Source organism: Leucoraja erinacea, chromosome 34 (genome assembly GCF_028641065.1).
Source record: "Leucoraja erinacea ecotype New England chromosome 34, Leri_hhj_1, whole genome shotgun sequence".
NCBI lineage: Eukaryota > Metazoa > Chordata > Chondrichthyes > Rajiformes > Rajidae > Leucoraja > Leucoraja erinaceus.
Genome location: NC_073410.1, coordinates 13,069,568 through 13,121,088, shown reverse-complemented (window position 1 = coordinate 13,121,088; position 51,521 = coordinate 13,069,568). Strand labels below are relative to the sequence as shown.

Below are 51,521 nucleotides of genomic sequence, written 5' to 3'. Positions count from 1 at the left end.
CAGCATCTGCAGTCCTTCTTTCCTCTGGGTGCCCTGGATTCCTCGCACTGCTGCCCCTGCCATTCGCCATCATGCGGTGCTTTGAGTACTCCAGCCTCTCCGACTGCCTTGATCCACCGCAATCTGCCAGTGCCACAACAGGTCCACGGCAGATGCCATTTCCTCGGTTCTGCACTCAAACCCAGGAACATCTGGATAACAAGCACACCTAGGCCAAACTCCTATTTATTGACTACTAGATCAAGTGGGACCCGTTTTGAGGACGACAGATGGCACAATGGGCTAAGTGTTCGGCTGGCGACCGGAAGGTAGCCGGTTCGAATCCCGCTTGGAGTGCGTACTGTCGTTGTGTCCTTGGGGCAAGACACTTCACCCACCTTTGCCTGTGTGTAAATGTAATGTAATTATGTGAAGCACTTTGGGGTCAATGCAAGTTGACTAAAAATGTGCTATATAAATAAGATTATTATTATTATTATTATATTATTATTATTGAGCCCTGTTCTCCCAATGCAATATTCCACCACTCACCCATAGCCCCGATGGGAGGCCTAGTTCCCCAACGCAACCCATTCCCCAACATAAGATTCCACCACTCCCGTGCCTCCCCCAACACTGGACTTAAAAAACAAATTCCAATTGCACTTCCCCTGCCCCCTCCCCCTCCTGTTCAATCATTTGCTGCCAGGACCACGACTAGGTGTTCTACGATGGCCCGAAACGTTGCCTATCTCCTTCGCTCCATAGATGCTGCTGCACCCGCTGAGTTTCTCTAGCATTTTTGTCCAAACTAAACATTTGTATGCAATACCTCTCGATAACTGCCAGGTGGTGTCATAACCACAGTCTGAAGAGTGTTTAATAAATCCCCTACTTCCTGATTTCTTTTAAAAATAAATGATGCTTGGGATGTGGCCATTATTATTAAGGCTAACTTTTAATTTCCATCTCGAGTAATCCTTCAGAAGTTGTGGAAATTCTTCTACTTAAACTGCTGCAGTCAGCGTAATGAAGATGCACCTACTGTTTTGATGGGTGAAGATTTTTGTGGTTTTGGCCAAGCCTTAATGAAAGAATGATCAAATATGTACACTTTGGGAAGGTGTGAGTGGCGTGGGAAGTAACTCAGAAGTTAATATGTCCTGTGCACCTCTTTCTTCTAGCCTTCCGGATAAGGATATTGGCATAGACACAAAATGCTGGAGTAACTCAGTGGGACAAGCAGCATCTCTGGAGGGAAGGAAATGGTGAAGACCCTTCTTCGCACTCCAGAAATGCTGCCTGTCCTGAGTTACTCCAGCATTTTGTGTTTATCTTCAGTTTAAACCAGCATCTGCAGTTCCTTCCTACACACGGATATTGTCAGTGGCGGACTGGCCAGGGTGTCAGCTTGCCCGATGGCGTGGGCATCTGATGAAGTGGGCCCCCTTTGTCCCCTGGCAACCAATATTATTGTCCCCTGGCAACCAGACAGGCCCCTTCACTGTCCATCTTTAAATCCTCCCTAAAAACTCACTTTTATTCACTGGCTTTCGACACTGGCTGAGACATTGTTCCTGTTTTAGTGCTTTTAATGTCTTTTAATTTTTACTGTTTTTATAGTCCTGTCGTCTTAATGGTTTTAGTAGTTTGTAATAACTTTTTGTTGACTTCCCATGTACAGCACTTTGTGGTAACTGATGTTGTCTAAAAGCGCTTTATAAATAAAGTTATTATTATTATTATTAGAAACATAGAAACATAGAAATTAGGTGCAGGAGTAGGCCATTCGGCCCTTCGAGCCTGCACCGCCATTCAATATGATCATGGCTGATCATCCAACTCAGTATCCCGTACCTGCCTTCTCTCCATACCCCCTGATCCCCATAGCCACAAGGGCCACATCTAACTCCCTCTTAAATATAGCCAATGAACTGGCCTCAACTACACTCTGTGGCAGAGAGTTCCAGAGATTCACCACTCTGTGTGCTAACGAAAGCAAGGTTGCATGAACATTCAAATGGCGCCAAGTGAGAAGCACATAATTAACAAGGAGTAAAGGTGTTAGATCTGGCCTACCACGTCCTCCAGGTCCTGCAGGAGGTGCCCCTGGGAATAGACGACAGCTGGAAGCCGAAGTAGCCTGGGGCTCTCCTGGATCACGAACTCTTAAGAACTAGCGCAGACTGGACTTTAAAAATTGCGCCAAAACATGATGCATCATGCATGCGGGCTCGGTGACCGTACATTTTTGTACTTTGTTAATCGGGGTTGGAATGGAATGGAAATACTCTATTCGATTATTATTATTATTTGACCCAGTCCGCCAGTGGATATTGGCATGTTTGCAACAGCACAGTAACAGGCCCTTCATCCCAATTCGCCCATGCCAACCAAGGTGCCCCATCTTTTTGCCCACGTTTCGCCCATATCCCATTAAACCTTTCCTATCCATGTACCTGTCCTAATGTCTTTAAAATGTTGTTATAGGACTTGCCTCAACTACCTCCTCTGGTAGCTTGTGCCATATACCCACCAACTAATGTTGAATAGGTTTCTGTGGTATTTTCTGTACTGGCTGGGAGATTATGGTTTCACACCTCACCCTGCCCTCCCCCCACCTCCGCATCCTCCCCCAAGCAGAGGAAGTGAAAATAACCTCTACAATCTACAAATTCTTACAAAGTCCAATGTTGATGTTGCTTTAACATCCCCTTGCCCTGGTCAAAGCATTGTAACCTCCTTATTCTTATTTCTTTCAAGCCAGAGCTTTAAACTTTCATGCCCAATTCTCTGACACGCACTGCCCAGAGCCTTCCTCTTACTTGTCACCATTAACCATGTTCTTGAATGTTCGGTTCATGCTTTGTTTAACTTCCCTATCGATATCATGTCTATTTATTTACGCTCTGGAACATTTTAGGGTGTTTGCTGTGTGAACACCACTTTATTAATTCAAACTGTGTTGTGTTTGCAGTTAGGAACTGTTTGATTGAATCAGTACTGAGTTACAGGAGAAACAGATGCTGACCAAAGATAGAAAGGATAAAGAAAGGGACTAATGACAAAGTATGTCTTTATTTGCCTATGTATCGAGGTAACTCAGTGCATGGGCTCAATAGTGTGTGTCTGGTTTCTGTGTGCGGTGGTTAAAATTGACCATTTCTAACAATAACATTTTTCAGGAGAGATTATTGAACTTGGCGTGCATCGTACTGTTTACATTGTTGCAGCGGTCAAATGGGTGTTACAGATAAATTGCAGCCGATCTAAGTTCCGCCCTTTGGGTATCGATTGTTGATTAAAGTCATTAGGTTGTACTGGACTTTGTTTAGCGTTCCGTGAGTAGGGCTCGCCACAATCAAAATTCCCATTCATAGAAGCAACAAATCTGTTTAGTCAAAATACTCACATTTCATTCCATCCTGGCCCCACACTCATCTCTCTGCTACCTTCAGGTAGAAGGTACAGGAGCCTGAAGACTGCAACGACCAGGTTCAGGAATAGCTGCTTCCCCACAACCATCAGGCTATTAAACTTGGCTCGGACAAAACTCTGAACATTAATCGCCCACCATCTGTTATTCGCACTTTATCAGTTTATTTATTCATGTGTGTATACATTTATACAATGGTATATGGACACACTGATCTGTTTTGTAGTCAATGCCTACTATGTTCCGTTGTGCTGAAGCAAAGCAAGAATTTCATTGTCCTATCAGGGACACATGACGATAAACTCACTAGACTTGACTATAGTGGAGTAGACAAGAAATGCTGCCTCACCCGCTGAGTTTCTCCAGCATCTTTGTCTACCTTTCATTCCATCCTATCGCACGATGCAGGTAAAATGTGTCCTAGGTTATGAGGGATGAAGTCACACAGAGGCATTGATTTTAATCTTTCATACATCTGTCAACACAGAAGTGATTAAGGAATGAAGAATTCCAAAGGGTACCTCCTGGTTCGAAAATAACACAATCTGTTATTTGGACATGGTGTGTAGTAATGTGTAATGAATGAGTAAGTTTATTGGCCAAGTATGTACACATACAAGGAATTTGCCTTGGTGCTCCGTTAGCAAGTAACAACACGACATACAGTAAACAATTAAGAATAAAACATAAAACATGAAAACATTAAGAATAAAACATTATAGTTTAAACATGTGAATTAAACAAAATACCAGAGTAAAAGGAGGCTACAGACTTTTGCTTATTGAGTAGAGCTACTACTCGTGGAACTGCAGATGCTGGTTTAAACCGAAGATAGACACAAAAAGCTGGAGTAACTCAGCGGGTCAGGTCAGGCAGCATCTCTGGAGAAAAGTAATAGGTGACGTTTCAGGTCTAGACCCTTCTTCAGCCTCACCTACCAGTCTGAAGAAGGGTCTCGATCCAAAATGTCACCAATACCTTTTCTCCAGAGATGCTGTCTGACCCGCTGAGTTACTCCAGATTTTTGTGTCCATTTGGACATGGTCGACTGATTGGGGAAAGACGACACAGACCTGTCAAAGAGACATTTGGTTTAGCTAATTTGACATTTAATTTAATGAGGTAACGTCCTGAGTCGATGGAATAAATGCATTTGATATAGCTTAAAAGCACTTTCAAATAAAGTTATGCATAATAGTTTAGTTTAGTTTAGAATACAGGCCCTTCGGCCCATCACACTGACCAGCATCCACCAGTGCACTGACCAGCGACCCCCGTACACTAGGGGTAATTTACAATTTTACCCAAGCCAATTAGCCTACAAACCTGTATGTCTTTGGAGTGCGGGAGGAAACCGGAGCACCCGGAGAAAACCCACGCAGGTCACAGGGAGAACGTACAAACTCCGTACAGTCAGCACCTGTAGTCTGGATCGAACCCGGGTCTCCGGCGCTGTGAGGGAACAACTCTACCGCTGTGTCACCATGCCAACCTAATAGTCTTCTTATCAAGACTGATGTTCATGGAATAAAGGGTGCAGTAAAGGTATGGGTGGAATATTGTTCACTGACAGATAAGATAATGTACCAGGGAATGTACCAGTCCTTTAGACTGGAAGGAAGGGTATAGTGATGTTTCCTTGGGGTGGCAAACCCTAAAGGTGCATTTCAGAATATACTTTAAGAACTTGGATTTGGATGTAAACAGTACATTTTTCAAATTTGCAATTAACACTTAGAAGTATAATCTGTAAGGAGGTTATTATTGGACTTCAATGGGTTCAGTTCAGTTTTGTTTATTGTCACGTGTACTGAGGTACAGTGAAAAGCTTTTGTTACGTGCTAACCAGCCACTGGGAAGATAATACATAATTACAATCGAGCCATTCACAGTGTACAGATACATGATAAGGGAATAATATTCAGTGCAAGGTAAAGCCAGTAAAGTCCGATCAAAGTTCAGCGCTGCCCTTTAGTTGTGGTACGATGGTTCAGATGCCTAATAACAGTTTGGAGGTGTGCTTTTTCATACTTCTATACTTTTTGCCTGATGGGAGAGGGGAGAAGAGGGAGTGGCTGGGTTGTGACCCATCCTTGATTATGCTGCTGGCCTTGCCGAGGCAGCATGAGGTTTAAATGTGAATCTGTAAATTGAATTAGATTTGTACAAGGCCGCTGGGTGTACAACGTGTAAAGATAGGGGCTGAGGATGCTTCCTTGCAGATTCAGATTCAGATTCAGATTCAGATTCAGATTCAATTTTAATTGTCATTGTCAGTGTACAGTACAGAGACAACAAAATGCATTTAGCATCTCCCTGGAAGAGCGACATAGCAAACGATTTGAATAAATAATAATAAGTGTCCGGGGGGGGAGTGGTGATTGGCAGTCACCGAGGTACCTTGTTGAGTAGAGTGATAGCCGCCGGAAAGAAGCTGTTCCTCGACCTGCTGGTTCGGCAACGGAGAGACCTGTAGCGCCTCCCGGATGGTAGGAGGGTAAACAGTCCATGGTTGGGGTGAGAGCAGTCCTTGGCGATGCTGAGCGCCCTCCGCAGACAGCGCTTGCTTTGGACAGACTCAATGGAGGGGAGCGTGGAACCGGTGATGCATTGGGCAATTTTCACCACCCTCTGCAATGCCTTCCGGTCGGAGACAGAGCAGTTGCCATACCATACTGTGATGCAGTTGGTAAGGATGCTCTCGATGGTGCAGCGGTAGAAGTTCACCAGGATCTGAGGAGACAGATGGACCTTCTTCAGTCTCCTCAGGAAGAAGAGACGCTGATGAGCCTTCTTGATCAGAGTAGAGGTATTGTGGGTCCAAGAGAGGTCATCGGAGATGTTGACTCCCAGGAACCTGAAGCTAGAAACACGTTCCACCTCCGTCCCGTTAATGTGGATGGGGGTGTGCGTGCCGCCTCTGGACTTCCTGAAGTCTACAGGCGGCACGCACACCAGTTGAGGGTTATCGTAGAGAATAATTTATCCCCTATCCTCACTGATTGGGGTCTGTTGGTCAGTCGAGGATATACTGTAGTTGCAGAAATAAAGGCTCTTTTGGTGATGAAAGCAAATATTTAGTCAGTGGAAGCATCTGATGCAGGTGTCTCCCTTATCCAAGAATGAGTGTAGGGCTAGGGTGATGACAATCAATGTCTGTGGACCTGTTGTGGCGGTAGGCGAACTGCAGTGGGTCAAAGCCGCCAGGTAGACTGGATTTAATGCGTTCCATAACTAGCCTTTCAAAATATTTCATCATGGTGTATGTCAAAGCCACAGGATGGAGGTAATTTAGGCAGGGGATATAGACAGCCTGGTGAAACTGGCAAACCTTTCCCCTGCCTTTCTGTTTTGCCATAGATTCGGGAACACCCTGGGTTACAAACACCCGACTTACATGCAGCCATTTGGCAGATTTGTCAGCTGCTATGAGGCTTTGGGCATCTTTTGCCATGGTGGGGGGGGGGGGGGGGGGGGGGGGGGGGGGGGAGGTTTCAAGTTCAAGTTCAAGTGAGTTTATTGTCATGTGTCCCTGTATAGGTCAATGAAATTCTTGCTTTGCTTAAGCACACAGAACATAGTAGGCATTTACTACAAAACAGATCAGTGTGTCCATATACCATTATATAAATATAAACACATGAATAAATAGACTGATGAAGTGCAAATAACAGATAATGGATTATTAATGATCAGAGTTTTGTCCGAGCCAGGTTTAATAGCCTGATTGCTGTGGGGAAGTAGCTATTCCTGAACCTGGTTGTTGCAGTCTTCAGGCTCCTGTACCTTCTACCTGAAGGTAGCAGGGAGATGAGTGTGTGGCCAGGATGGTGTGGGTCTTTGAAGATACTGCCAGCCTTTTTAAGGCAGCGACTGCGATAGATCCCCTCGATGGAAGGAAGGTCAGAGCCGATGATGGACTGGGCAGTGTTTACTACTTTTTGTAGTCTTTTCCTCTCCAGGGCACTCAAGTTGCCAAACCAAGCCACGATGCAACCGGTCAGCATGCTCTGTACTGTGCACCTGTAGAAGTTAGAGAGAGTCCTCCTTGACAAACCGACTCTCCGTAATCTTCTCAGGAAGTAAAGGTGCTGATCTGCTTTTTTGATAATTGCATTAGTGTTCTCGGACCAGGAAAGATCTTCAGAGATATGCACGCCCAGGAATTTGAAGCTCTTGACCCTTTCAACCATCGACCCGCTGATATAAACGGGACTGTGGGTCCCCATCCTACTCCTTCCAATTTCCACAATCAGTTCCTTGGTTTTGCTGGTGTTGAGGGCCAGGTTATTGTGCTGGCACCATATGGACAGTTGCTCGATCTCTCTTCTATACTCTGACTCGGGGTATATCTGAACATCCATAGTTAACTACACGTTGCTCTTGCCCTTTATATTCTTGAGTGGCCGTATTTCCGACTTGCGAATTGTTCGGTTTACGAACAGTTCCCAGGAACAGAATCGGTCATAGCCCAGGAAGGACCTGCAGTTTTACATTAATGAACACATAAATATGAGACTGCCCTACACCTGACTTCTTCAGCCCGGCTCTGCTGTGTATACTGACACCCCTACTGCTTCAAGAGTCTCTGACTCGAAATGTTGGCCAGTTTCTCTATCCAAGAATGCCGCTTGACCAGCTTTTGTTTCATTTTTCAGTCTCCACCGTCTCTATTTTTGTTTGTTTTTTAATTTTACACAATTTTGTTTCTCTTATCAAAGTTACAAAATAATCCGGCCCCTCCACTTATCTTGGCATTGGATTCCAGATCACACTGACCCTGTGGCTGTTGGAAAGAATGCAGTGTCCTGTGGGAGTCTTCCTGTTCCACAACAATTAAGGCTGGGTCTGTCCAATGAGACCTTAAACTGGTACCCTGTCTTGCCGCTAAGATGAAAGCAAATGATCCCAGGGTATTACTTTGAAAAAAGAGCAGCAGATTTATTCTTGGTATCCTGGTTAATAGTTATATCTCAAAGGACAATTCCCTTATCATATACTCTGAGAAAATGGATGGATTATAGTCATGTATTGTCTTTCTGCTGGTAGACAAAAGTGCTGGTGAAACTCAGCGGGTACAGCAGCATCTATGGCGTGAAGGAAATAGGCAACGTTTCGTGCCGAAACGTTGCCTATTTCCTTCGCTCCATAGATGCTGCTGCACCCGCTGAGTTTCTCCAGCACTTTTGTCTATTGTCTTTCTGCTGACTGGTTAGCACGCAACAAAAAGCTTTTCACTGTACCTCGGCACACGTGACAATAAACAAAACTGAACAGTAATATAACACTTCAACATGGCTTTTACCGCTCAATGTTGTAAATGGCGGCAAGTCTGCAGATTGGTTCAAGTTCAAGTTCAAGTTCATTTATTGTCATGTGTCCCTGATAGGACAATGAAATTCTTGCTTTGCTTCAGCACACAGAACATAGTAGGCATTTACTACAAAACAGATCAGTGTGTCCATATACCGTTATATAACTATATACAAATTGGATATAGAAACAAGGAACTGCAGATGCTGATTTACACAAAAAGACCCAAAGTGTTGGAGATATCTCAGCGGGACAGACAGCATCACTGGAGGAAAGGAATATCTTCTGCCTGAACCATGGCCCTGACCCAAATCGGGGCCCATCCATGTTCTCCAGAGATGCTGCCTGACCTGCTGAGTTATGCCCCTGTCCCACTTAGGAAACCTGAACGGAAACCTCTGGAGATTTGGAGCCCCACTCAAGGTTTCCGTGCGGTCCCCGGAGGTTGCAGGTGGTTGCCGGAGGTTGCAGGTAGTGGAAGCAGGTATGGAGACTGACAAAAACCTCCGGGAACCGCACGGAAACCTTGGGTGGGGCGCAAAGTCTCCAGAGGTTTCCGTTCAGGTTTCCTATGTGGGACAGGGTCATAAATTGTGTCATTTTGCAGAGTTTTAAAATATAATGACCCTCAGATTCCCATCGCTGACAAGTGATGTTGAATGAAAACTAAAGAGATCATTTGGTGGTCATATCTGTGGCGACACAGAAAAATAAGCTCAGAAGTGTCTGTATATGAGTGGAATTAACCCTCGTGGTGGAAGGGGCAACTTCAGGAGAGGAAAAGGCAACATTTAAGGTCTCACAAAGTGCTGGAGTAACTCAGCAGGTCAGGCAGCATCTCTGGAGAACAGGGATAGGTGACATTTCGGGCCAAACCGAAACGTCCCCTACCCATGTTCTCCAGAGTTGCTGCCTGACCTGCCGAGTTACTCCAGCACTTTGTGTCCTTTTTGTGAATTAATCAGCATCTGCAGTTCTTTTTTTTTTACACAAAGGCATCATCCTTGATGTGTATGTTTTCTCCAGGATTTAAAGTGAGACATAATAATCTATAATATCTTGGTGGGGGGGCGCCAAATAAATTCTTGTTGAGTCCTGGTGCGTATCAGACCCCGGGGTCTGCGGGGAAAGAGCCACCCGTGGACAAGGAGCAAGGGAGAGGCGAGAGGGGGAGCTCGGAGCGCCAACTGATACAACTTGCCGCTGTTGCTCTCAGTCTCCGGGTGTGTGAACTCGCTCTCAGAGAGTGATTCATCGAGCCGGAGCTGAATACGGTTCGCGGTTCCGGCAGCGCCCCGGTGGAGACAGAGAGAGAGAGTTCCCACCTCGGATTCTTGTCCTTACTGTTTCCTTCTTGATGGTTCGCCCCGATGGTGTGAGCGACTGGAGCCCGCTGCTGCTGGACGCGGTTTGATCTGAAGGCTCTGGAGTCACCATGAGCGGCTGGCTGTTCCTGCCTCTGCTGAACAGCATTTTATCCATCGCAGGAACGTGGACAGTGTGAGAATCAATTTCTTGTCATCTCCACCTAACTCCCTCAGATTGCAACTCGGGTCTTCAAAAACAAATTCACTGTTTTTCTCCTCTTTTCACTCAAATATTCAGAACAAACTTTCATCCCACTCCGAAATTCCCCAGACTTTTTCAGTGTCTGCTTTTGGATTCTCTTCCCGTAGCTCATATCCACATCTGATTTAAAAAAAAATGAGCCCAGTCTCTCTGAGATCCTCTAAGCTGACAATTTTCAAGGGTCTCGGCCCCAAAACGTCACCCATTCCTTCTCTCCAGAGACTGCCTGTCCCTCTAAGTTACTCCAGCTTTTTGTTGTCTATCTTCGGTTTAAACCGGCATCTGCAGTTCCTTCCAACATACTTTCTTCATGCTTTCCACTAACTTTAAAGTCGTTATTGTTAGACATGCAGGAGCTTCATTGTAAGTGATTTACTGTTGAATATGATGTTGTAATGTATTTATTAACGTGTTAATGATTTGTTGGGGAGTGTTGGGGACGAGAGAGACGATGAGAGAATTAATGTACTGATATGTGAGCTGCTGATTAGTTAAACTCCAAGGTTTATTTATTCGTGATTCGATCTTAAAATATATATGCCCTTGAATTTATAACGCGTTCTTTGTTTTAATTTTCAAACATACAATGAGGCCAATGCTCCAACTCTCAAGGTAAAGTGTGTTTTCGTGTAGAGCGTTCCTTTTTTGCTTAGTCAAGCACATGCATAGTTTAAAATAGTCTGTGCCTCTTCATCAAACATTAAAATCAGAACAGGCAGATAGATGCAATGAGTAATTTAGGAATGCCTTCATATTGCTTCCACGACTTTTGCCAAACTGTTTGAGTATGGGACCTCAAAACGCTCTCATAAATTCGCGGAGGCAGCAAGGCTGGGCCTTCAGCGACTGCATTCAATTCCAGAGGCTTTCTTTTTTGGGCTGGATGGGGTGCTGTTTTGTGGGGAGCAAAATGGAGATTCACAGACTTATAGATGCATGTAACAAAATAGCAGCACTTGGTCCACAGCCTGGTGTCCTGGTGATTCCAGATGGTCCTTAAAAGTTGTGAGGGCACCCGCATCCAACACTTGTGAGAGTATCTGGCGTTGCCACTTTGCTCCAGACGTCAACAACCATCTAGATCAGGGGTTCCCAACCCTTTTCATCCCATTTACCCCTGGCAACTGTAATAGCACATAACAATGTAATTTCACTAATTAATGAACCACTAATGATGAACAGATACTGGTACAGTATACCAGAACCAACACAGTCAGTCAATGAGAAAAAATATGTACAAATCCAGAATCATCAAATTTACCCCCTGGGTTGGTGAAATTTACCCCAGGTTGGGAACTCTTGATCTAGATGAACTAAAAATCTTCCCTCTAAACCTCTTAATCATTACCTTTAAGACCAGAGGACATCTAAGGTAAGGATTAAGAGGGGAAGACATTTCTGCCATAGGGAAGAGTTTCTTGCTATCTACCTTATCTATGCCTCTTGGAATCTTGTACACCTCTCTCCTTCACTCTTGCCCGCCTGTGCCCAAAGGAAAACTAACCCAACTCATCCAGTCTCTCCGTATAACTGGAGTCTTATCTACTGGTGAAAGAAGGAACATAGAAACATAGAAAATTAGGTGCAGGAGTAGGCCATTCGGCCCTTCGAACCTGCACCGCCATTCAATATGATCATGGCTGATCATCTAACTCAGTATCCCGTACCTGCCTTCTCTCCATACCCTCTGATCCCTTTAGCCACAAGGGCCACATCTAACTCCCTCTTAAATATAGCCAATGAACTGGCCTCAACTACCCTCTGTGGCAGAGAGTTCCAGAGATTCACCACTCTCTGTGTGAAAAAAGTTCTTCTCATCTCGGTTTTAAAGGATTTCCCCCTTATCCTTAAGCTGTGACCCCTTGTCCTGGACTTCCCCAACATCGGGAACAATCTTCCTGCATCTAGCCTGTCCAACCCCTGAACAAGGACCTGCAGAGGCTGGTTTACCGAGGAAAGGCTTAAAATGCTTGAGGATGCTGCCTCAGCGGGTGAGGCAGCATCCTTGGCGAACATGGATAGGTGACGTTTCGGGTCAGAACCCCCTTCTTCAGAACCTTTAGATCAGAATCTGAATCTTCTCTGCTCCTTCATCAGTGAAATCATTTAACTCCTGTAGAGTGGTGAACAGAATTGCATGTAGTATTCAGGCTGTAGTCTGTTCAAAGTTTTGTTAAGTTATAGAGTCATACTGCGCAGAAACAGACCCTTTGGCCCAATCTGCCCACAGCGACCAACATGCCCTATCTACACTAGTCCCACCTCCCTGCGTTTAGCTCATAATCCCTCTAAGTCTGTCCTATCCATGTACCTGCCCAAATGTTTAGAAAACGTAAAGGTTGCAATAGTACCTGCTTCAACTTGTCCCATGTTCTCCCTGCTCTTACATTCAATATGCCTTATAATCAAGTCAAGTATGCCATATACCTTCTTTACACCCCGACATCTCCATGTGTTGCCACCATCACGGATCTTTAAACGTACAGCAAGGTCCCTTTGTTCCACACTACAAGTCAAGTCACTTTTATTTCTATAGCACATTCAAAAATCAACTCTCGTTGACCAAAGTGCTTTACATTGGTGGAGGTACTAACGTTATACAACATTGGTTCATAGATTAAGTACATACATAAATACATACATATAGCCCTCCCTCAGAGGACGTCAAGAAAGGCTTGAGAGTAAAGATGAGCTTCAAGTCTCGACTGAAAAGAGTCGATGGAGGGGGCAGTTCTGATGGGAAGAGGGATGCTGTTCCACAGTCTAGGAGCTGCAACCGCAAAGGCTCGGTCGATCGCCCGTGAGCTTATGCCTAGACCGCGGGATGTTCCGTAACCCCAAGTTGGCCGATCTTAGGGACCTGGAGGTGGTGTGGTGGGTAAGCAGACCTTTGATGTAGGTGGGGGCTTTGTAAACATAAAGAAGGATCTTGAAATCTACACACGATGTTCCTGCCCTATCTTAGCAAACACTCTCAAAATGCATCACTTATATTTAGCAGCATTACATTCCATCTGCAATTGCTCTGCCAAGCTACCAACTAATTAGCAGCATTTTGTGCGTTCTCTCATTATAAACAACACCAGCATTTTTTGTGTCACCTGTAAACTTACCTGAGTTGTTAATGTATAGAAGAGCAAGGTTCCCAGCATCAGTCCCTGTGTTACACCACTGACCACAGGCTTCCAATCACAAAAGCAGCCCTCCAATGTCACCCAATATCTCCTGTTTCCGAGCTAATTGTGGATACAATCTGCTAAAATGCCTTGGATCCCAGAGGTTCTCCTGTTTGGACCAGCCTTCGAAGCTAGAGGCCCTACAGAAGTATGTAGATTACGTGAGCTATACTGCAATAATCAATATATTTTGTTTGATTTCAAAAATACTCTATTGATCAGAAAGGATCTCCGACCAATAATTCATTGCTGACTATCCTTGATTGTATCCCTGTCTTGCCACTAACATTAGACTAACTCGCTTATCCCTAATGCAGTTCTTGAATCAAGGTACCACAATAGCAGTCCTCCTGTCATCTGGCACTGTATCTGTGGCCACAGAACCGTTACATTTCAATGTCAGGGTCCTGGCTTGGGATAAATCTCATGTCCTGGAGCTACACCTACTTTATGACCACTAAGATATCTAATACTTCCTTCATTTTTATTCTTAGCATGCTTTCGTATTTATACCGCCACAAATGAAATCTCCAATAACAATATCTTTCTTCTTGGTGAATACAGTTTAAAAATGATACATTTCAGACCTTGTCCATGTCATCTTGTTGCCCACATGTCTCTTTGGTTTGTAATAGATCCCATTCTTTCCCTGGTTGCTCACTTGTTCTTAACATACTCATCAAATACCCAGAGATTTTCCTTAATGTCATCTGATGTTTGTGGCCCCTCGTTGCCCTACTAGTTTATTTTGTAAGCTACCTTCCTGTTGTCTCGATACTCTCGGAGAACCCCCCTCCGATTTCAGTCCTCCATACTTACCATATAGAAAATGAAAATAGGTGCAGGAGGAGGCCATTCGGCCCTTCAAACCAGAACAACCATTCATTGTGATCATGGCTGATCGTCCCCTATCAATAACCCGTGCCTGCCTTCTCCCCATATCCCTTGACTCCAATAGCCCCTAGAGCTCTATCTAACTCTCTCTTAAATCCATCCAGTGATTTGGCCTCCACTGCCCTCTGTGGCAGGGAATTCCATAAATTCACAACTCTCTGGGTGAAAATGTTTTTTCTCACCTCAGTCTTAAATGACCTCCCCTTTATACTAAGACTGTGGCCCCTGGTTCTGGACTTGCCCAACATTGGGAACATTTTTCCTGCATCTAGCATGTCCAGTCCTTTTATCATTTTATATGTTTCTATAAGATTCCCCCTCATCCTTCTAAACTGCAATGAATACAAGCCTAGTCTTTTCAATCTTTCCTCATATGCTTCCCTTTGTTTCTGTATCCATTCTGTGATTTGCCCTCATACCTGCTCCTCAGTCTCCCAGTAACTTGGGGAGCACCAAAATATAATGCCATCAAAGAGATCGCTCTTGTTGTTATTTCTGAAATCAACCCATATGGCCTCATTGAAGAGCCTTCTAAGACATAGAAGGTCTCCACCATAAATAATGTCTGAAGAAAGGTCCCGACCAGAAACGTCACCTATGCATGTTCTCCAGAGATGCTGCATGACCTATTGAGTTACTCCAGCACTTTGGCCATCCTGTATTACATTCACGCCCCCCCCACCCACCTGCCATCATTAGGCCTTAACTTTCTCTACCCTGGAATGATGGGTCCATCAGAGCTCATCTCTTCCCACCCAAACCAACCCCTCCCCAGGTACCTTCCATTGCAACCGCAGAAGATGCAACACCTGTCCCTGTACCTCCTCCCTTGACTCTGTCCAGGGACCCCAACAGTCCTTTCAGGTTAGGCAGAGGTTCACTTGCACCTCCTCCAACCTCATCTACTGTATCCATTGTTCTTATACATTGGCGAGACCAAACGTAGACTGGGCGATCGTTTTGCTGAACACATTCGCTAAGTCCGCCTGAAGCTACCTCATCTCCTGGTTGGTAAACACTTTAATTCTCCTTCCCATTCCCACACTGACCTCTCTGTCCTGGGTCTCCTCCATTGTCAGAGTGAGGTTAAACATAAATTGGAGGAACAGCATCTCATATTTCCCTTGGGCAGCTTGCAGCCCAGTGATATGAATATTAATTTCTCTAACTTCAGGTAGCCCCGGCATTCCTCTCTCTATAACCCTCCCACACCCATCTCAATAGCTTCTCGTTTTCACCCAACAAATAGCTAATAACGCCGTGTTTCGTTTATGATCGTTACTTTTTTCATTCATTGTTCTTTATCTCTCCCCGTCATTGTCTATATCTCTCATTTCCCTTATGCCTAACCAGTCTGAAGAAGGGTCTCGACCCAAAACGTCACCCATCCCTTCTCTCCAGAGATGCTGCCTGTCCCGCTGAGTTACTCCAGCTTTTTGAGTCTATCTTCGGTTTAAACCACCATCTGCAGTTCCTTCTTACACACCTTTTAGTTTAGATTAGTTCGGAGATGCAGTGCGGAAACAGGCACTTCGGCCCAACGAGTCCATGCCGACCAGCGATCCCCGCACACAAGGGACAATATACTGTTTTATCAAGCCAAGCAACCTAGAAACCTGTTTGTCTTTGGAATGGTAGGAAACCGTAGTTCCCGGAGAAAACCAACGCAGTACATGGGGAGAACGTACACACTTACAAACTCTGTACAGACAGCACCCGTGGTCAGGATCGAACCCGGGTCTCTGTCGCACCAGTCGCTTCCTTGCATTAAAATAGATGATATTCTCTAGTCTTCCATTCCTCTATATTCCTTATCAGGTCCATGTCTATTTTTCCAACTGAGATGACTTTGTGTTTGTCTATCATATTTGACTGGACTCACACCAACGTTTTATCTTTCTCCCTAGGATAGTTTCAAAGAAATCTGTAACTGTGAGTTGGTTTTATATTGCGAGCAGTCACTTACTAATTGGTCTGAAGGCACAGCAATGGCCAATTTCAAGGCTAGAAAGAAATAAGTGAGCATATCTCGTGCTTTGAGTTGATTGTGGTGATGCATTTTTATTGTTTTGGTTTCAAACTTTGTATGTACAGTAAATCTTTTGCTTGTGCTCCATGTCTGGGTAATATTTATGAAACACATTCAATGACCTAGAACATGAGGTGTAGTCCACATAGAGTATAGTGTCAGTTGGGGGCGGAAAGGAAATGTATAAAATGCAATATGTGTATTTCTTTGCTAGTGTATTCTGTGTAAGTGTAACCCGGTTTTAAGCAAGGTTGATATTTGTGGCGTTACAAGTTTAATGATGGTTGAGGATAAGTGGAAGATAGAATGCGAGTGTTTACCATTTGTTAATGTGGATTAATCATCTGTAGTTTCCTTTATGTAGTAGATACTGGTAGCATAAACCGAAGATAGACACAAAATGCTGGGGTAACTCAGCGGAACAGGCAGCATCTCTGGAGAGAAGGAATGGGTGATTTTTTCGGTCGAGACCCTTCTCCAGACTGGTCAGATGGTCTGAAGAATGGTCTCGGCCTAAAATGTCATCCATTCCTTCTCTCCATGTATTGAGGGGGGTTGTTCTGGGATGCCAGAACTAAAGGGCCTGTCCCACTTGGGCGTCATTTGCGTGTCACGCAGATGGTGCGGGAAGATTTTGTACATCCCAAAATCTTGGGGCGCCGCACGTGACTGCGCGTCACTACCAACGTCACCTCGCACCACGCACGCGTAATGTGTACCATGCATGCGTAATGTGCACCATGCATGCGTAATGTGCACCATGCACGCGTAATGTACACCACGCACGCATCACGTGCACATCATGCGTCCACATAGAGTATAGTGTCAGTTAAATGATGTGGCGTAAATTACGCGCAAATTACGCCCAAGTGGGACAGGCCCTTAACTGTTGATCCTTCCCGAGATGGCATGGGCCTAACTCAATGAAACATCAGTGAAGGGAGGTGCCCACTTGAAAACCCCTGTGATATACTTGCATCTACACAAGCAGTGTTTGTTAAAATATAGGTAGCTGATTATTGCATATGGAGTTAGTTATTGTCCTTAGCATTAGTTGGTATAATCTGTTTAGATAGCACTTCGCCTTTGGGCTTGGCTTTCTTGGCTTTCGTGGCTTTCTTGGTTGAGCACTTACCCTGGTGTTATAGACCAAGTGCTTTGTGCTTTAATTGTAATTATCTACTGCATTTTGAAAATAACAAGATTATGATGTGTGACACAACCCAGTAAACTGGAGTAGAGTGTTCGGCCCCTGAGCCTAATATGTTGCAGCAACATATGTTATCTCTGAGTTATAACAGCCATAAGCTCCACTTACCCGAGAGGCTGATAATATCGCATCCATAAAAACGTCAACCAGAAATACATCAAAGCAGGCCGTCCATGAAAGAAAAGCTGGCCCTTTAAAAACGTTTGTATGTGTTGGAAATTGATGTATTGTCATCAGGCTAAATTCTTAAAGTTCTTAAAGAAGGTAAGATTATCTCAACTGTCAGGTTTATCTCAACTGTCAGGCAAGACATTCAAAAGACTCTCAGTCTGAAGAAGGGTCCCGCTCGAAAACATCACCTAGTCCGTTTCTCCAGTGAAAAGCTGCCTGAACCACTGAGTTACTCCAGCATTTTGTGTCTATCTTCGTCCAAAAGATTAGTTGGATTGGCAAATTTACATCCAGTGTTGACAAATGGTGTGTAAACTAGGCTAGGTTTCAATTTCAATGTTGTGCCAAGACTACGAGTTTCTCAACAACCAATTCTGTTAAAATGGCTTTTTAAAAGGGTATACGAGAATATCAATTACTTTTTCCAGAGTCTGTAGTAACGCGTTTATTAGAATGTGTGAAAGGAAGTTCCTTTGAGGCAGAAAGATGTTCAGTGCCTGCCAAGGTATTGGCTGTGCTGTAAAAATGTTATTGTAATTCTGTTCAATAATAGACTGGCGATTAGTTCAACAGGGTTATTCATCTCACTAGTCGCTTGCTGCATCTTTCAGAAGGTCACATAACTGGGTTGGATTAATTATGCTTAGTCAAATCTTTAATTCATGAAATGCTGGAGTAAATGAGCAGGTTAGGCAGCATCCCTGGAGAACATGGATAGGTGACGATTCTGGTCTGGGCCCTTGTTCAAACTTCTGATAAAAGGATACCGACCCGGAACATCACTTATCCGTGTTCACCAGGGATGCTGCCTGACCCGCTGAGTTACTCCAGCATTATAACCATATAACCATATAACAATTACAGCACGGAAACAGGCCATCTCGGCCCTACAAGTCCGTGCTGAACAATTATTTTCCCTTAGTCCCACCTGCCTGTACTCATACCATAACCCTCCATTCCCTTCTCATCCATATGCCTATCCAATTTATTTTTAAATGATACCAACGAACCTGCCTCCACCACTTCCACTGGAAGCTCATTCCACACCGCTACCACTCTCTGAGTAAAGAAGTTCCCCCTCATGTTACCCCTAAACTTCTGTCCCTTAATTCTGAAGTCAAGTCCTCTTGTTTGAATCTTCCCTATTCACAAAGGGAAAAGCTTGTCCACATCAACTCTGTCTATCCCTCTCATCATTTTAAAGACCTCTATCAAGTCCCCCCTTAACCTTCTGCGCTCCAGAGAATAAAGACCTAACTTATTCAACCTTTCTCTGTAACTTAGTTGTTGAAACCCAGTCAACATTCTAGTAAATCTCCTCTGTACTCTCTCTATTTTGTTGACATCCTTCCTATAATTGGGCGACCAAAATTGTACACCATACTCCAGATTTGGTCTCACCAATGCCTTGTACAATTTTAACATTACATCCCAGCTTCTATCAGCATTTTGTGCCTTTCCTTAGTAAACCTGCATCTGCAGTTCATCGTCTCTAATTCATGGCCTCCTCTTTCCGCAAAAATGTTAGCAAGATTTTGATTTGAAGCAATTTTTTGATTTGATGAAGGAATTGATTTAAGAAATTTTGTAGACAGAGAAAAAAAGAGTAGGAATGGATGAGGATACAAAGTGCCGGAGTAACGCAACAGGTCAGGCAGCATCTCAGGAAAACATGGATAGATGACATTTTGGGTCCAGACTCTTCTTCAGTCTGAAGAACTGAAACATCTCCTGTACAAGATCAGCTGGGATGCTGCCTGACCCATTGAGTTACTCCAGCACTTTGTATCCTTTTTTGTAAACCACCATCTGCAGTTCCATGTTTTTACAGAAGAATGAATTGGTTTAATGAATAACAAGAGTTTTCAAGAAAAGCGTCAATCTAAAATAATCCCTTGATTCTGTAATGTACCAAACCAAAGATATATTCATTTCATTGAATGTCCTCTCACAAATTTAAGTGCGAGTTATTGGTTCTTTACTTAAGTTCTTTGAAAGCCCAGATCTTTGAAGAGCGTGACTTTAGGGTGGAAGGCAGGATTGGGTCCAAGGCCTCAGATGAATTAACTGATAATTGCTAAACAGCAAAATGCATGTTACAATTGGATTTAGTTTAGTTTAGTTTAGAGATACACTGTGGAAACAGGCCCTTTAGTCCACTGAATCCACACTGACCAGCGATCACTAGTTCTATCCCACAGACTAGGAGCACTTTACAGATGCCTTTTATATAATAATAATGCCTAATAATGCCTATTATTAAAGAACCTACATATCTGAACATCTTTGTGGGGGGAAATTGGAGCATCCAGAGAAAACCATCCATCGTTAGTATAGTGGTTAGTATCCCCGCTTGTCACGCGGGAGACCGGGGTTCAATTCCCCGATGGGGAGAACGTTTTATTTGTGGAATTCCCTGCCACAGAGGGCAGTGGAGGCCAAATCGCTGGATGGATTTAAGAGAGAGCTCTAGGGTCTAGTGGAATCAAGGGATGTGGGGAGAAGGCAGGCACGGGCTATTGATTGGGGGACAATCAGCCATGATCACAATGAATGGCGGTGCTGGCTCGAAGGGCCGAATGGCATCCTCCTGCATCTATTTTCTATGTCTAAAACCCATGTGGTCACAGGGAGAACATACAAACTCCACACAGACAATACCCGTAGTCAGGATCAAACCTGGGTCTCTGGTGCTGTAAGGCAGCAACTCTACTGCTGCGCCACTGTGCAGTTGAGTGGTCCCTGAGCAGGGAGGGTAAAATATGGCCTAAGTTCCATCTGATGAATACTTTTGAATAACTTCATTTGGAATTTGGGCAATAATAGACGAGGACAGAGATTGACATTCTTATCTTTGAGTAAGAAAATTGTGGGTATGAGTTCCAAACGATAGACTTTTAAACCTGACCTGGCTAACTGGTCTGTAATTCCCCCTTTTCTCTCTCGCTCCTTTCTTGAAAAGTGGGATAACATTAGCTATCCTCCAATCCACAGGAACTGATCCTGAATCTATTGAACATTGGAAAATGATCACCAATGCATCCACTATTTCTAGATCCACCTCCCTGAGGACCCTGGGATGCAGACCATCAGGCCCAGGGGATTTATCATCCTGCAGTCCCATTAGCCTACCCAATACTATTTCTCGTCTAATGAAAATTACTTTCAGTATCTCTACCCCCTTAGATCCTCTGTCCTCCAGTACATCTTGGAGATTGTTTGTGTCTTCCTTAGTGAAGACAGATCCGAAGTACCTGTTCAACTCTTCTGCCATTTCCTTGTTACCCATAATAATTTCACCCGTATCTGCCTTCAAGGGATCCACATTTGACTTTGTGCCTTCAAGGGACCCAACCCTTCTTTAAAATGTTGTTCTGATCTGGAATACATTGCCCAAAGTTTTGCGGTAATCAGATTCAAATCTAATTTTAAGCATGGAATTGTGATTTTACTCAAAGATTAATAAACAACTGTGAAAAAGCAAACACATGGGATTAATTGGAAGGGTCCCGACTTAAAATGTTGCTTGTCCATCTTTTCCAGAGATGCTGTCTCTGAGTTACTCCAGCACTTTGTGGCTCTTTTGTAAAATAGGATCAATTGGTATCTTTTTCAAATATGGTGTTCTGTGCTATATGCCCTTACGTGTTTCTACAAGTAAAGGTGGCGTTGTGGTCTTCTAATGTACTTGTTTTATATGTAATAAAAGTCGGGCAAAATAGCCAAGGGATCCAAGCACTTGTGGAATGTTGAAAAAACTTGCCGACTCCCTGTAGCAGGAAGAACAGGTTGGGGAAGATGTCCTATTCATAGAGTCATAGAGTGATTCACTGCGGAAACATGCGCGATTCTGTACTGTATCTAAATACTTTAAATAACTTTATATCATGTAGTTGTACTGAGAACTACCTTCAAGAGTCACTTGCATTCTCACTCCGTTTACATTGGAAACCGAGTAACACTGCTTCTCTGTACAACAGTGGATTCTATCCATTTATTTCCTTCAATTAACCTTCCACAAGTGAAAGTTGAGCCACTGTCCAATATTCCTCTCCACCCCTCTACCCAATCTGACTGCCACAAGCAGTGGTAAATTGTGACCATTAAGTAGGTGTAGCCAATGTTTGACCATCCAACACTGTGTGTGTGCCAGTGTGATGGTTGGATATGGAGGAGAGCAAGTCAGGAGAGTGTTAGATGTAGGAATCAAGGATTTATCACAAATTGGAATGTCGTTTTAACCGCTGAAACAGCAACCTAAAATAAATTGTGTCCTTGCTATTGAGGATATAAAATTCAGATTTAGCTAATTAATGTGGATCAAAATAATAGGAAGTAATATATCTTACATCTTTATGAGAGACCTTTCTTCAGATTGGTAGAGTTGCTCCCTTACAGCGTCAGGGTCCCGGGTTCGATCCTGACTACAGGTGCTGTCTGCACTGAGTTTGTACATTCTCCCTGTGACCTTGTGGGCTTTCTCTGGGTGCTCCGGTTTCCTCCCACCCTCCTAAGACGTGCAGGTTTGGTAAAGATTGTAAATTGTCCATGGTGTGTAGGATTGTGCTAGTGTACGGGGTGATTGCTGGTCGGCATGGACCTGGTGGGCCAACCGGCATGTTTCCGTGCTGTATCTCTAAACTAAAACAAAACTAAGAATAGGGAGAAACTTGCTACTCTGCAAACAACAAAATGAACGAGAAATATATATATATACACAACCTGCACTGAACATTTTTTTAATCATTTATTATATTGCTCACATACATACGCACACACACAAATACATGCACATAAAAACAAACAATAATGAGAGACGTGAAAATATGATATTATTACAATATTATTACTATTGCTGGAACGCAGCTGAAAGAGGGTCTTATTAACTTAATACTCCCAGTTACAGGGTTTCTAGCTGAAAATAGAATGGGGAATGGCAATAATGGTTAAATGAAAAAATTACATCTATGGGAAAGATCATCAAAGTTTATGGTTGAATTAAAGAGGTGAAAGAGCAAGCCATCTATTGTGTACTACAAACAAACATACAGTCTAAGGTGAAGATAGATACAAAAACTGGATTAACTCAGCAGGTCCGACAGCATCTTTGGAAAAAACAGAATAAGGAGAAAAGGAGAAAAGACTGAATTGAATGAACGAATGAATGAATAAGTTTATTGGCCATGTATTCACATACAAGGAATTTGCCTTGGTGCTCCGCCCGCAAGTGACAACATGACATACTGTGACAGTTAGGAATGACACATAAAACATTAAACAATAATAAAATAACAAATAATAATAATGAAGAAGGGCCTTGACCCGAAACATCACCCACTCCTTTTCTTCTTAACCCGGTGAGTTACTCCAGTTTCTTGTGACTATCTTTGGTTTAAACCAGCATCTGCAATTCCTTTCTACACATACAGTCAAAGGTGTATGGAAGTGAAAATTTGGAGAGAAGCCTTTGACTAGTGTAAAAACAATGGGGCTTTGATTATGGGGGATTTCAATTACCCAAATATTAATGGAATGCAATTGGTGTTAAATATGTAGAGGACTCAGACTTCCTAAACTGTATTCAGGTTGGTATGAAGTTACCCAATCAAGAGGGGAAGCAATTTTCCATTTAGTTTTAGGGAATTAGAGGGGCTGTCCCACTGCAGTGACCTCATTGGCAAGTTTGGAAGAGTTTAGGAGAGTTTGAAACACTGTCATGTTGAAGGTCTCCTTCCACCTTCTTTGACTATGTTGAAGACTAGCTTCGACTAGCTTCTGGAAAACTGGACCCGAATAGTGGAGAGTGAAGACGATCTCCTTCGACCTCCCTTCGACTATGTTGAAGAGTATCTACGACTACCCTCGATTACTTACGAATAAAATGCCGACCTACTACATTATCCATGCCTGCCTTTATTGAGAAGTTGGTAGAGAGTATTGTGATGCTGTGGGTTTAGGTTGCTGTGGGAAAGATCCTCGTATTGGGGGTGTTAAGTGTAAGGCACGTTCTCTCATGTGCTTCAGTCAATTAGTCAACGGTAAGTCAACGGTATCTAAGTAATAACAACTGCAGATGCAGGTTTATACCAAAGCTTGACAAAAAAATGCTGGAGTAACTCTGTGGGTCATGCAGCATATCGGAGAATATTGGCAGGTGATGTTTCGGGTTGGGACCCTTCTTCACACTGATTGCATTAAGGGGAATGGGAAGGAAAAGCTGGAAGAGAAAAGGACAAATCACGTCCGACAACAAATGACCGCAGTCGAGGGGGTTCCCTGATAGTTGGACAAAGGTGAGACATAGAATCAGGTGTGAGCACAAGATATATACATAGTTGCAAACTGTGAGGCTAGTTAATGCATTTTTTAATTAATGGGGATGGGGACACGAGAGCAAGGTCAAGGGAGTGGGTGGGAAAATAAGAGAGCGGGAGGTGGAGAAAAGGGGGAAAGGGGTGCCTTACAGCTTGACCCCCAATTGTGTACAAACACAAGCATTGTTTGTATATTGCAATTTGACTGGTGAAGTTTGGATGAGGTTGGTTCTGGAGTGTAGGCATTCGTACTTGAACTGTTTTCTATTAGCTGTGAAGACTGACTGCACTGCTGCACGGAGTCTGTTGAAGGTGCAATATTGTGGCAATAGAGATTGAGCAATGTGTTAGGGTCGTGATGCAGTTTTGTCTGACATTGATCCACACTGAGATCAGCTCATTTGGTTTGTATCATGGATTGCAGGCAGTTGCGAAGCGAAAATGAGATGTAGACAAATTTCAGTGGGCAGCTGAATTTGAGGAGAGAGTTTCTTTAGTTCTTCCCTCTGAGTAATCGTCTTCATTCACCCCACCAGCCTCCACATTTAACTGATCAGCGTTCACCACTCCATCAACTCCAACAAAATTTCACTAATGTACTAAAAGCACTTAAGGGCCTGTCCCACATACGTGATTTTTTTCGCCAACTTGCTGGCGCCCGTCATAGTCGCAGCAATTTGCCGAAAATGTTTAACGTCTGAAAATCCAGCGGCGACCAGAAAAAGGTACGACTCTTTGGGCGACTACTCACGACCAAACAGGCATCACCCCGCGAGTTTGAGCCAGATCAATAAGCAGGTTGAGCATAGAAACATAGAAACATAGAAACATAGAACATAGAAAATAGAAATTAGGTGCAGGAGTAGGCCATTCGGCCCTTCGAGCCTGCACCGCCATTCAATATGATCATGGCTGATCATCCAACTCAGTATCCTGTACCTGCCTTCTCTCCATACCTCCTGATCCCTTTAGCCACAAGGGCCACATCTAACTCCCTCTTAAATATAGCCAATGGACTGGCCTCAACTACCCTCTGTGGCAGAGAGTTCCAGAGATTCACCACTCTCTGTGTGAAAAAAGTTCTTCTCATCTCGGTTTTAAAGGATTTCACCCTTATCCTTAAGCTGTGACCCCTTGTCCTGGACTTCCCCAACATCGGGAACAATCTTCCTGCATCTAGCCTGTCCAACCCCTTAAGAATTTTGTAAGTTTCTATAAGATCCCCTCTCAATCTCTAAATTCTAGAGTGCATAAACCAAGTCTATCCAGTCTTTCTTCATAAGACAGTCCTGACATCCCAGGAATCAGTCTGGTGAACCTTCTCTGCACTCCCTCTATGGCAATAATTTCCTTCCTCAGATTTGGAGACCAAAACTGTACGCAATACTCCAGGTGTGGTCTCACCAAGACCCTGTACAACTGCAGTAGAACCTCCCTGCTCCTATACTCAAATCCTTTTGCAATGAAAGCTAACATACCATTCGCTTTCTTTACTGCCTGCTGCACCTGCATGCCTGCATTCAATGAGTGGTGTACCATGACACCCAGGTCTCGCTGCATCTCCCCCTTTCCCAATCGGCCACCATTTAGATAATACAAGCAGAAACAAGGACATTCAAAAAGGGCATCTACAGATTTTGGGCAAGGCATTTGACGAAATCCCACATGGCAGATGAGTCAATGAAGTAAAAACTCATGGTTTCAAAAGAGGGTAGAAAATTGGATTGTAAATTGGCTCAGTGATAGAAGGCAAATTGCTGTTTCTGTATCGAGAAAAATCTGTAACCAGCGTGCCTCTGTACTCTGTACCTTGCTTTGATGAACATAGGTTATTTTTTATCTTTGAGTGCAGGAAGATCATACTGTAAATTATATAAATATTGGGTTTGTGGAGGAAATCTGATGTTGAAAAGGAAAGGATTAGACTGTAGGAATATGTTGATGGTTGTAGTCAATTGGGTGGTGAAGTAACACATGTAATTCAATCCAGAGAACTGTGTGGTAAGGCCTCTGAGGAGGTGCAACGCATGCAAGTGAAATACATTACAAATGGGATAGAAACATAGAAACATAGAAATTAGGTGCAGGAGTAGGCCATTCGGCCCTTCGAGCCTGCACCGCCATTCAATATGATCATGGCTGATCATCCAACTCAGTATCCCGTACCTGCCTTCTCTCCATACCCTCTGATCCCCTTAGCCACAAGGGCCACATCTAACTCCCTCTTAAATATAGCCAATGAACTGGTCTCGACTACCCTCTGCGGCAGAGAGTTCCAGAGATTCACCACTCTCTGTGTGAAAAAAGTTCTTCTCATCTGGGTTTTAAAGGATTTCCCCTTTATCCTTAAGCTGTGACCCCTTGTCCTGGACTTCCCCAACATCGGGAGCAATCTTCCTGCATCTAGCCTGTCCAACCCCTTAAGAATTTTGTACATTTCTATAAGATACCCTCTCAATCTCCTAAATTCTAGAGAGTATAAACCAAGTCTATCCAGTCTTTCTTCATAAGACAGTCCTGACATCCCAGGAATCAATCTAGTGGACCTTCTCTGAACTCCCTCTATGGCAATAATGTCCTTCCTCAGATTTGGAGACCAAAACTGTATGCAATACTCCATGATTCATTGGAGGTAATCTCGGAAAGGAGGATCCTTCTTGAACTGAGGGGCATCTTGGACAATACATCTCACCCCCTCCATGGCACACTGGACAACCTGAGGAGAACCTCCACCAAGGAGCAACACAGAACACCACAATAGATCATTTTCCCCTGTGGCCATCAAACTGCACCCCCTCACCCCATCTTTGCACATCCCTCATCCTGGACTTCCCCATTCAATAAGTTAATTTCATGCGATATGTGCAATATCACACATATGCTGTGGAACAACTGTTCACTTACATTCCATTATTATTCTAATGCACATGACACTTTCAATCCCTTGTAACTGAATCTTTTGACCAATTTCCCTCTGGGATAAATAAAGTTGTATCGTATCGTAGACTGAGAATTATGGAAGAGCAAGACAGAAGTGTAGCTATGAGGCAAGTTGGGATCGGTTGAAGTTGTTTTATTTGCAATGGAGAAGGCTGAAGGGAAACATAATTAAGGTGTATACAATTGAGTCGCCAAGATGGGTTCAATATAAAAGACCAGAGTTACCTCAACAGGGGATCAAATTCCAGTGGATATAGATTTGAGGTAACTGGTGGAAGAAAGATGAGATGAACATTTTTCAGTCAGAGGAGTCTAGAAGTCACTGCCTAGGGTTGCCAACTGCCCTGTATTAGCCGGGACATCCTCTATATTGGGCTAACTTGGTTTATCCCGTACGGGACCGCCCTTGTCCTGTATTTGACTGCTACTACTAGGGTCGAGGGGACTGTCAAGTCGGAACGCCTCACCCGTCCCGATGTAGTGCAGCAGCAGCAGCGCCTCACCCGTGGCCCCGCTCGGTCGGCAGCCCGGCCAGCTGTCCGACCTTCGGACCCTTGCTTCCCGCCAACACCACCACCCCTCCTTCTCATGGCCGATCATCGGTTCATGAGTTGGATGGGGTGCCAGACTTTGCGTGCAGCAGAACTCAAAGCCTAACAGGCGGGCCTGCTGAGGAGTTTAGGCCCAGGCCGCGCAATGTCGCACGCAAAGTCCAGCGCCCGGGCCAACTCATCATTCACCCAGCCACGGCCAAGTGTCAATGAATTGCCGTTGGGAATTTGTCCCTTATTTTGACCTTTTGTCCCTTATTTGGGAGTGAGAAAGTTGGCAACCCTGTCACTGCCTGAAATAACGTTGGACATTTACGCCTTACTTACATTCACGTACACTTACGTATACTTGAAGAGACATGATTTTCCAGGTAGTGAGTCAAGTATTAGAAGCTGGGATAAATGTGCACTAGGAAAAAAACTGTGTTAAAACTAACATGTGCCTGTACTGAAAGACCGAATAAACATTGAACTAGTTCTGAACAACACTTTAAAGTTGCTGTGTATCAGCGTGAATAGAGAAGCTTTGTGTGGTGTTTCATTCACAGTGTGTTTTAATATGGGAGTTCATGGTCATTGCATCAGTAGCTGGAACAAGATATATTTACACCGCTGTAATAAATCAATGCTGGTTAAACATTGCAGAGAGCATCAGTTTGAAAAGATAGCTGCGGGCAAGCTGGAAAATGAGACATTTTGTATCACAAGATAACAAATCATGAGGAAGGTCGTTCAACTCGTCACAGTTCAGCCATCCAAAGAGCCACAAATAATCCCATTTCAGTATCCATCTTGCTCCCGAAGGATTCTAACAACAACAACCTGCTTTTATTTGCCACAATATCGCAAGTCATTGTGCAGGGGTGTTAGACTAAAATGGGTCAGAGAGTCATAAGGCTGGTCTCGGTTAGAATTAAAGCATGTTTAAAAAAAACTAATATAGAGAGTTAGTAGATTTTGGCATCTGAACCTTCCCCGTATAACTTAACTAGCAAAGAAAGAAATGATCATTGGTCGGATAGTCGGAGACTAAACCGTCTCCCCCACCTGGTTTGCCAGGTGAGGAGGGGGCTGTGGACCCCCAGCAGAACCAAAAACAAGACCGGTCAAAGGGCGGATGAGCTTCCAGCGAGTCAACGGTCATCCACACTTCAGTAGAAGTTGCGATCGCAGTCGTACATGGCATTGTAAGGAATGATGATAAAGCACACACACACACACCAAAATGCTACACTTCCAGCAGCGGGAACTGGAGGACAGAGATGTGTGGTGCGTCCGTCACCGTTCCCGTTGGAAACCAGCGCCACTGCGTCGCTAATGTTTTCAACAATGTTGAATGAATGACTCTTCATCATAATACAGGGTGTCGGGGAGATTTACTACGATGTTGCCTGGGTCCATCAAGACTCAAAACGCTCAATAACAGTCACGACAAAACAACTTAGTTGCATCATACACAATACATCGGGCTTACTCTCTACTTTGACTGTATTTACAAATGTAATACTACTCGGCATAGTGACACAGTGGCGCAGCTGGTAAACTTGCCGCATCATAGCGCCTGATACCCGGGTCCGATCCCGACCCCTGGTGCTGTCTGCGTGGAGTTTACACTTTTTCCAGGTATTCCGGTTTCCTCCCACATCCCAAAGACGTGCAGGTTTGTAGGTTAATTGGCCTTTGTACATTGCCCCCAGTGTGTAGGGAGTGGAAGGAGGGTAACATGAACAGGGGAACAATGGTCAGTGTGGACTCGGTGGGCCATTGGTCAGTTTCCATGCTGTATCATGAAATTAACCTAAACTATTACAAATAACACATTTTGTTTGAGAAGAAGATCCATATCTGTAATCTCAACTATCCAAAGGACCAGGTCAACAGATGAATTATCACTTTTAGGTTTCCCTCCTAGTGAAACGTTATCTGGTTTTATGAGTTTTTGCTGTTCCTTTATCATTGCTGGGTCCAAATCCTGGAACTACCTAACCAACAATGGTTGGTTAACCAATAGGGCAGCACGGTGGCACAGTGGCCTTACAGTGCCAGAGACCCGGGTTCAATCCTGACTATGGGCGCTGTCTGTACGGAGTTTGTACATTCTCCCCTTCGCCACATGGATTTCCCCTGGGTACTCTGGTTTATTTTCACACTACAAAGACGTACGGGTTTGCAGGTTAATTTGGCTTTGGTAAAAAGTGTAAATTGTCCCTATTGCGTAAGATAGTGCAGCCAGGGGATCACATGGACACAGTGGTTCGAAGGGCCTGTTTCCGCACTGTATCTCTAAACAAAATGAAATTAAATTAAACCAAACTAAACTGGTTTGTGTGTCAGACGAGGTATCGCTTGCTGTTGGCTTCTGTCGTTGTCCAACATTCAGATTCAGATTCAGATTCAGATTCAATTTTTATTGTCATTGTCAGTGTACAGTACAGAGACAACGAAATGCATTTGTTGACAGAATTGTTTGCCCAACGCATCACAGAGTGCAACCTATCGACGTTTCCGGGGATCGCCTAGAGGAGGCTTCTGTCAAGATCCCCACTAAACTAAACTATACTAAACTAAACTAAACTAAACTAAACTAAACTAAACTAAACTGCTGGAGTATCCTTACCACACTGAGTGGTTTAAGAAGACAATTTGTCTTCACATTCTCAAGAGAAAGCAGACAGGAGGGATAAATACTGACTCAGTAGTAACACTCACATCCTGGGACCAAACAAAAGTTGTCACTCTTTGTTTTAGATAATGCTTTGGAGTATTCATATTTGCATGAAAATAATATTCTGTATTTTTATTAAATGAAATACCATACCATGTATACTTGCAAAGTAGATTTTGATCGCATTACATCTAACAAAGGTAACATTGAAACTTACAAATAACCATTAAAAATACCACACAGTGTGGCCACATAAAGGGCCTGTCCCACTTGGGCGACCTAATCAGCGAGTTCTGGCGAGTTTGCCCTCGACTCATACTCGCAGCATGGTCGACACAAGGTCGTAGGAGGTCTTCGTAACTCTCCTTCATGCTCGAGAGTGGTCTCCGCGTACTCGAGGCCTCAACTAGGTCGCGGCGTTTTTTTCAATATGTTAAAAAATGCCCGCGAGTAAGAAAAGGTCAGCGTGGAAAAAATCGATACTTTTTTTTTACTCGTAGGTTTAGCCGTAGTAGGTCGACTTGTTAGTTGTAGGTAATCGAGGGTAGGCAAAGGTAGTTGTAGATAGTCTTCATCATAGTCGAAGGAGGTCTTCAACATGTCATTTTTTCAAACTCTTCTAAACTCACTAATTAGGTCGCCCAAATGGGACAGCCCCTTAAGTTCATGTTATAGGAGCAGAATTAGGACATTTGACCCATCAAGTCTGCTTCGCCATTCAATCATGGCTGATCCATCTTTCCCTCTCAGCCTCCTGCCTTCACCCCATAACCCCTGACACCCGTACTAATCAAGAACCTATCAATCATCACATTAAAATGACCATCCATTGACTGGGCATCCACGGCCTTCTGTGGCAATGAATTCCACAGATTAACCACACTTCAAAGAGAGGAGAAAGTGAGTTTCTCAGTGATAATTATACATCACAAGAAGCTTCACAGGAACATAATTGGGCAAGATTTGAAACTGAGGCATAAGAAGGAATCTGGGCAGGAGTACAAGGGATTAATCAAGGGGAAAGGGTTTTAAGGGATTGGAAGGACATGATGTACATTTGAGAGGGTATCAGGGAGACCCAGTGGTATGAACATTGACTTTTATAACTGCAAGTAGCCCTTGCTTTCCCTCTCTCTCCATCACCTCCCCCTCCCCAGTTCTCTGACCATTCTTATGCCCCTGCCCCACTTAGGAAACCTGAACGGAAACCTCTGGAGACTTTGCGCCCCACCCAAGGATTCCGTGCGGTTCCTGGAGGTTGCAGGTGGTTGCTGGAGGTTGCAGGCAGTGGAAGCAGGTAGGGAGACTGACAAAAACCTCCGGGAACCGCACGGAAACCTTGGGTGGGGCGCAAAGTCTCCAGAGGTTTCCGTTCAGGTTTCCTAAGTGGGACAGGGGCATTACTGTCTCTGACTACATTCTATCTCTGTACCGCCCACTCCCCTGACATCAGTCTGAAGAAGGGTCTCGACCCGAAACGCCACCCATTCCTTCTCTCCACAGGTCTCACTTAGTTACTCCAGCATTTTGTGGTCTATATTCACTATGATGTTGCCTGGGATGGAACGTGCCTGTTGCAGGGAGAGGGTGAATAGGCTGAGCTTATTTTCCTTGGAGTTCCTGACAGAGGTACACAAAGTGATGAGAGGTATAGATCAGGTGGAGAATAGAAAACTCTATCCTATGGCAGAGGGATCTACAACTACAGGGCACAGGTCTTCTTATCGAGTCCACATCACAAGATATAGAAATTGTTCAGCCAGAGTTGAACACACTTCTCGGCATCTGCATACAATGGCGACTTGTGCTTCTTGTGCTTGGTGGTGGAAAGATTGGTGGAAACAGGGCCGCGACGTGAACACTCTTTCCTTGACCCCAAGACATAAGTTATAAGGTAATAGATACGAGGTTTAGCTGGGATCTGGCAAAATAGGCTGGAATGCACGGCCTGATTGGGTGATTGAGGCAGATACTCTCACAATATGTAACAATTATATTGAGGCAATCATTTGGCTTGGCAACATGTCAGCAAGTACTGTTCAATAGATAGGGTCCCGGCCCGAAACGTCACCAAGCCATGTTCTCCAGAGATGCTGCCTGACCCAGAGTTACTCCACCCCTTTGTGTCTTTTTTTGTCAATCAATATCTGCAGTTCCTCATTTCTACATAGATAGATACTTGCTGGATAACATGGGCTTGCTGGGCAGAAGAGCAAGTTTCTGTGTGGTATGACGTTAAATATCTTAAAAAAATGAATGGTATATGCTATAAAAGGCCGTTGGGGAGGGATACCTGAGGTATGGGTGTAGGCATGGTGGAAGGTTGTGGAACAATTAAAACCATGACTGTATTAAGATCTGGGTGGAGTGATAGGGAGAGTCATAGCTGTTATGAAATATGAATGAGATGTGAAAAGGTTAGATTTCAGGCTTTTGTGTGTTGGGAACAATAGCAGGTGACTTGAATCTAGGGACAATGGAAGAATGGAACGTTGTAAATTGGGATATGGGCAGCAATGTTTTGAATGAAGTAACATCTACAGAGGTTAAGAAATCATTGAAGCAGCCCATGAGAGTATTGGAATAGTCATTCCTCGATGTAACCACATCATGCTGGTTTGCTGAGGCAGAACTGAGATGGACAATGTTAAGCAGGCAATAGTTGAAGAGGGGACAAAGTCAGAACTTGCATTAATAATGTATTTGGTGACTTCAGGATATTGTCAATCATTTCATCGCCAGTGAAATAACTTTGAAATGGTTTACTGTTGTAATGTCAGACAAGTGACAACAAATTTCATAATTCAAAATCCTACAAACCAATGTGCTGTACGGTGTTAGAGTTGCTGCCTTACAGCACCAGAAACCCGGGCTCGATCCTGACTATGGGTGCTGTCTGTACGGAGTCTGCACGTTCTCCCAGCGACCTAAGTAGGTTTTCTCCGAGATTTCCTCCCACACTCCAAAGACGCACAGGTTTGTAGGTTAATTGGCTTGGTATAAAAAATGCACAAATATAACATTATATTAAATGTGCAAATATACCATTAACCTAGTGTGTGTAGGGTAGTGTTAATGTGCGGGGATCGCTGGTCGGTGCGGACTTGATGGGCCGAAGGGCATATTTTTCCGTGCTGTATCTCTAAACTAAACTAAACTAAACTCAACTTTATATATATAAAGTCCATATATTGACTCAGAGACCATATCAGCTTCCCCTGCTTTCTTCTCGGAGTATGAAGCTGGTCTTCTATATCTACCTGAGAGGGCAAGTGGAGGCTCGGTTTAACATGTGAAATCAGTATCTCAGGGAGTGTCCTTCGTACAATAAGTATCAGCGTCAGCGGAGAGGATTAACAATTGTTTTTGAGGAAAGTTAAATAAACAAACCTTCTGACGTAGAAATGACAATGAAGGCAAAGTTAACCTCAAAATCAAATCCAACTCCTGGTCACTTATTGTGTGAGGAAACATTTTCTTGACACCAGATCTAAATTTATCTTTCATTAGTTTATTCTTCAGTTCCTTGGCCCATCTGCCTGAAAAGTAAAATGATTTTCAGGTATAGCTTTCATGTTTTAAACGACCTAAAGCCTAAGTGGTAAGGGAAGTTACTGGAGAGGATTCTGAGGGATAGGATATATATGCATTTGGATAGATGGAGGCTGATGGTTTTATACTTGGGAGATCATCTCACAAATTTGAGTTGTTTGAAGAGGTAACTAGTGGACCTAGCCCATGTCTATATGGACTTCTGGAAGACCGTTGATAAGATTCACATGGTATGTTGCTCTGGAAGGTTTGATCGCATGGCATTCAGGGGGAGTTAGCAGCCTGGACACAGAATTGGCTTCATGGTAGGAAGCAGATGGAGGTGGTGGAAGGTTAATCTTGGGACTGGAGGCCTGTGACTCGCGATGTGCCTCAGGGATCGGCACTGGGCCCATTGCTGTTTGTGTTTATATCGATGATTTAAATGAGAATGTGCAAGGCATGTCTGAAGAAGGGTCTCAACCCGAAATGTCACCCATTTCTTCTCTCCGGAGATGCTTCCTGTCCTGCTGAGTTACTCCAGCTTTTTGTGTCTATCATGGTTAGTAGGTTTGCACATAACACTAAAGTAGGTGGCATTGTAGACAGTGAAGAGGATTAACAAAAAATACAGCAGGATATTGATCAGGTGGGCAAGTGGGCTGAAGAATGGCTATTGGAGTTCAATGCAGATAATTACGAGGTGTTGAATTTTTGGAAGTTAAACTAAGGCAGGTCCTTCACAATCAATGGCAGGGTCCTGGAGAGTGTTGTAGAGCAGAGGGAGCTAGGAATACAGGTGTACAGATCTCAAAAATGGTGCCACTGGTAGATAAGGTGGTCAAGAAGGCTTTTGGTGCATTGGCCTCCATCAGTCAGGTTATTGAATATAGAAGTTGGGGTATTATGCTGCAGTTGTACAATATGTTGGTGAGGCTGCATTTGGCTTATTAGTTTTGGACACCCTGCTATCGGAAGGATGTTGTTAAGCTGGAAAGACTGCAGAGATGATGGATGAGGATGTTGCCAGGACTTGAGGTACAGCTATAGGGATAGGTTGAGCAGGTTAGGACTTTGTTCCTTATAGCACAAGAGAATGAGGGATGATCTTATAGAGGTGTATAAAATGAGGAGGAGAATAGTTAAGATGAATGCACAGAGTCTTTTAAGCAGGGTTGAGGAATCAAGAACTGGAGGACATAGATTTAGGGTGAGTGGCGAAAGATCTAATAGGAACCTGAGGGAAAACTTTTTCATTCAGAGGGTGGTGGGTACATAGAATGATCTGCTAGAGAAATCAGTTGAGGCAAGTACAATACAACATTTAAATGACACTTGAACAGGTACCTGGATCTGAATGGTTTTGAGGGATATGGACCAAATGTGGGCAAAGAGGACTAACTTAGACAGGGCATCTTGGTCAGCATGGACATGTTAGGCTGAAGGGATCTTTTCTGTGTTGTCTGATTCTTGACTCCTTGATCTATGACTCTAAATACCTCCCGAAGCACCTGGCTCCTCGCCTTCACTTCGAGATTATCGTCACGCCACAAAGTCAAGCAATATGAATCCAATTCTTGACTTTACTCCAAGTTTAGATGCACACACTGGAGTTATTGTTCTCTCCATGTGGCATCCTTGCCCTCTTAAATAACTTATTGTCTGGATACCACATTCTCTACTTTCCAATTAAGATTTATGATATATAAGTACAGCTGAAAGTGTTTCAAATTAATTTTCCACACAACATAGTTCAAAGGAGCGAAGGAGAGAGAACAAAACGTTCCATAACCGTGGCAGGGTTTCAGCCTCAAAATACTGGACCGCCCCTCTCCTGTTCCTCCACAAAGCAATGGCGTCCAGATGAAATATATTCGTACTGGAGACAGACACAGAAATCTGGAGTAACTCAGCGGATCAGGCAGCATCTCTAGAAAAAATGACCAGGTGACGTTTCAGGTCGAGACCCTTCTTCAGACTCGAAGAAGGGTCTCGACCCGAAACGCCACCTATTCCCCTTCTCCAGAGATGCTGCCTGACCCGCTGAGTTACTCCAGCTTTTTGTGTCTATCTTCGGTTTAAACCAGAATCTGCAGTTTATTCTGGTTTGACTTCAGCATCAGAATCAATGAAAAAGCAATATCTCTGTTTTCTGGAGTTGAGGAAACATTTTACTTTGCATCAACCGAAGACAATATTTTGACGGTATGATTTCCTTGATGTGCTTGCAGTTTAGCTTCTGAAGTGGGAGCTTAAATTATACCGACTGATGACGATGAACAAGGAAATGCACAAGTTGACTGAGATAGAGCCATTTCCATTTCCACAGGATGGATGAGAATTACCAGAGAGTGAAATGTTGTCAAACAAGGTTCTATGTCAAACGTGTTTCCATCACATCAGAGGATTGTCATGGTTACATCGGTTGTGACGTTGAATGTATTTTGGGAGGGTTAATTGCTGTCAACAGCGTTCCTTTTTTTTTTTTTTTTTTTTGTTTATTTTATTAGAAGTTAATACAGTACAAAACAGTACAGTGGAACCTAATTTTAGGTGCCAACTATGTCATACCGTAATCCATTCTATGTACAACCTCTAGTTTTATGTTATGAGAAGGAAGTAAGCAAGACAAGAAAAAGAAAACAATAGAAAGAGGAAAAAGTGGAAAAATAGATGGTAGATAGTAGAAAAACGTGAAGTGTGTATATAAAAAAAAAAAAAAAAAAATAAAAAGTGGAAAGTAGAAATAGAAGAGAAGGCCCCTTAAAAGAGAATTTTTCAAATCTGTATTCGGAGATGTAGATCTATCCGCGTCATGAACTGAAATCAGCAATCTTTACGGTACCGCTGCATCACATGATTCCAAAAAGTCGATGAAAGGAGACCAACTCCTTAAGAATTGGTCATATTTATCTATTAGTCGGAGTCTCATTTCTTCAAGGCGTGCTATGTCCATCATATTCCTAATCCACATTTTAACAGTTGGTATGGTTGTATTTTTCCATAATTTAAGTATCAATTTCTTTCCAATTATTAACCCATAATTAAAAAAAACATTTTGGTCTTTATTTAAATTGGTATCTTCTCCTATTATTCCAAATATAATCCATTCCGTTTTGGGTTCTATTCTTGACTTAAAAAGCTTTGTAAATATATCAAATATATCACTCCAAAATTTATTCAACTTTGTACATCCTACAAATGAATGTGTTATATTAGCGTTTTGAAACAAACATTTATTGCATCTGGGAGAGACGTTTGGATAAAATTTATTCAACCTCGTTTTTGAATAATATAGTCTGTGTAATAATTTGAATTGAATTATGTCTTGCATTAATAGAACAGTTATGTGTATTCATCAAATACTTTTCCCATCTATCCTTCGAGATCTTTGGTTTTAATATTTTTTATTTTGGTTTTAATATTTCTTATTATTTTATACAATTTTCTAACAAAACAGAACAAAACAAAACAAAAAAAATAAAAAATAAAAACTGAAAAAGACAACAGGAAAAAAAAAGGAAGGAAAAAAAAAAATTATAATTAAAAAAAATAATAATAATAACACAAAGCGGCCAGACATAACAGTATTGGTACAATCCACATGGTGCTACACAGTCAGGCATTGCAAAAGCAGAAGTAAAGGTCACAGGACTACATCACTGCAGATAATATGAAATAATGAAATTATTGGACTTTGAGATGGTTGATAAATGGTCCCCAAACACTTAAAAAGTTGTTTGGTACCTTGGAGTTGTAGAAGCGTATCCTTTCCATCTGTATGATTATTATCATTTCATTGAGCCATTTTTCGAAGCAGGTAGATGATTTCCAGTCTGTTAGGATCATTTTCTTGGCTGCCACCATACCAAGCATCAGTGCTTGTTGTTCTTCAGACGTGAAGTACAAAGCAGTCTCTGAGCATCCAAAAAGTGCCAGTTCTGGATCAGGGAGAATATCTTTTCCATAGACCCCAGAAAACCACTTAAATATTTTAGACCAGTATCTTTGTATATGAGGACAGAGCCAGAAAATATGTGTTAAAGAACCATCTGCACTTTTGCATCTGTCACATAATGGAGAAATAGCAGGGTAGATGCGATGTAATTTGGTCTTTGAGTAATGGAGTCTGTGGATGACTTTAAACTGAATCAGTTTATACCTGACATTGATCGAACAAGTTTGGATTCTGGTCAGACCTTCATTCCAAGTGTCGTCAGACACCTCGAAATTCAGCTCAGTAGACCAGGCTTCTTTCAGATGGGTAATTTCGAGATCTTTATCATTAGCTCATGTTTCCAATCTTCCCTTAGTGCTTCTGTTGAGGGTGATTCTCTATTTAATATATTATTATAAAAGTATGATATTAATTTTTGTGAATCAGCCTTAATATTCATTGCTTCTTCTAAAGGGTCTAAAAATATAGTTTGAAATCTATGTGTATATTTCTTCATAAAGTCACATACCTGTATATATTTAAAATATTGATTATCCTTCAATTTAAATTTTAATTTTAATTGTTGAAATGATAACAGTTTGCCCAATTCATACATATCCCCTGTCAACAGCTTTCCTAACGGTCTCTGTTTCTCTTTACAGCTATGGTCTTGCCCGGGCTAATGGCCATGTGTGTCCCTTGAGCAACTGGTGAGTTGACTTTTTTAAATTTATTAATTTATTAAAACCAAGTAAATGTAGCTTGAAATGTTGGTGCTGCCCTCTCCAGCTATAGCCACCCCAATCAAACGAGAGCTTCCTGAAGCCAGTGCATCAAACCTTATTTGCACTGTTAAGAGGTTTTCTCTTAGTAGAACGCTGGCTTTAGACAATAGCATATTAGAAACATAGAAATTAGGTGCAGGAGTAGGCCATTCGGCCCTTCGAGCCTGCACCGCCATTCAATATGATCATGGCTGATCATCCAACTCAGTATCCCGTACCTGCCTTCTCTCCATACCCCCTGATCCCCTCAGCCACAAGGGCCACATCTAACTCCCTCTTAAATATAGCCAATGAACTGGCCTCAACTACCCTCTGCGGCAGAGAGTTCCAGAGATTCACCACTCTGCGTGAAAAAAGTTCTTCTCATCTCGGTTCTAAAGGATTTCCCCCTTATCCTTAAGCTGTGACCCCTTGTCCTGGACTTCCCCAACATCGGGAACAATCTTCCTGCATCTAGCCTGTCCAACCCCTTAAGAATTTTGTATTACTGAACCATTGTCAGTAGTTGCCATGCAATGGTTTCAGTTCAGTTTAGTTTATCGTCATGTGTACCGAGGTACAGTGACAAGCTTTTGTAACGTGCTAAGCAGTCAGCGGAAAGACAATACATGATTACAATCGAGCCGTCCACAGTGTATAAGGGAAGGGTATACTGTTCAAGCGGCAATATACCAAGTGGAGAGATGGGAGAGGAAAGAGATGGCCCCGTCTGGAGTACGTCATTCATTTTTGCACAATACTCCTTATGAAGAAAGACGAAAATGCTGGAGAAACTCAGCGGGTGAGGCAGCATCTATGGAGCGAAGGAAATAGGCAACGTTTCAGGTCGAAACCCTTCTTTATTAAGAATCTACCGGTCTTAATTGCGGCACAAAATGAATTTAAATCGAATGGACACATAGCACAAACTAAGTTTATATTCAGTTCAGTTTAGTTTATTGTCACGTGTACCGAGGTACAGTGAAAAGCTGTTATGCATGCTATCCAGTCAGCAGAAAGACAATACAGGATTACAATCATTTACCATTCACAGTGTATAGATACTTGATAAGGGAATAACGTTTACTGCAAGGTAAAGGTATTGTGTCGTGTATAGAAGATTTGATTACATTTATAACGGATTTAACAGAGTATGTAGTAGCCATTTAGCTTAACTCAGCATGTTATAACTATGTTTAAGAAGGAACTGCAGATGCTGGAAAATCAAAGGTAGACAAAAATGCTGGAGAAACTCAACGGGTGAGGCAGCATCTATGGAGCGAAGGAAATAGGCAACGTTTCAGGTCGAAACCCTCCTTCAGACTGATGTGAGGGTGGGGAGGAAGAAAGGACGAGGTGGAGCCAGTGGGCTGAGGGAGAGCTGAGAAGGGGAGGAGAAAGTAAGGACTACCTGAAATTAGAGAAGTCAATGTTCATACCGCTGGGGTGCAAACTGCCCAAGCGAAATATGAGGTGCTGCTCCTCCAATTTACGGTGGGCCTCACTCTGGCCATGGAGGAGGCCCAGGACAGAGAGGTCGGATTTGGAATGGGAGGGGGAGTTGAAGAACTATAACCAGTTATCATTAAATTTTATCTGCCTGTTATTCTGGCGCAGACTCCCAAGGAGCTTAGTTTAGTTTTATGAAGATCGTGGGAGAGACATAGTTTTCGACCATGCACGAGCATGACCACGAGGTTGTTTGAAACGTACTTATACAAGAAGAAACTTTTATGATTTATCTTACTGCTTGTACTACTACAATAAATAAACTATTAATCACGAGACTGTTTTTGGAAGATTCAGCTTTCGATGGCATTGAATGTCTCATGGAGAGCTCGTGGGTGCATATAGATTACCTTCTGATCCACGGTCATCAATTAAGGTGACTATCGCAGACTAAATCCTTGTCACTGTCACTGCAGAGCAGATACAGGTTCTGTTGGGAAATTCAGGACAAATGAACATGAGCATTCAGAAGTGGGATCAGAAGATGTTATTATGCACAAAGGGTAATAGCAATCTGGAACTCTTAAAAACGATAGGATCTCCGACAATGAAAACTTTCATGACTGAGATTTTTTTTAAATTGGGTAATGTGTCAGTGAGTATAGATTAAAGGAGATAAATGGGAATTTAAGTGTAGATTAGCTAGGAACCAACTGAATGAAGGAATAAGCCTGAGGCATTGAATGATCTACTAATGTTTCTTATGAAACAAGACTGAAGAGGATTGGAGTGAAATCAAATAAGTGAGACTATTTGATGCCAAATTGTGTTCTTTGGAGTTCTTGCTTAATACTGAACTGTTTAAAAAAGATGTCTGAACCATGTAATCATGAAGCAAAAGTAAGCAAACTTGTCTTAGACTGCTTGCGTATAAATTATCTGAGGTGTCTGCTCTTTTTTTTTGCAGGGTGTACAATCGTACTTGTTCTGTTCAAGTCTTGGTGAAATGTTGTGCAATTGAAAACATGCCATTCGTAAGGTAAGGAGAGGATCGCACATGATCTTAGCAGTAATGCTTATGAATTCAAGACAGACAGGTACTCCAACATCATACGTTCTCAGAAATCCCAATATTGTGTAGGAAGGAATTGCAGATGCTAGTTTTAACTGAAGATAGACACAAAAGGCTGGAGTAACTCAGCGGGTCAGACAGCATCTCTGGAGAAAAGGAATAGGTGACGTTTCGGGTCGAGACTCGTCTTTAGTCTGAAGAAGGGTCTCGACCCGAAATGTTACCTATTCCTTTTCTTCAGAGATGCAGTCTGATGCACTGAGTTACTCCAGCCTTTTGTTAATCCTAATATTGTGGTTAATTTGATTGAGATATCAAAAAATTATGAAGGTTGGTGACAATAATTGATAGAATAAGACGAGTTTCCATAAATCTAAGGGCTTAAGATGGGACAACAAAATTTAAACATTAGATATTTGGAACGCAAAGCAATGAAAAAGAATGACAGAGACTTACAAGGTTGGTTGGTTCATTGACAATGTTAGTGGAGGAGACCATGGCTAAGATGGTACCCATTTTATGAACCACTAAGGTCACCATATGGACAAAGAGAGGATGTACACATTTTCTCTTGTTTGTTCACCTGCTGTCACATTGGGAAGAACAAACAAGATGGTCGCCCCTTTACAGGAAGGAAGTGGAAGTTTTGGAAAGGTTGAAGAGGAGGAGGGTGAAGAACAGAATGATGCCTGGTTTAGAGGATATTAACTGCAGGGTCAGGTTGGATAGACTGAGATTGTTTCCTCTGGAACATCGGAGGTCGAGGGAAGGCCAGATAGAACTATATATAATTATAAGAGACATGGAAACACTCGACAGTCAGGACATTTTTCCCCGGAACAAAATATCAAATACTGGAATGCATTGCCTTAAAGGGTGAGGGGCGGTTTAAAATAGATGTGGAGGGCAAGTTTTTTTTCACACAGAAGGTACAGTAGTGGGTACTTGGTTTGCAATGCCTGGGGTAGTGGTGGAGGCAGATATGATAATGGCATTTTTAGTGGCTTTTGAATGGGTAGGTGGAAATGGAGGGATATGGGTTATGTGCAGGTAGATAAGAGTTGGTCTTGGCATCATGTTCAACATGGACATTGTGGGCCAAAGGGCTTATTTCTGTGCTGTCCTGTTCTATGCTCTATATGTTAACTATGTATATTTTCTGTATCTTGCGTCGTGACGTGTAAATAAAGACGCGTATATTACGCGCAAATGATGACCAATTTGTACAGGCCCTTAAGGTATTAAGGAGAAACTCAGGCATTGGAGAATGTGGGTAGGTGACATTTCTGGGCTGAAGAAAATTCACGGCCCGAAACGTCACATATCCATGTTTAGTAACGCTGCTTGACTCACCGAGTTACTCCAGCATTTTGTGTCAGTACTGGAGTAAACTTGTGGTGCAAATGACCAAGAGTTGAATCTGAGTAGCAAAGGCCACTTTCTTGAAACACTCCATGTGGTTTCCCTGAGGAGCATGAGTTGTACCGAAACGAAAGTGTACGTTGATACCTTGCGGTGACATAACCCCAATGCCTCGCAGTTTGTGTTGAGTCTTTGCTCGATAATGTTGCTGAATATAACCACTGCTAATATGAAACAGGTGGAGTTAGAGCCCCTGGCAAGGGAGAGGCATTCTTCAAGTAATGGTTTCGTTATTAGTCATGAGCAACTCAAAAACAGGCAGAGATGCTCGGGGGCGTGGAGCGCTGATGTACATAATGTACTCGAAAAGCAAAAGCTGTAGACCCAATCTGAACTGCTTCTTCCTGGGACAGGAGCAGTGTCTTTGGATTGAACTTTTACAATTAATACATCTAATTGATGATCTCTCAAGAAACTGCAGGGAACTGTGGATGCAGCCCAGACCATCACCCAAACCAACTCTTCCTTCCTTCCAATGACTCCAGCTACACCTCACGCTGCCTCGGCAAGGCCACCAGCACAATCAAGGACCAGTCTCACCCCGATCACTCCCTCTTCTTCCCTCTACCATCAGGCAAGAGATACAGTAGTGTGAAAACACATGCCTCCTGATTCAGTGCCAATTTCCTCCCAGCTGTTCTCAGGCAACTGAACCATCCTATCAACAACTAGAGAGCGATTCTGAGCTACTATCTACCTCATTGGAGACCCTAGAGTGTCTTTCTTCTTCTTCTTGCGTATGGCGTGCACAGCCTAAAGTTGTTGGACAACTTGTTTAAGAAGGAACTGCAGATGCTGGAAAATCGATGGTACACAAAAATGCTGGAGAAACTCAGCGGGTGCAGCAGCATCTATGGAGCGAAGGAAATAGGCAACGTTATGGGCCGAAACCCTTCTTCAGACAACTTGTTCTATTTGATCTTCCGTTTGTGCATGTTGAGTTGATTGCATTAGTCGAAAGAGGGCGGACCACGTGAAGGTTGCAATCTTCCACCCCAGAGTATCTTTAATCTGGCTTTACTGCACTTTATCTTGCTTTAAACATTATTCCTTTCATCATGTATCTACACTATGGATGGCTCGATTGTAATCATCTTTCTGCTGACTGGTTGGCACGCAACAAAAAGCTTTTCACTGTACCTCGGTACATGTGAAAATAACCTATACTAAACTAAACTTTCTTCAACTTCTCCCTCCATTGGTGCTACCCGGCCAGCTAATTATTCCCAGCATTTTCTATTTTTATTTCCTGTGTACATGGATTCAACTAAACCGACCCTCACACACACACACACACACACAACTGTAGACGGAAGAGATGAAGAAATTGACTTGCTAAGAACTGAATACTTGAGCTCGAGGAGGCTCAGGAGACTTAAGAGCTGGTCATAGAATCAACATGTCTCAGTTCCACAGTCCCACTTGCCTGCATTTGGTCCATATCCCTCCAAACCTGCCCTATCTATGTACCTGTCTAACTGTTTCATAAACATTGTGATAGTCCCTGCCTCGACTACCTCCTCTGGCAGCCTGTTCAATACAGCCACCACCCCCTGTGTGAAAAAGTTACCCTTCAGATTCCTATTAAATCTTTTGGCCTCCACTTTAAAAAAAGTCACGGAAAGTGAGTGGAATACTGAACCAAACAATGTACAGTTCTGTGATTAAGAAGGAACTGCAGATGTTAGATAATCGAAGGTAGACAAAGACGCTGGAGAAACTCAGTGGGTGCAGCAGCATCTATGGAGCGAAGGAAATAGGCAACATTTCGGGCCGAAACCCTTCTTCAGACTCTGGATGGGTTGACATCTAGATAACTCATTGTTCCCGTGGTGTTTCACACCCCCCCCCCCCTTTCTCCTCCAGCCTCACCCCTAACCTCCCAAAACACCCAAATAGACTGGATCTCATCAAAGAAATGTGAGCAGATTGAGATCAGGATACAGTTGATTCAAAGCAACACATTATAACTTCTGTCTCTTGTGTGAAAATAGTATCACTCACTTGCTCACAGCCTGTTCCGCCTTTCCACGTAAGACCAGCCTCTCATTGCGCTGTTTCCTATGAATGTAAAAAACCTCTTTAAAAAGGAATATTAATGTCGTCCTATCTGAAATCTGAACCTCGATTTTTCTGTTCAATAAATGAGAACGTTCTGTTACTATTCCCGGTTACTTTCTGTATCCAGTGACTAATGGAATAGATAAGGGGGGACGAATGGATGTGATATGGTGGGATTTCCAGAAGGCTTTTGATAAGGTCCTACGCAAGAGATTGTTCAATTAACGTTAGAGCACGTGGACTTGGAGTTAACATACTGACGTGGATTGAGATTAGGTTAGTGTTAGTGAAAGCAAAGAGTTGGAATAAGTGGATCCTTCAAAGGCTGATACGGTTAATTAAAATGGAAATTGTAGATTGCTTTCTTCAGAGAGCATTTGATTTTAGTAGTAGGGAAGTTTCATTGCACTTACAGGGCCTTCGTGAGTTTGAATCTCAGCATTGTGTGGAGTTTTGTTCTACTTAAAAAATAACACACTCTCTTATCAATGGAGAGTGCCAGAAATTCATATTTTTCATATACGAAAGATTGAATAAAAAGGGACTATATTGTTTGATGTTCGAAAGATGTGAGGAAGTCTCATTGAAACTTAGATCATTCTCAAAGGGCTAGACAGGATAGATGCTCTCCCTGGTTGAAGAGGCTCAGAACACGTGGAGCATTTTGATAATGAAACTAGACTGCAATAGGAGACATTTCTTCACTTAGAGGGTAATGGGCACTTGGAAATTTCTAATCTGGGTGGCTGTGGAAGTTGAGTTGTTACGTTCATTCCAAACAATCGATAGACTGTGTAGGGAAGAACTGCAGATGCTTGTTTAAACCAAAGATAGACACAAAGAGCAACTCAGCAGGTCAGACAGCATCTCCTAAGAAACGGAATAGGTGACATTTCGGGTTGAGAAGAAGTGTCTCGATCCGAAATGTCACCTATTCCTTTTCTATAGAGTTCGATACATTTATGAGCATCAGGGCTATCCAGGGATATGGTTATAGTCCTGATATTGACGAATACTCCTGTTCTTTTTCTTGTATTCTTATGCACCCTTTTATTCGGGATTTTACAAAGCATGCACTAGAACAGTGGTTCTCAAATGGGGGTACGTGAAGGCACTCCAGGGGGTACGTGAGATTTTAAAATATAGTCGTACATATATTTAAAAAGTAGCATCCATGCAAAAATCCTTTAAAAATAATTATTTAATAAATATTTCAGGAAAATATAAGTATAAGTTCATAAAATGAATTTTATATTCAGTAGGCTATTCAATTTCATTATCCTAAAAACCCAGAGTCTCCCCCACTCCAGGATGGTTCCACCCAACCTGTCTTATGCCACCCGGCATCACCTGTCAATCACAACTCAAACGATGGAGTCGTGGTTGAAGCTTAGCAGCAATTCTTTTGAAAACACGGAGGGACAAGTGATGAGAAATATTTGCAATCAATTTAGTCATGGATTATTAACTTTTAAAACGTTCGAAATAGTTTTTTTTCAAATGTTTGAATTTTGTATGTGTTTTATCAGTTCCAAAGTTTAATAAATCAGACACTGATGGCACAGTGTTTAAGAAGGAACTGCAGATGCTGGAGAATCGAAGGTTACACAAAAAAGCTGGAGAAACTCAGTGGGTGCAGCAGCATCTATGGAGCGAAGGAAATAGGCAACGTTTCGGGTCTGAAGAAGGGTTTCGGCCCGAAACGTTGCCTATTTCCTTCGCTCCATAGATGCTGCTGCACCCGCTGAGTTTCTCCAGCTTTTTTGTGTAACCCACTGATGGCACAGTGCTCTGTTTTAAGTCTTTTTCTTTCAACCAAAAATGCTTTGCGCTGGTTAGGGGGTACTTGGCTGAAAAAATATTTCACAGGGGGTACATCACTGAAAAAAGGTTGAGAACCACTGCACTAGAACACAAAAAAGCTTGTGTATCTCAGAGTTCTGCAATCTGGAGAGTCACTCAACAACCGTCTCCTCTCCCTGCGCTGTAGAACGGAGCGGTTCAGGAGATCCTTCATCCCTGCAGCCATTAGAATTTATAATACGGACCGCTAGGCTGTAGGGGGGTGCGTTTTTTGCATTTTTTAACTGTTAATTATTGGCCTTTTTAAGTATTTATTGCTCTCAGGTAGTGTCCACATTGTATTTTATGTATTTTCTGTCTGCGTTTGTTTTGAATGTGTGGGTTTGTTGGTTGGGGGCTTCTGGACATCTGAATTTCCCTGAGGGGATCAATAAAGTATTTATCATTATTATTAATATTATTATTATTATTAATATTATTATTATTATTATTATTATTATTATTATTATTATTATTATTATTATTATTATTATCTCTCAATATTTGGATAATATTCATTAAAGTGGATGAGTTTTCATTTTCCACGTTTCACTACTTTTGTCAGATCCTTGCCCTTCTCACGTACCGTAACTCACTTCCCTCCACAGGTTCTCTTCACAACATACCTTCCTACCTCGTTTTGTCACTAACGAATTTAGCAACTATTCCTTCTGTGGCTTAATTCACCATTTATAGACATTGTAAAAAATGTAACTCGTGCATTGATACCTCTTGTTACATCATAAAAAGACAAGTTTATAGTTACTTCCTATTTCCTGTTGACCATATCATCTTTTATCCAATAAGTCATCTCCTACACCACAAGTTTTTATCTGCCTTTTTATAATTCTGCGTTTGTGTGTGTGTTTTTGTGGTTTTATTACTGTTGGCAGATCAATTTCGCTCCTGGGATAAATAAAGTTCTATCATATCGTATTGTATCATATCGTATTGTATCGTTCAACACAGATGCAGGGAACAAGATCCCAAAGATTTTAATGAGGATTTTAGGTCTATGGATTAGGAGGTGACTGCATTTTGTGTGTGTGTGTGAGAGAGAGAGAGAGAGAGAGAGAGAGAGAGAGAGAGAGAGAGAGAGAGAGAGAGAGAGAGAGAGAGAGAGAGAGAGAGAGAGAGTGAGAGAGAGAGAGAGGGAGAGAAAGAGAGAGTGGTAATGTTGTACTATAATAACATGATATAATGTAAGTTCGTTTTGTGTATGACTTGATCTGAGAGAGAGAGAGAGAGAGAAAAAAAAAGAGAGAGAGAGAGAGAGAGAGAGAGAGAGAGAGAGAGAGAGAGAGAGAGAGGGAGAGAGAGAGAGGAGGGGGGAGAGAGAGAGAGAGAGAGCGAGAGAGATCCCACGTATTTTTAATCGGGTGAAAGGAGGATCAGTAGCTGTAGATGATGTCCTTCGGCAGACTCATGACCTGATTTAATTTCAAGTAGCTGTATTTCACTGTTTGCTGTATCCAAGGCTTCCCCGATGCAAGAAGTGTAATCTGCATCTTTTGCCAGGGCAGTCACTTTAAGCTGTTACATCTAAAATGAATAGCAGGGATTGTTGAATGTGTACATTATTTAATGAAGTGATGGAATTGCTGCAGCAACATTCCTTGCCTGATTGCAGAACAGAGTGCAGTGGGATATTACTGATGTCATGATATTACATGTCTGATATTAAAAATGATTGACTATTTATCTTTAACCCCAGTCTGTGGCCTTTGGCACTGTGAGCCCAGACTACTGTACGTCTCAACTTTGCCTCCTACCTGCAGCCCCAGCCACGTACACCCCCTGCAGATCCTTTATGAAGTAGTCTGGAAGTACTCTAGGGAGGAGAGGCCAGATCTTGGCAATTGGGCGAGATGTGGACAAGGTAGAGAGGAAGCTGCGGTTCGGGAAGAAGGAAGCAGAGGCAGGGGGAGCTGGGAGAATGGTGGGAGGAAGTACAATTGAAGTACTCGCCAGGAGTCGTCTCCTCAGTCGCGCAAAAAGTCGTAGCGTCTTTCTGGTCACCGCTAAATTTTCACCATGTGGGTTTGACGCCAATGAGCGTAGCTTGACTTCTCCTGACGTAGGTGGAGGTCGTTGGTTGTCGCCAGGATGACGTAGGTTTTCGCCTGTTTTTCAGCGACCTGCTACGACTATGACAGTTGCCGGCAGTTGCCTAAAGAATCGGCAAGTGGGACAGGCCCCAGGCCCCTGTAAGGATCCCAGATAATCAATTTCTCATCCAGAGCCACTCTGCCATGTGATTTCATGTTATTTGTGTTCTCCTGCTTCCTCGCTACTGATGAGAGAGCATTATCTCCACCATCATATCTGACTTCTGATTTCAGCACCAGTGGCATGAACCTCCCTGAAAACTCCCTCTACAGCGCCGTGCTCAATTCAGTGTCTGTTTTATGTGAGTATATTACTATTGTACTATTGCACCAACTAATGGCTTCTATTTTTACTCAATAGATTTTTATGCTGTGCAGTTTGACTCAGAATTTATCTTGATGAAGTAATGAATCTGAATGTTAGAAACATTGCATGATCATAAAGACTGGTTATACACATTACAGAGTGATCTGTAAAAGTTTAAAAAAAAACTCATTTTCATTCTGTGTCCCATTGGGTGATAGCACAAGTGAACCATGCCCTGGGTTGTGTCAGTATTACAATTAATATCGATAATTTCAGATTTTGATAATCCCTCTATCTCATATCCGATCGGAAAAGTCCCAGTTCTCCCTAGAGGGATTCTTGCTTCATATTAACACGTTCCTTCATATTGTGGGATGTTTGGGATCAATTAATACAACTAAAATTAATATTTTGATCTGAGTCTTGGTCCGTGTAGATTAGTTGTATGAAGGTTTGCTCCCTTTGTCAGTAGTAAGGATCTTTGGGGTGGATTCAATCCATTTAGTTTAGTTTAGTTTAGTTTAGAGATAGAACATGGAAACAGGCCCTTCGGCCCACCGAGTCCGCACCGACCAGCGACCCCCTCACATTAACTCTATCCCACACACACTAGGGACAATTTAAACTTATACCAAGCCAATTAACCTACAAACCTGTACGTCTTTGGAGTGTGGGAGGAAACCGAAGATCTCGGAGAAAACCCAGCCGGTCACGGGGAGAAGGTACAAATTCCGTACAGACATGCGCCCGTAGTCAGGATCAAGCCCGGGTCTCTGGCGCTGCAAGAGGCGTGAGGCAGCAACACTACCGCTGCGCTACCATTTCTAAACAGATTTTGCCTTTCATCCCAAAAATGACCAAAAATGTAACACCAGTTGATATGAAATAATTTTACTCATTTAAATCACTCTTAATGGCTCGGGCATGTAATGAAGCTGAAACCGATAGAGCAGAGGTGTCACTCTGTTAATATACAAGATGAAGATATATTTTCAATGCAAAATGTAACACACTGAAACATGATTTGTAAGATCAGGAATGAGTGTCCCAAGGTGTAGGATGTTGACACTCTTTTCACCAGAGCAGGAAAGAATTAATGGAGATTTCTAAAATTTTGAAGGAATTTAAGAGCCAAATGGAAATTTTATTTGGAATACACAAGAACCTGCAGATGCTGAAATTCTGAGCAACAAAAGAAAAATGGTGGAGAAACTCAGGCACCAAGATCAGGCACCATCTATAGAGGGAAATGGACAGATGATATTTTGGGTGGGGACCCTCTTCAGAGTTTCCAACTCAGGAACAGTGACGTACATTAAAAATAGTCTCTGGGAAAAAGCGATGAGCGATGTGTAGCAACATTTATTTTATCTAAGGAATTGTTGAATTTACAAACATACTGAGGGTATAGTGAGAAAATGAAGTATTTTAGCCCAATGGTGTTTCAATTTAAACAAATACATCTTTCAGATATTATTAGACATCGCATCCCTTACAATTTTCAAAGAAGAATCAATTGGTCTCTAGAAGGGGAAAATGCATTAATTCCTGAATAACCATATAACCATATAACAATTACAGCACGGAAACAGGCCATCTCGACCCTTCTAGTCTGTGCCGAACACATAATCTCCCCTAGTCCCATATACCTGCGCTCAGACCATAACCCTCCATTCCCTTCCCATCCATATAACTATCCAATTTATTTTTAAATGATAAAAACCAACCTGCCTCCACCACCTTCACTGGAAGCTCATTCCACACAGCTACCACTCTCTGAGTAAAGAAGTTCCCCCTCATGTTACCCCTAAACTTCAGTCCCTTAATTCTCAAGTCATGTCCCCTTGTTTGAATCTTCCCTACTCAGTGGGAAAAGCTTTTCCACGTCAACTCTGTCTATCCCTCTCATCATTTTAAAAACCTCTATCAAGTCCCCCCTTAACCTTCTGCGCTCCAAAGAATAAAGCCCTAACTTGTTCAAATAAGATGAAGACACAAGATGATGGAATTAGTTTAAATTGACAAGCAAAGGTAATTTAGACAGGATGGGATTACTATTCTGTGAAATCAATCTTTATGACTTCAATTTATTGCCAATTGTGGGACAGGATGTGCAAGAGAGTAAATGGGCAAATGGCTTGAATTAGGCGAAGGAACCTATTTAACAACCTATCCCTGGTTTGATTCTTCCAGTCGCTGCCGTGTGTATTTTTCGACATGCTCAGATATTGGATCGGAAAGTGGATGATGCTACGTTGAGTAAGGGTGCCATGATTGTTGGCTTCTTTGGTTCTGCGGGAGGCTTCATTGCTGGAAACTGTAACGTAAGTGCTTGTGAATAAGACGAGATAGAATGACTTTACTTGAACCTTCCAATGAAAATGTCTGATATATTCGTCGCGGATGGCATACCGTTAAATGTTTACCCGAATTAACAAAATATAACCATATAACAATTACAGCACGGAAACAGGCCATCTCGCCCCTACAAGTCCGTGCTGAACACTTATTTTCCCCTAGTCCCATCTACCTGCACTCAGACCATAACCCTCCATTCCTTTCTCATCCATATACCTATCCAATTTATTTTTAAATGATAAAATCGAACCTGCCTCCACCACTTCCACTGGAAGCTCATTCCACACCGCTACCACTCTCTGAGTAAAGAAGTTCCCCCTCATGTTACCCCTAAACTTCTGTCCCTTAATTCTGAAGTCATGTCCTCTTGTTTGAATCTTCCCTACTCTCAATGGGAAAAGCTTATCCACGTCAACTCTGTCT

At 42.7% G+C, this 51,521-nt stretch overlaps 1 protein-coding gene and 1 non-coding gene across 2 annotated transcripts; both read left to right on the top strand.

The window, feature by feature from the left end:
* The first annotated feature begins 9,782 nt into the window (after nucleotides 1–9,782).
* On the top strand, nucleotides 9,783–51,096 carry LOC129713015 (transmembrane protein 150A-like). The gene is made up of 5 exons (XM_055661862.1): nucleotides 9,783–10,228; nucleotides 38,378–38,425; nucleotides 40,896–40,967; nucleotides 48,668–48,735; nucleotides 50,934–51,096. Exons 1-5 carry the CDS (start codon nucleotides 10,164–10,166, stop codon nucleotides 51,080–51,082), a joined length of 402 nt encoding a protein of 133 aa, XP_055517837.1. The 5' UTR covers nucleotides 9,783–10,163; the 3' UTR covers nucleotides 51,083–51,096.
* Nucleotides 20,099–20,171, top strand: trnad-guc (transfer RNA aspartic acid (anticodon GUC)). Its single transcript has one exon. It is a non-coding gene; the product is annotated as a tRNA-Asp (tRNA).
* Nucleotides 51,097–51,521: the final 425 nt, after the last annotated feature.

Coding starts and splice junctions, on each gene's coding strand:
- LOC129713015 (XM_055661862.1), top strand. CDS start 10,164: ATGAGCGGCTGGCTGTTCCTGCCTCTGCTGAACAGCATTTTATCCATC. Junction 38,426..40,895: donor GTGTGTCCCTTGAGCAACTG/GTGAGTTGACTT, acceptor TTTTTTTTGCAG/GGTGTACAATCGTACTTGTT. Junction 40,968..48,667: donor GAAAACATGCCATTCGTAAG/GTAAGGAGAGGA, acceptor TTCTGATTTCAG/CACCAGTGGCATGAACCTCC.